Source organism: Lissotriton helveticus, chromosome 3_1, assembly GCF_964261635.1.
Source record: "Lissotriton helveticus chromosome 3_1, aLisHel1.1, whole genome shotgun sequence".
Classification (NCBI taxonomy): domain Eukaryota; kingdom Metazoa; phylum Chordata; class Amphibia; order Caudata; family Salamandridae; genus Lissotriton; species Lissotriton helveticus.
Window position 1 is genome coordinate 1204830467 of NC_136061.1, and position 69457 is coordinate 1204899923.

A 69457-nucleotide genomic window follows, 5' to 3' on the forward strand; every position below is an offset into this window, starting at 1 on the left:
TTATTGTATTTATCAATACCATTTTAGTGATATATTGAATTATATTTTCAGGTTTTCCTAGTGGGACTTATTAATTATTGACATCTTGCCAGGTTAACCTTTGTGGCTGAGGATCTGCAATGGGAAAAATGAACTTGGCAATTTTTCCATCACCAGGGCTTATAAAACATATTTTATAAGGACCCTGCCTATATCTACAGGACCCCCCACCCCTGGAACACCTAGGGGAGATTTTAGGTGTTCTGAATATGCCAAAATATTGCAGATCCTAACTCCACAGTGATCCTAGCACAAAAGTCGATTTTGGGAAGCACTTTACTACAATGTGGGAAGTGAAATGTGCAATTTCACTATACTCAAGGCATATAAAACCTATTTTATAAGGGTCCTCCTTATAAGTACCTGACCCCTCCACCAATGAGACACCTATGGGAAACCCTGTTAATTCGTAAGTGCCCCAAACACCAAAGTCAAGTTTGGGCACAATTTACATGTTAAAAGCAGCCCTGCAATTCCTATTGCAACTGGAATTGTAAGTACGTTTTTTCCGGTAACAGAACTCAGTCCCAGTAACAGGTATTGAAAGCCGTGCCTAGTATACCTTTTCCACAAAATCTTTCTGTTTTGTGAAAAAATTATATGGTATCATTTTGCCCTTTCTCGAAGATATATTTTGCCAGCCTTATTTCACCAGGCCGACAATCTTCATTTTGGATTTTCCTCATAATGATGGAATTTCATTTTTAGGTCTTGCCTAGGCAGAGCTTGTGCTGTCTCCCTGAGACATCAAGTAATCTGTATATGTGTTGAAAATCCACCTATTCCACCCTCTTTGCTTTTAATTGGTTTCTTACCTTGGCTGCTTTAATTTCTTTGTTTTCATCTGCCAAAGCACTTGTGTGCTTTAATTTCTTTGTTTTCACAGGCCAAAGTGCATTTAGTTTGTCCTCTATTTCTTTGGGAACGCCTATTCAGCAAAGCCTAACTACAGTATACATGCTGCTAGTGGAATGAAATGTTTGTCTTGGAACTCGTTTTTTTCTTGGCTTTCTTTTTCTTCTGTATTTCAGTGTTTGATGCACGTCTGTTGTGCCCCTACCGTCATCACCCCTACTGTTACCCACTTTTGTTGTCCCCCACTACCACCCGCCTCTTCTCCTTCTTAATTGATTCTACCTGAAATTATCATTGCGATATTAAGCATTTGAGTGTTGTCAGTGCAGTGTTAATGTTATTCTTTGTAATTTAAAATCACACTGGAGAGCATTTTTGCGATGCGCATGGTTTTGAATGTTTCATGACACCCTCAAGAGCATTTCTGTAATGTTCATGGTGTTGAGTGTTTCATAACACATTGGAGAGCATTTCTGTGATGCACATGGTGTTGAGTGTTTCATTGGTATTGTCTCCTGTCTTACCTCGGTTTCAGTCGGGCTATAAAGCAGAGGGTGCCTTTGAGAGCTCCACGGGGTGTGAATTGCAGACCCCCTCCAAATGGGCAGCAGCTGTAGAAAGAGTCACTGGGAGCATTTAATGTGAGGTCTGGCAGGGTCAGGAGGGACGCTGCTGTCGGTGGCAAGGGTAAGGAGGTGTTGCATGCTGTAAGTGCTGTAACATGCTTTTGTTCTTATGCATGCGTCATGATAAGTCCAGAGGAGCTGTACAGATCACGCCACAAATAGAATTGTATTCTGGTACTTGTTATTTTTAGTATGCTGCTAGCAAACCACTATTTCTTTCTGGTCTCGGGAGGATGAGGAATTCAGTTGTCCCTGCACTATTTCGCAACTCTGCTGCATTTAGTCAACCCACCAAGCTATCTCTCTCTGTGGCTATTTGTAAGTGCTGTGTAAAATGTGGTTTCTCTGTGCTTCCTCCGAAGGGGAATGATTTGTAATAAAAGTGGTGCAGGGGGTTTCCTTTCTTTGCTCCATTACAAAGCCCGGAGGAGCTTTACAGGCCATGCCACAAATAGAATTGTATTTTGGCACATGTTATAATTAGTATGCGCCTGATAAACCAATTATTTCTTTTTCGTCTCGGGAAGATGAGGAACTGAGTTGTCCCTGCAGTATTTCGCATCTCTGCTGCATTTAGGCACCCCACCGAGCTATCTCTCTCTGTGGCTATTTGCAAGCGCTGTGTAAAGACTGGTTTCTTTGTGCTTCCTTTAAACGGGAACGTTAAATGTTTTGGTGTTTTATTTAAACGTTAATATGGATTAGCATTTGTACGTTCTTATCACCTGCTTAGAAAGTGCTGAATAATTACACATTGATCCGCTCTAAAATAATACCATCTGTTTTGAGGACAGTGAGGCTTCATATAAATTGTTCATATGAAAATCAGCTGTATAAATGTTAATAAGATTGTATATGAAGTACTCATTGGAACAGTATAGCATTATCCATATACTGATATTCTGCACATTCTATGAGCAGCATGATGTTTGGTTACTGCCGCTTTTATAGTGCTTAATTTGCACCAGAAGAGGTGCCGGTACAAACCTTTCTTGGCTTCATTACAAAGCCCGGAGGAGCTGTACAGGCCACGCCTCAAATAGAATTGTATTTTTTCACATGTTATATTTAGTAATGCTGCTAACAAACCACTATTTCTTTCGTGTCTCAGGAGGATAAGGAACTGAGTTGTCCCTGCAACTATTTCGCATCTCTGCTGCGTTTGGCCAACCCCACTAGCTATCTCTCTCTGTGGCTATTTGCCAGTGCTGGGTTAAATGTGGTTTCTCTGTGCTTCCTCTAAAGGGGAACGATGTGTACCAAAAGTAGCCTATAGGGCTCCTTTTTTAGGTCTCGCCTAGGCAGCGCAAGCGCTGCACTCCGAGACATCAAGTAATCTGTATATGTGTTGAAACTCCACCCACTCCACCCTCTTTGCTTTTAATTGGTTCCTTTGCTTGTCTGCTTTAATGTCTTTGTTTTCAAAGGCCAAAGCGCTTTGTAGTTTGTCCTCTATTTCTTTGGGAACGCCTATGCATCACCGCCTAACTACAGTATACATGCTGCTAGTGGAATTAAGTGATTTTTTCGTGGCTTGATTTTTCTTCTGTATAGCAGTTTTTGATGCACGTCTGTTGTGCCCCACCATCATCACCCCTACTGTTACCCACTTTCGTTTTTCCCCACCGCTAACTGCCTCTTCTCCTTGTTAATTGATGCTTCCTGCCTTGATCAATGCGATATTAAGTATTTGAGTGTTGCCAGTTCCGTACAGCTCCTGCAGGCTTTGTAATGGAGCTAAGAAAGGTAACCGCCTGCACTACTTTTGGTACAAATCGTTCCCGTTTGAAGGAAGCACAGAAAAAGCACATTTTACACAGCACTTGCAAATAGCCACAGAGAGAGATAGCTCGGTGGGTTGGCTAAAGGCAGCAGAGACGCGAAATACTGCAGGGAAGGGAACGATTTGTACCAAAAATGGTGCAGGGGTTACCTTTCTTAGCTTTATTACAAAGGCCGGAGGAGCTAAACAGGCCACCCCACAAATGCAATTGTATTTTGGCACATGTTATTTATTCAGTATGCGGCTGTCAAACCACTATTTCTTTCTGGTCTTTGAGGATGAGGAATTGAGTTGTCCCTGCAGTATTTCGCAACTCTGCTGCGTTTAGCCAACCCAGTGAGCTATCTGTCTCTGTGTCTATTGGCAAGCGCTGTGTAAAAACTGGTTTCTTTGTGCTTCCTTTAAATGGGAACATTTAAAGTTTTGGTGTTTTTTTAACCATTAATACTGTTTAGCATTTGTACTTTCTTATCACCTGCTTAGAATTTGCTGAATAATTGCGTACCAATCCGCACTAAAATATTACCATCCGTTTGACGGCAGTGAGGCTCCATAGCTTCATACAAAGGACGGAGGAGCTGTACAGGCCGAGTCACAAATAGAATTGTTATAATTAGTATGCAGCTGATAAACCATTATTTCTTTTTTGTCTCAGGAGGATGAGGAGCTGAGTTGCCCCCGCAGTAGTCTGATTTTTTACTTTGTTTTGTCAACCCAGCGAGCTATCTCTCTCTGTGGCTATTTGCAAGAGCTTTATAAAATGTGGTTCCTCTGTGCTTCTTCTAAAGGGAAACGATTTGTACCAAAAGTGGTGCAAGGGGTTACCTTTCTTAGCTTTATTTCAAAGGCCGGAGGAGCTATACAGGCCACACCACAAATAGAATTGCATTCTGGCACATGTTATATATTCAGTATGCGACTGACAAACCACTATTTCTTTCTGGTCTTGGGTGAATGAGGAACTGAGTTGTCCCTGCAGTATTTCGCTTCTTTTCTGTGCTTTGTCAACCCAGCGAGCTATCTCTCACTGTGGCTATTTGCAAGCGCTGTGTAAAAACTGCTTTCTTTGTGCTTCCTATAAACGGAAACATTTCAAGTTTTGGTGTTTTATTTAAACGTTAATACTATTTAGCATTTGTACTTTCTTATCACCTGCTTAGAATTTGCTGAATAATTGCGCACCAATCTGCTCTAAAATAATACCATCCGTTTGACGGCAGTGAGGCTCCATATAAATTGTTATTATGAAAATAAGCTGTGTAAATGTTAATAAGATTGTACATGAAGTGTTCGGGGTAACAGTGTAGCAATATCCATTTAATGATATTCTGCGCATTCTATGAGCAGATTGATGTTTGGTTACTGCCGCTTTTATAGTGATTCATTTGTTCCAGAAGAGGTACCGGGGCTAACCTTACTCAGCTTTCTTACAAAGCGCGGAGGAGCTGTACAGACCATGCCACAAATAGAATTGTATTTTGGCACATGTTAAATTTAGTGTGCGGCTGACAAGCCACTATTCTTTCTTGTCTTGGGAGGATGAGGAACTGATGCACTGATTCTGCACATATACAGAACTGTGCGCAGGAAACCAGGACCTCAGTGTGTAGTGGTGTACCAAAAACCCACCTTAGTGCCCGGAACCCCAATCCTACTAGCTATAGTGTTTCATTAGTTCTCCATACTACAGCGAAGCCACCAATGATTAGACATTCTAGAACATGTAACTCAGATCCTCCCAGAAATCGCGGGAGCAAGAACGCTCTTTCGCTCACTCACTCATACTTGTCCACAACGTGAATAATCAGAGACACTGTATAGTTTAAAATGTTTATTTTAACTAACGTGCTCGATAATGCAGTACACAAGCCAATACTAGCAGCAAAATGAATAAACACAAGATAGTAAACATTGCTACAATTCCATAGAAAATAAACGAAGATATAATTCTATAAAGATAGTGGAAAAAGGACTACACTGCCTTGCCACCCTTCTCGTGCTAGGAACTAGTTTAATATAGAAATAGAAGACCTCTGGGCTTTGTCAGAGGGGACCCCATACCTCTAGGTTTAGTTGCAAAAGATTACATCTCCGTTCAAGCACAGCTCTTCTCTCTGGAAGGGTATTCTTCAAGTGCTTAACAAGCATGCAATGCCTTATTAAAAGCACTCAATTTTCAGTAGTGCAGCTGTGTGTGTATTATGTCTAACATGCGTGTGACTGACCAAGGCAGATTAACGAGAAACATTGTTTATCGAGCTTGAACACAATGTGTAGATGGGACCCACAGACTACAGCAAGAAACATGAAAGGTAGACGGTTCTCATGTGGACGAGCACAAGCACTGGTTTTATGAAAACAAAGTAATATAGAAAAGTGTGGAAAAGCGGCAAAATGGCAGCTAAGCATGTACTAACATATGCTAACTTAGCAATGTCCGCAGTGAATCCTGTATCCTCACTGCACCCTCCCCTGGTCGGTCCATTGGATGTGAGCATAGGACGAGCACAGAGTTCAAGAAACACGAGCAGAGTTCATGAGTTTCTATAGTCTATCGAATTCGGAAAAAAGTGGATGGCGGAGAGGAAAAAAAACATGTTAAGGAAAAAAAATGGAATTGTAAATTGGTTTGTACCTCTAGTTTGCCAAAAAATACCATTAAAAATAGGCAAAGATGTGCGCCAGCCATTTTAATCCATCAGAGTGTATGAGCAGTAAACAGCCACTGCCTCCAATAGGAAATCATTGTCATCAATTAACAAGCAGAACGAGCAAGCAGGGTCATCACAATTTGGAACTTCCAGGACCACCGCAGGACAACTTGCATGATATTCAATGTAGCTACATTGTAGGAGATCCTGCGCTGCCGCACAGATATCCCACTGTGCCAACACTCCAAGTGCTGCTGCACATGCCATAAAACCAACCCCGGAGCATTCTTGCTCTTGGGCCACTAAGGGACTCATCAACAGGTTGTATTCCGGGTCGGGAGATGACGTATTGGAGAGACAAAGATCCAATGCCCATTGAAAGTACCATTCCAAGCAGGAGAAGACGGGTTGCACGCAAGTGTAGTATGCAAAGCCGAAAGACAGTTCATAAGCTTCGCTGAGTGTCACCAGCGGCAGTATACCATAGCAGTCAACCATACGGTCACGAAGCATTTGCCGCCAATCAGGGTTGTGTAGAACCACAAGAGGTGCAGCCATTGCGCAGTAGTCAAAACAATAGCAGAACACCATCGGCTATGGTGACCAACAGAGGTAAACCTCCAAATACGCTGGAAAAATTAGAATGTATAAAGACTGGTATCACACCAAATATAGTCTAAAAAGGGGTCACAAAGCCAGAGCCAACTTCTTTAAAAAAGTGAAACAGGCCGTGTGTATCAGACACATTGAGGATCCCTAGAATTAATTCACCGAAATGGAGTGGGTTATTGGTATTTAAAAGGGCTTGAAGTTCAGAATTAGTGCTCGCTATCTTGCACAGCGAATGTTTCACGTGCAGAAGTTAGCGGGACTTCTTGCTGAAATAATAGAGCTTTTATTCTACTCAACTTATTGAAGTCTGTTTTCACAGTCAGGATGCAAGACCAAATCGAGATTTCGAGCTTCCCCTGCGGGGGCAGGAAAAGCAAATTTTTACGACAAACTACACGCTGTGAAAATGTTACAATATATGGGATGCCAGCCAGCAAACCACAACATTCTTTGTTATTTAAAAGAAGATAGCTACCGTTAGCAAGCAGAGTGAAAGTGGGTTTATTAGACGGTACTGGAATACCTTTTAAAACACATACAAGATTCGGGGAGGTAACACTACAAGCCCCATGTAACTATATGTTTTTGCGGACAAGGGAACAACCTATTGTCGAATCACAAGATTCCCCTGTAAGATATACCTCCTTGTTATCTCGCAAACATATGTATGTGAAAGGCAAGTACCATAACTCATGCAGGAAAGTGCTGCCTAGGGGTTCATAACGACCTATCGGGTAATACCTCATACCGTAGCTAAAATGAAACATTGAAAATGGTAAAGAGATAACCCCGTGGATGAGCCAGACAGCATAGTCTGTTTCAGCCACGGTGAAGGGTAAAGGGTATATCTTTTCAATATGTAAAATAGTGTATGTTGCATCATTCATGGACATAAATTGCTGTTTCTCTGTCAAATTAAAATGCAAAAACGAAGCAGATGCATTTAAATAATCCCATGGCACTTTTCCCATTTTCAGAGATTGCAAAGTCCATGCAAACTGCATACCAGAACGCAATTGACTTTGACCATGATACAACACAGACACATCATCTTGAACAATGTCAACAACAGATGAAACAATATTATCTAAGGTGTAAATGCGGGAAGACAGTGTGTTAATACTATTTTCAACTACAGCAAGTACTTTTTCTAATTTTTTTATTTTTTTCCCTTAAGCGTGAAGCAGCTTCAATTTGAGATATCTTTCAAATTTCATTGTAAGCTGCGTAAACAAATCTCTTTCTCCTGGGACTAGCCAGTCCTCTTGATAAAGTCTGCCAAATCAATGTTATTAGATAACAAAGATAAATGTTGTTTCACGGATGATAAGGATGAGCGCTGTAACCAATTTTGACATAACTCACCCTCAGAGTACGTGGTAACCGAGTGTGTATTTGCAAACCGTGGGTCAGGTCTAACCTGTTTGTAACCAGGAACTGTGTTATAGAAACGTAATTGGCAGGCATCAGAAGTTGTCTACCAAACCAACCATCTTAGTGGATCTAAACCGGAGACATTAAATGTCATATTCTGAAATAAAGCTTGCAATTATTCAATGGAGTAATCAGTATGCAAGCTCCAGTTATGATACATAGCGAGGGTAGGAATGGTAGGGGCATTCCTCTGTTTTGTAGTGGCTAAGCCAAAACAGGTTGTTTGATATATGGAATCATTTAAAAGCAGAATTTGTGTTGGGATAAGATACGCCCTATGTAAGGCTTCAGTGCCGCGAACCTGCCAGTGTCTAAAACCTCAGACGGATTTCAAATCAACGGTGGCCTCCCAATGTTCATAGCCACCCACTGATAATTTATCTATAAAGGAATTGGAATATGACAATTTTGAGTGAGTCAACATTACTTTGGGACTAGATGAAATATTCAATTTAACATAAAATGCCACTGGATTTGACCTATCAAAACCTGTAGAATATGTAAATTTCCGTAACAGAGTTTTGGAGCTGCCTTCTAATGGAGTTGTTCAATGTTCCCATTTTGTGTAATTAAAAACATTTCTAAATAAATTACCCTAATGTAGGAAGTGGTGTCCAAAATGCTGATAACAATATAAATCCGCATAATTAGCAGTATTTAAATACAATTCTTCAGCATCAAAGGCAGCATAATACTTCAAATCTGAAAATAAAGATTTTACTACCTGCACATCCCAGTGTCTGAACGTATGTTCTATTTCACTACAACACCCATGCATACATGAAGTACATTTGGTATGTTAATAATCTCTGTCAGGAAATGAATTTGGAAATCCACAGCATCCCAGACAATGCCATCAGTGACTGGAAAGGCAGAAATGTTGACAAGAGTCTGGTCTTGCTTCATGATGCGGGAACATGAGTGCGGAGCCAAAGTTTTAGTTACCCAGTGAGATCTCTATCACTGTAGATATTGGTGTGAGATCACCATCACTGCAGATATTGGTGTGAGATCACTATCACTGCAGATATAGGTATTAGATCATTATCACCGCAGATATAGGTGTGAGATCTCCATCACTGTAGATATTGGTGTGAGATCACCATCACTGCACATATAGTTGTGAGATCACTATCACTGCAGATATAGGTGTGAGATCACCATCACTGCAGATATAGGTGTGAGATCACTATCACTGCAGATATAGGTGTGAGCTCCCTATCACTGCAGATACAGGTATAAGATCACCATCACTGCAGATATAGGTGTGAGATCTCTAATACTACAGATATTGGTGTGAGATCATTATCACTGCAGATATAGATATTAGATCACTATCACCGCAGATATAGGTGTGAGATCTCCATCACTGTAGATATTGGTGTGAGATCACCATCACTGCACATATAAGTGTGAGATCACTATCACTCCAGATATAGGTGTGAGATCACCATCACTGCAGATATAGGTGTGAGATCACAATCACTGCAGATATAGGCATGAGCTCACTATCACTGCCGTTGCAGGTATGAGATCACTATCACTGCAGATATAGGTGTCAGATCACTATCACTGTAGCTATTGGTGTCAGATCAATATCACTGCAGATATAGGTGTGAGAACACCATTACTTCAGATATAGGTGTGAGATCAAAACTACTGCAGATATAGGTGTGAGATCATGTCACTGCAGACATAGGTGTGAGATCACTATCACTGTAGATATAGGTGTGAGATCAAAATCACTACAGGTATAGGTGTGAGATCACCATTACTTCAGATATAGTTGTGAGATCACTATCACTGCAGATATAGGTGTGCGATCATTATTACTGCAGATATAGGTGTGAGATCGCTGTCACTGCAGATATAGGTGTCAGATCACTATCACTGTAGCTATTGGTGTCAGATCAATATCACTGCAGATATAGGTGTGAGAACACCAATACTTCAGATCTAGGTGTGAGATCAATATTACTGCAGATGTAGGTGTGAGATCACGTCACTGCAGATATATGTGGGAGATCACTATCAATGTAGATATAGATGTGAGATCAATATCACTGCAGGTATAGGTGTGAGATCACCATTACTTCAGCTATAGGTGTGAGATCACTATCACCGCAGATATAGGTGTGAGATCACTATTACTGCAGATATAGGTGTGAGATCACCATCACTGCAGATATAGGTGTAAGATCACCATCACTGCAGGTATAGGTGTGAGATCACTATTACTGCAGATATATAGATGTGAGATCACTATCACTGCAGCTATAGGTGTGACTTTATATCACTGCAGATATAGGTGTGAGACCACAATTACTGCAGATATTGGTGTGAGATCACTATCCCTGCAGATATATGTGTGAGATCATCATTACTTCAGATATAGGTGTGAGATCACTATCACTGCAGCTATAGATGTGAGATCACTGCAGATATAGGTGTGAGATCACTATCACTGCAGATATAGGTGTCAGATCACTATCACTGTAGCTATTGGTGTCAGATCAATATCACTGCAGATATAGGTGTGAGAACACCATTACTTCAGATATAGGTGTGAGATCAAAACTACTGCAGATATAGGTGTGAGATCATGTCACTGCAGACATAGGTGTGAGATCACTATCACTGTAGATATAGGTGTGAGATCAATATCACTACAGGTATAGGTGTGAGATCACCATTACTTCAGATATAGTTGTGAGATCACTATCACTGCAGATATAGGTGTGCGATCATTATTACTGCAGATATAGGTGTGAGATCGCTGTCACTGCAGATATAGGTGTCAGATCACTATCACTGTAGCTATTGGTGTCAGATCAATCTCACTGCAGATATAGGTGTGAGAACAGCATTACTTCAGATCTAGGTGTGAGATCAATATTACTGCAGATATAGGTGTGAGATCACCATCACTGCAGGTATAGGTGTGAGATCACTATTACTGCAGATATATAAATGTGAGATCACTATCACTGCAGCTATAGGTGTGACTTTATATCACTGCAGATATAGGTGTGAGACCACAATTACTGCAGATAATGGTGTGAGATCACTATCCCTGCAGATATAGGTGTGAGATCATCATTACTTCAGATATAGGTGTGAGATCACTATCACTGCAGCTATAGATGTGAGATCACTGCAGGTATAGGTGTGAGATCACCATCACTGCAGATATAGGTGTGAGATCACCATCACTGCAGGTATAGGTGTGAGATCACTATCACTGCAGATATATAGAATACCTACTTGTTCGATATACGAGAGTTTAAGTTATTGGCATTGTGAATGACAATGCCTTTTATTTATGTTTTAATTACAAAAATAAAAGGTATTGTCATGTACAATTTAAAAAGCTCAAACTGGTGTAAATGTGAGACCTATTGCATTGCAAATGCTTGTTGATTATTTGCTGTTATGCATCTTGATGGTTGTTTTCCGGGATCTGAAAAACACGTGTAAAGGCGTTTTAGAGATGCACCGCATGTCCGCCATACTTTATCCAGGGAAAACAATATACTTTCCAACAGGTAAATGACTCTTCGAGGGGCGCATGGATGTGGAAGGAGCAGGCCCATGTCAAGCTGAAACCTAACATGTCACGGTCTCATCTCCAGCCACACGAGATGCTCAAGGGGGAAACTGGCACGTGATTTCTTGCCCCCAATCCTGCCAGAATGTCTGAAGCACGCTTTTACTGTAAATAGTAAGTGAGTCCTCTTGCTGTGAGTCGTATCAAATTATAAGAAATGTAGAAAGTTCTTTTTTGTGGGGCTTCCCTCGCCCGTGGCTGCAGTGAAGCAGCAATTTAACAGTGGACTGCTTCTGCTGCACAGGTTGCATCATTAAATGTGTCAAATCAGCTGTAACCACTGCACCATCCGCAATTACATTGTGGCCTACTCATCTTCATGACACTACATATCAATTTGTTATTTACCACCACAATCAACACCATACTATTGTCAATGCCTTTTCATCGCCAGCTCCCGTGGCCTTAAAAGCCTAAACTCAATTGCAACCCTCTGCCCTAACCCTTAATTAAAACCCTAACTCTAACCCTAACCATCTAACACCAGCCTTAGTCCTGATTCCCAACCTTCTACCCCAACATAAATATTAACTTATTCTAACCCAGTCCCAAAGACCCTATTCCAAACCCTCATCACAACTACATACCATAGCCCCTGACCTCAGCCTCGAACTAAACGAATGTATATAGGATAATGTCAGGGGGGCACATTCCAGCTATTCAACAAGAGAAACAATTCAACAATAGACACATTAACCAGGCTTGAACTGTGGTTCGCAAAATCTATTTTATTGGTCAAGTGCAGCTGCAAAGAGGATGTTTCATTATTTTATTTTGCAAATATTCTCAGGAATGGAGTTTGGAGTTTCTGCACAGCCCTAATATTAAATCTGCTAATGAGCATGGATGTGTTGTCTGTTAAATAACAGTGGGTTCTTCAGAATATTGGTGCTGGTCGATGGGCCCATCAGTTCTCAGCCTGTTCATACCTGTTCAGGAAGGAGGTGATCTTATCCCTTACGCCCCCTTCAAGCATGTCCAACTCATCCTGGATTTGACTAGTGTATGGATCCAGATTCCTCTTCATGTCTTCAGCTCTCTGGATGATCATTGTTTTTAGATCCTCTCCATATGGGGAAGCTGACCGGCTGAACTCCTCGATCCTCAGGTTCACTTTCTTGTTAAAGTCTTCCAAGTACGGTGATAAATTCTGCCAAATGTCGTCCAAATGAAGTTTCTCTTTGATTTGGTTGGTGGAGGAGAGTATTTGCTGTCTCATGTCTTCTACATTGACAGAGAACTTGGTTCTCATATCCTCTATGTTTTTCTGCATCTGGAAGGCCATGATCTCAATCTTTTGGTTGAGGTTTTCTTGGACATTCTGTGCGTACGGTGTCAAATGTTTCTGCAGCTCCTCAATGTTCTGCTCAATCTTCGCCAGGACCTCATCACTGTAAGGGCTCAGGTTCTTCTTCATCTGCTGTGCTTTTTCACAGATCTTTCCCTGAAGTTCCTCAGCATACGGGCTAAGGGCCAAATGCAGATTGCCCACATTTTCTTGCAGTTTGGCTTGAAGCTCTTTGGCATATGGTAAGAGTTCAGTCTGGAGGCTGTTCATCTTTTCCTGGAGTTTGACCTCAAGATCCTCAGTGTATGGCTTGATCACTGCTTGGAGGTGGTCAACATTTTCCTGAAGTCTGGCCTCAAGCTCCCCAGCATACGGAATGAATGCTGCCTGGAAGTTATCCATATTTTCCTTGAGTCTAGCTTGAAGCTCCTCAGTGTATGGGGTGAGCTGGAGACGAAGCTCCTCCGCATTTTTCTGGACACGAGTGCCAAGTTCCTCGGCATATGGGGTGAGCACCTGACGAATTTCCCCTGCATTTTCCTGTACCCGACTAGCAAACTCCTCAGCGTATGGAGTCAGCCTCAGCTGTAGCTCCTCGATGTTCTTGTTAAGCTGCTTGTGGATATCATCTGCATATGGTGACACCTTAAAGCGTAACTCCTCCAGCTCCAGGCGTATCTGCTCCTTTAGTTTCTCTGAGTCTTGGGAGAGCCGTGCATGGAGCTGGGCCGTGAAAGGAACTAGCTGGCTTTGTAGGTGTGCAGCATAAAGAGGAACATCATGGAGGTTTTCCTGGAGGAGGGTGCTAAGGAAAAATAATGTAAAAATTGATCAATATTACTAATCCAGATGAAATATCCTATATTTTTAGTATATAACAACTAACCCATTTTTCTCCTCTTTCCTTTCTCCTTTTCCTTCAATATCTGCATCGTAAAATTTCTTCTATTGAACCACAAAATCCAAAATGGTCTTGGAAGTTTCTCAACTAGCTCAATTCGCTACGGTTGAACTATACAAGCATTTTACTTATATCCCTTACTCAGTAAGTACAACAACCGGGTGGGTTACTCAACAGAGTCATGGAATAGAGGGGAGCTGGCGAGGGCATGGCACTGGGACAATGGGGCCCCGGAACCCAGTGATCTTATGCAGGCTGTCCAAGAAAATGGACCAACTGTTAGGCTAGAACTGTGTGTCAAAACCAAAGCCTCAAAGCTGGTGTGGGCAGCACTAGAGCTTAGAGAATTGTGATTTGGCTGAAAGCTCCCTGTCACTGCTGAGATATGCATATAATAGAAGCAAAAAGGGTATAAGAAACTCATAGTCTTCAAAATAAAACTAGGATGCTATCAAAGCTGGAACAGGCATTTAAATATAGAAGACATGTTAGTGGAATATTGTAGAGGTACGATAAGAAACCTCAGAGCTTGTGGCCATAAAAGGAGAGGTGAGGTTAAAGATTTCAACTGCAGGGGCATGATTTGGCACCAGCCAAGATGGCCGCGCACTTAGGGGGGGATTTACTAAGATTTTGCGCCGTGTTTGCATAACACAAGTGACGCAAAAAGGCGCAAAATCTTTTTTTCCTAATTAACTTTCCAGCGCTAAACTTGTTTAGTGCTGGAAATAATGTTAAAGTAATGCGAAGCAGTGCATAGCGCTGCTTCACATTACTTTGTGCAATGGGGGCGTACCAAGGGTGGTACATGGGCATTCCCATGAAACCACCTAAGGTTTCTCATGCTAAACCCATTTACTAAAAACAGTAGATTGCGTTTAGTGTGAGAAAACTGCACCCTTTTCAGCTAGGCGCACGGATGGAGAAATGCTTTAATTTGTCCTTCCTTTTCTGACTTTGCATGCGTGCTGCTCTGTGCAGCACGCATACAAGGAGGGAAAAGCTTTGCATCATGCCTAGCATAGTATTTTGTACAGGAAGGGTACCCTTCCTGTACAAAACCTATGCTACACTCATGCACACACCCTAGCGCTACAGTGCCAAGTTGTGTGCATGGCGCACGGCAGCTGAAATCAGCGCAGGCGCAAGGGAAAGGGGAGGAAAGAGCCATATCTTTAAGAATATAGTGCTGTCAGGCTCACTCCCTTTCACGCAACGCAGCGCATCCTCGCGGGGGGGGGACTTCACTGCGTTGCGTGGAGATGTTGTAAATCTCCCCATGAGTGAGCTCTGTGCGGCCCAACCTCTAATCCTTAACATCCGACACATTCTCTGTCCCTGCCCTCAGTAAAACTACACCAGAACATGCTGCGGCAAGTGGCGGTCTGGTGCAAGTAACTATTTTCTCCTCCGCTGATTGTGGAGACCGCTGTACAGCTTTCCGAGTGGACCGGGAGGACCACCTCGTGTTAGAGGCTGTACCTTGCTGATCCCCAAAACTGGAGGATTACATTGCTCCCCGGGAAGATCCCCAATAACCAGAGGTGACCGCATAGGTGGCGGCCCACCTACCTGGCCCCCCTGCCTTCCCCCAGCTGAATTGATCTGATTGCACAGAGGCAGAGTGTGGGACCGCAAAGGCCCGTTGCCTGGACAGGCACTTAATGTGGCCCACGGTGCGGCCTCAATGAGCAAACTCGAACTGTTGGGGGGGAGGAACGTATCACAGATTGGGGCTTACCGGGCAAAGTGAACAGATTGCAGAGACACCCTGGGCCCCCGGAACCGGTGTGACTGAGGGAGGGGCATGGATAGAAAGATATCACCGGGCTCCCATTTATCGCAATGGGGAGCGCAGCCTCGTGGGTGCTGGGGAGAGCTGGTGGCTAAAATAGCATACCAGAGTGGTGCCGGGGGTTGTGCTGCAAAGAAAACGAGTGACAACCCCCTCCTGAACACTGTTGGCTGGCAGCTGGACAATGGAGCATTACAGTGGGGGATTAGAGCGATGTCCTTCACAACCTCAATTGATCTGTGCCTGGTTCTCTTCTCTCCCCAGCCCTCCACATTTGTGCCCTTTCTCCTTTTGGGGCCTGCCCCCCTACAAACCTCTGGACTGGCGAGTTGGGAACACTGGGGGGGGGGGAGCCATGCGGCACTAGGTAGTGCCCTGCGAGAACCTGAAGAGGGATTCCAGATGCAACATGAATGCGCTGACTGAGGAATAACCTACAGGCCTAGATGTCACCGTAAACACAGCACTGTGTGACTGGGTGCTAAGCTGTGCCTGGGCATTGAGAGGAGCATCAGGAAGTCATACATGATTTGACTGGAGGGGGCCATGGCTGCCAGTAATTGTGAGGTGCAGTGGCTCAGCCCTTTGGATGGGATGGCCCTCTTGCATGTCATACCGATGACCCAACTCAGACCTGCCAGTTTGATCTCCTGCCACCTGGAGATCAAACTGGGAACCCGGAGGGGCCCACATAAGGCTAAACAGTAGGGTGCTGTAGCGAACCCTAACCAAGTAACCAGAACTGGGGGTCCTGGGGAGGACAGTATGGAATTGCAGATACTAGTTGTGCCACGTGAGGATTTAGCGAAACAGCGATTGACCAGTGTGGTGTTGCTTGGGCACCAGAGGCGCAGTTGAACACAGGGTCTGGCATGCACTGTAAGGAGGACCTGGCAACTGTGTCCTTCGGGCTATGGTTAGGGCTAGGGGAGTGGTGCACTCAAAGACCAACAAAATGGATAGATATGCCATACCAAAGCCAGCCTCTGAGGCACCCGGACAACAGGCAGAACAAACAGAAATGACGAAGCCCTTTCAGTGCCTTCATGGTTGCCATATGTGACCTCAAGGGTACCATTGAACCGGTTAGATACAGCGACTTTCGATGTAAAACTCCACAGAGTAGACTTTAAAAAGATTTTAAGTATGGGCGAAATTTGCGAATTCGCGTTCCGCGAATTCGTGCGAAATTGCAAAAAAAGTCTGCGAGTTTGCGAATTTTCCCGCGAACTTGCGGATTTTTGTGCCATTTGCACAAATATGTGACCACGTGTGCCTGTAACTTTGCCAGCGCGCCAAAAGGCACCGAGGTCCCTTGAATGAGCTGGCCATTATAGTGGGGTTGGGCGGTAAGACGTTTCATACCGCTAGTGTGTGGTGGATGGGGCCAAACAGGCGGGGCTTCTATGCGAGTTCACATGCATCTTGTTTATAAAGGGTAAGAGACCGAGCAGAGCAGCAGATGAGGAGAAAGCAGCCTCCTGGTCACAGGAGCTACATGGGGATGGTGCTCGGGAAACTCATGGATGCAAAAATACGTTTGGCACAGGACCCCAGAATCCTTCAGATGTCCAAGATAGCTCTGCTGCGCGTGTTGGTACAAAGCCATTCTGATCCTGCTCAGTGGGTTCAGGCGCATGCAGCTGCTGCTGCTGGACAATGTCCCATCTCATACTAAACTGCCCCGTACAGGCATATGCTGGCGCTGGGCAGTAGGGTGCAGTAGCATGCGGGTGTTCCACGCCTGGTACATGCGCATACCGGTGCCAGAGGGGACACGTGTTTATTGGTGCTGTGTAGCAAGTTATGACTTTACATTTTGACTGCACCAGACAGTGGTAGCACCTACACGGATCAGGAGCATCCAGGCACCAGACTTCATGGTGCAAGAGCATAATGGTGCTGTGCGGTACGGGTATATATGTACTGGGGGCAGAGGGACACTTAGCCGGTGTGTGCTCACACCCAGAGGGCTCCCAGGCAATTGAGCACAAATGATTTTTGCACTGAGAGGGCTCCGGGGCAGTTCAGCAGCACGGGGGCTCACACCCACTGGGCCCCGGGGCAGTTCAGTAGCCCGTGGGCTCACAACCCCTGAGCAGCTCAGCAGCGCAGGGGCTCACACCCACAGGGCTCCAAGGCAGTTTAGCAGCGCGACCCTCTGGTTCATCACTGCCACCCTCTGGTTCATCACTGCCACCCTCTGGTTCACCACTGCCACCCTCTGGTTCATCACTGCCACCCTCTGGTTCACCACTGCCACCCTCTGGTTCATCACAGCACCCTCTGGATCACCACTGCCACCCTCTGGTTCATCACTGTCACCCTCTGGTTCATCACTGCCACCCTCTGGTTCACCACTGCCACCCTCTGGTTCACCACTGCCACCCTCTGGTTCACCACTGCCACCCTCTGGTTCACCACTGCCACCCTCTGGTTCATCACAGCACCCTCTGGTTCACAACTGCACCTTCTGGTTCATCTCAGCACCCTCTGGTTCACCACTGTAGATTATGGGGAGAAAGCACACCTGCCCAGCCTCAACCAGGGGCTGGTTAATGTGTTACTGAATTTGAGCTTCAAGTCCGGCACCAGCTTCCTTATCTGTAAGTGCTTCCTGTTGTGGTTTAATTTTTGTGACAGCCTGGAGCATTGTGCCATACTTGTAACTATTCTTTGTCACTGCTTCGAGGGTCAGAGCAGGGTCAGAGAATAGTTGCAAGTAGGCAACAACTCTGGAGGCGCCGCACAGGAAGTACTTACAGGGTTACAGCGGGTGCCCAAGTTGAAGTTAATTTCTTTGTAACCATTTTGTAAATGGTTACAAAGAAATTAGCTTCAACTTGGGCACCTGCTGTAACCCTGTAAGTGCTTCATGTACTTCAGTTTTTGAAAATCCGTCCCGAACGCGATTTCGCGGATTTTTCTGCAATTTCGCGAGATTCGCGGACCGCGAAATTGCAGAAAATCCACAAATTCCGCGAATGGAACGGATTTTACGCCCATGCTTAAAAGATTTCCCATAAAGTAAATACATCCAAATCCCATATTAATCCCATATTAACTTGCTATAATCCATGTCCAAAAAACAGGATGAGCAAGTGCAATACCTCACGAAAAAGCACACCATAATTGCAGCAAAACTGGAAGACCAAGAAGGCAGAGCTTGCAGGAATAAAAACAAGGTAGTAGGGGTTCCCAAGGGGGAGGAGGGGCCCAGCGTTTACCTCTTTCTAGAAGACTTTTTAGTCACTACTGTGCAACCTAAACGCTTCTTGAACTTCTTATCTATTGAGCATGCACTCATGGCACCTGTCCTACAGTTGAAACCTGGAGCCTCTCCATTAACAATTATAGCCAGGATCTTTAACTGGTGTGACAAGGACACTATCTACAGGCAGCCTGTTCTCATGGTAACAAGACCTATGAAACTGCTACGGTGCGCTTCTTTGCGGATTTCACCCTGCAAGTTCAGTGCCAGCGCAAAAGCTTTGAAAAAGGTAAAAAAGTACTGTGTGGCAAAGAACTTAAGTACATGATGCTCTATCCAGTAATGCTTGAAGTTGTGGCAAAAGGCAAATCGTGGCACTTCACCCCTCGAGAGGGTTGGTACACTGCTGGTTATCGGTCTCAACGAGAGGGGGGGAAGGGCACCCAATCGATTAGCTGGAAGAGGAGGGACCTGTTTGCAATGAGGGACAGATCGAGGATGCGGCTCGGAGAAAGGTCTGAGAACTGGACTCCATGGCTTGACAGCTATGACATGTCGCTCAGTGGAGCTGGTTGACCCGTCAGACACCCCGGATAAAGAAGGATCGGGACTGCATGATTTTGCATCAGGTATTTTGGGATTGGACTTACCTGCCCAGGTATGAGACGAGGTGAACTCCGGGAGGGGGTGGGAGTAGATTTATAATGCTGTTATATTTAAAGCAGACAGAGAACCTAAGAAATGTGAAAGGGGTACAGTAACATGATCATACCAGTGCAGCCCTGGAGGTAGTGCTGGCCAACCCTAAATAATTGCATGATATCATTGGGACAAAAGGTGCTCTACATGTTGGGTTTGTGGTGGGAAGTTCTGAGCCTACTGTGCAGGGTGGCAGGCTGGGGGAGCTACAACATTGGGTATATCAGATTCATTTCAGTTTTTGTTCTATCTTCTGTTTTCTTCAGCTCAGTGAGCATAGGCACCAAGGACAGTGATCAGGGACATGCTGGGAAATGGTAGGATTGTTACTCAGCCATTACACGCGGGGACAGCCCTCTACACTATATCACGCTAAATGGTACACCCCACTCAGCACTGAAGGTCCTAACGTGGTACGTAAATGGCTTAGGCAACACAATTAAATTAATAGTAGTGCTAAAATACCTCCGTAGACATGTCCCAGACATAGTTCTTCTCCAGGAGACTCACTTGAAGGGCAACCATTATGAGGCCATGGATCATTTTGGTTACACCCAACTGGTACATGTGGGTTTCATGACCAACTCGAGGGGCGCAGGCATATTGCTAACAAGATCGGTGCCTTATATCCCTTGACGCACTTGGACTGACCAGCTGGGGCACTTTGTGGCACAGACGAGTACTTGGGAGAGGCACACGCTCAGCATCTGCTCAGCCTATATACTATGCAGAGGTATCACCCAGACACTTTTCCCGCCCTAGGGCTATCCTGATGGAAGTGCCCCTGGGATCCTCATATTAGGAGGGGACTCCAATGCAACAATGGGCCCAGCACTAGATAGAGACTCCAAGGGCCTAATTTACAATATTCTGACGCATAGCAGCGAAGCTAGCATTTCTGCTGCACTGCCATGCATCAAAATAAAGGGCAGTAATACACTGTATCTACAAGATACTGGGGATTCCTGTCCTTGCCCCTATGCCTGCGTAGAAAGATTAGCCATGCAGCAGCACAGACATCTTTGCATCATTTTGCAAGAGTGCCTGCTCTGAGGTGATGATTGTTTTTGTGCAGGTGCAACGATAGCAGAGTCGTTTGCTACAGATTATGAAGATATATATGTACGTCTATGGCTGTTAGGGTGAGGGAAGATTGCGTTGACCTTCTAAAACACCTCCCCCTTTCGGCTCTTTCAGGAAAAGATAGAGCAACATTGGAGAAAGAGCTAAGTGCAAACGAAGTTAAACAGGCAATCCGAGACCTGCAGTCAGGAAAGGTGGCAGGGCCTAACAGCCTATCAGTGGAACTATATGAGTGCATGCGACTAATGTAGCAGGACACATGCTAAATATGTTCAAGGAGGCCCAGGAGGTGGGTTGCCTGCCGGAAGATCACAGAACCGCTAACATAGTGGTTATCCCCCCCCAAAAAAAGCCAACTGCAGCCTGTAGCTTCTACAGACCAACCTAGTTGTTAAATTGATAGGCAACGTTCCTGGCCACGACCCTGGCTAACAGACTGCAGCCAGTTATTACTACAGTGATGAATCCAGATCAGTCTGGCTTTATCCCACACAGGGGTATCCAATTAAACCTGAGGTGGGATGGAGGCAGTTCAAGAATCGCCCTCTGCAAGCTCCAGAGAGGGGTATATGAAGGGGGTCTGGCGGTCCAAGATATCTGCAAATATTACTGGGCAGCACAAGTGATAGTAATAAACTACTGGGTGTTGTCGGACAGTAGAGCCTGCGTACAGTGCAGGCTCAGTACTCGGGCTGCTCCTCACTGCGTTATCGAAAAGGACATGAGGGCGCCCTTCCATTCCCTACACAGCTGATGGTAAGGACATGGTGAGAAGCTACTAGATTACTGGGATGGGACAACAAACTAACAGACAGAGACCTTCTGCAAGAGGTTCGGGATCTGAAGGGGTTCTCCAAACAAAAACTAATAGCCATTCTAACTGGGGGGTGTGTGGAGAGGGCCAGCATTACTCACATTTGAGGCACTACAGCAGGAGTATGAGATTGCTGAATCATAAAGTTTTAAATATTTACAATTGGGTCACGCTCTTAGGCACCACATACGGGAGGGGAGCAATTACCAAGGTCGGCACCTTTAGAGGATCGGCTCCTCTTGAACCCCATGACAGAGAGGGCGGTATCCTTAACCTATAAGAACATGAGGAATAATTCCCCTGACCCTCTGCTGAAGCTGCAGGAAGCATGGGAGGGAGACCTTGGCCTTATAGAAGAGGAGGATTGGTTGGAGGCTATACAAAGTCCCAGAGAGATGGCCATACGGGCTCTGTGCCACCTCATTGAATTGTGAATACTCCATAGATCATACTATTCCAGGACGCTTCTGCATCGCTTCTGCATCGCCTCAGGAAGTGCAACACCACCCTATGTGCTAGGGGTTGTGGTGAGACAGGTTTCTTTTTGATATACTCTGGGAATATCCGGAAATACAACGCTACTGGAGGGGGGTGGTTCAAATTATGGCCAAAGCCATTGGATTCAACATGCCACTGACGGCCGGTGGCACCTCCTATGCATAAGTGGTGGAGAGGAGTGGCCTAAATACCAAAAATTATGGCTTACGTTGGCATCTAGGATTGCCAAGAGAACTATAGCCCTGGTCAGGGGGGCGAGTGGGATGATACGCATTGCGGAATGGGAAGCTGGCGGGAATGGTGCCAAAGGGCTAAACATGTGGTGTACCAGAGTCAGGGCAGCCCAAAATATGGGAGAAAGTCTGGGACAGTTAGTGTATATACAGGGAATAGAGGGAGTCCTCAAAAAGTGGGTGAACCATACCTTAAGTGCGGAACTGGGGTCACTGTCGAAATTCCATCATATAGCATTGCTTACAACTGTATGCACAATTCTTATCCTTATGTATCCTAGTGGTTCTGCCACTCGTACTGTACTTTGTTCTTTTATGTCTATTCTGTACATGATATCCCATTTATGCTTACTGTAGCACTGAGCAACTGTTTAATAAAAAATACCTAAAAAAGAAAAAGATTTAAATGGCAGACAAAGGACAAATTAGAACCTAATTAAGGCTCTTGAGGATGTGAGTCGGGGTATGAGACTTTGAAGACACTACCTAACCTAAAGCAGGAAAGCAGTGCTCATGAAAGCTTCAACTAAAATCGACTTTCTAATCCCTAACAAGAAAGACGGGTGGATAACATTCAAGCATGGAGTTTTAATAATAAAGATTAGCCTATGCATGTCTATCAACTGAGCTTTGCAAAGGCATTTCTAAACACATGGGCTTAAACAAGAGACAGCTAACGATGACGTTAAAGAAAGACTGCAAGTTACATTAAAAATATGAATTGGGTTTGAATGGGGCATATCCACAATTAAAAGATGTATTTGTTTTGAAGAGTGGGTCTTCTTGGACGGTTTCCAAAGAAGAGGCATTGCTAGAAAGATGTCTAACAATGGACCACGAAGAAGGATGATAGGGTTGGACTGAAGGACATTCAACAATGAGACCTAATGAACCTCGCTTGGTGGAAAACCTGCAGTTAATAGGAATTCCAGCATCCCTGCTCTTTGGAACGATTTCCAATAACTGTGCTTGACTGGGGGACATCTAGAAATGGGCAGGCTGTGTGTCTGCACAGGACAGTTTTGTGTGTGGATTTCAAACAATTTGACTAGTTTGAAAAAGTTCTGGAACAGGACGCGGTTGAGGGACATACAACAAACGGGCTTGTTGGTGCCATATATGACAACTGGTCTTTGTCATAAGAAGTTGAGCTTGGGGACCTGGCTAATGGATCAGTAAAAATAAAGCCACGGTGGAGATTTCAATGGTTAGTGTTTATATAAACATATTTAACCATGGGGCTTTAAGAATCGTGAACCATGGGTCTTAATGTAAGGATTTGTCACAATGCTGCTTATCGTAAAAATCTGTATTAAAAAATCTGTAGTGTAAAGATCTACAACAATACGGAGTATAGTAAGGATTACTAACAATTGGGCTTGGAGTAATGATTATTAGCAATAGGACTTGCACGAGGGATAGTGACTGGTCATTGATAAAGGTGGATTTTTTTGTTCGTACTGTCAGACAATGCTTACTTGAACTGTTTGCTGATTTGCGATTCCTGGATCTGTTGCGCTGCCCGCTTCGCGCTGCTGCTTAGTTCTTTTAAGTTATCCCAGAAGCCATCTTCCACCTCATCAGTGCCCACATCTGTGCAGGACCCTGTGGGAACAATAAACAGGAACAAGCACTTGAGAAAGAATCCATACATTATCTGCTTTATGAGGACCACCAGTCTACTGTTCTTTTTGGAGTACACTTCACAAAGAGACAGTTCTACAATAAGGTTGCTACAAAGGCTGACCTATGGATCCATAATGAACGGCACAAGACAGCGTAAGGTTACATTCAATGGGCTAAAACAAGCCTTACTGCATGGGCATGGGTGCACCCACAAGTCAAAAAATCATTTGACCTATGGCTCCCCTTCACCACATCAAATGTTGCACTTTCTGCTGAATTTCAGGCCAAGGATTAGTGCTGAATAGTTTACATGCATGAAGGATGTGCTGTAATTGACCAATCGGGTTATGCGTGTGAGAAACCCATTGACGTCGCTTGCATCTACAGGGAGCTTTGGAAGCTGGTTGAACGAGATGAAAAATATGAACCTTTGGAATATCCATGGAAAGGGATCTTACCTGCCCTTGCCAGGGAACAGAGCAAACTAAATGCCACCCCTGGTGTGTGGTATGTGAAGGTGCCCAGGAATCACACAGCTAAGGCCTTAGATTACAACTGGCTGTTTTCTGCATCCGCAAAACCCACCCATGGACTGAAATCTAGTCCTTTGCTATCCTCCTCCCCCAGGGCTTTAAGTCGAAGAAAAAACTGGGAGGAACTCTTAAAGGGGCATGACCAATGTATTTAATTGCGTGTCTTAAAAACACGTCAACTTAAATTCTGTGCTTAGCATAGTGTGCCGCCCGAGTGGTAGTTTGCTGCTTCGTTAGATCCAGATACATATTACAACAAGTAACATTACACTTACAACAAGCCAGGCCAATTGGCTTTGTCAATGGTTGTTAGTTGTGTAAGAGAAATAATCCACAACTATGGCTTCGTAGTATGTAATATTGAAAATGCTTCTGTTCTGAAATGATGAGCCTGTGAAAAAACTATAAAGAGGCTCTTGGAAGATACATCACAGGCAGTGAGGGGTGGTACTGCTGCAGAGTTAAGCTTTTTTTTATCACCCTGAGGGTGATGGCAGAAATGGAGAGCCCGGTAGGGACCCGTCTCAGCACCTGCTTTTAAGAACTGACGGTGCTGAACACTGGCAGGACCCCGCCCACTTAACACCCTGCTCCTCCCTTTAGAAAGAGGGTGAGATGGACCAGCAGTTAAGGGGTGTGGAGCATGAAACCAGAAAACAAGTGCTCCCGGTAAGACTTCCCCTCTAGGAGTGGCCATGTGTAAACCACCATCCCCTGGTGCTAGAGCGGTTGCTCAGTAGTGTTAAAGCAGGGTTGGATTGGTAAGGCGGGCAGTCGGGCACAGTTGCCACCAGGAGCCCAGCGGGTAGAGGTATCACTCCCTTTCTCTTGCTGGGCTAGACCATTAGTGTATGCAGATTGAGGGGGGCAGGGGGCCTGAGCAGAAGTGGTCTCACTTGTTTTCAGGTGTGTTTCACCAATGTGAACTAATCCCTGTATTTATGTTTTATCTAAGTGAAGTTAAGAAAACTTTTCTCCGTAGGAGACCACCCCCTCCCCCCCTGTTTTTATAAAACGTCGCCGAAGCAGTGTTTTGTGGAAAGGCAATATGCAAATGTGGGCCACTTTTTTAGCGTGTCCAGGCCTATTTTTGATCTCAATCCAACCCTGGTTAAGAGCTCAGCAAGTAAAGATGGCGTCAGAAGCCAAAGATTCTGCTCTTACCTGTAATGGTCAGCAAGGCCATCACGACGCCAATGGATCTCAGAAACATCTTCAGCTTCGAAAGGAGCTTCGGGGGTGGAACCTGCGAGGGAAAATATTGAGCTTAGTATAAAAGTGGAGAGGAGGGGCTTAGAGTCCAAAAGGCTGCAGCGCACTGGTGGGAGAGGGCTCCCTTTATGACGAGTTCCCAACAACATAGCCACAGACCCCTCCATCAAACACCTCAGTCTGCTGAAACACCAACCCACGCATGACTAGGAATTCGCTGTCTGAGGCCCCCGCAGTACAGAGCAGTGTCTCTGTGGGCTTTAGTGGCCAGACCCATCCTGGCCTGTCAGGAGTCTGCTCCTATCGCTGCAGTATCTCAGGCGCCCCAGCCATGCTGCTCACTCCATCCAAGTGTTCCCCATCTTCAGTGTGCTCACAGGTCAGCCCTTAACCACCGGCCGCTACCACTGACCACGGCTCCCATAAGGAAAAGAACCATTTTCAAACTCATCTGCCTGAGATATAATGCTTTGTCAGGCAATGGACCCAAATATCAGCAGGACAAACTGATTCCATATCTTCCTTTGAGAAATCTTAGATCGAGGAGTCAAGTTCTTCTCTCTCCTCTGCGTATTCCTACGTCTAGGTTTGGTGGACCAGCTTCTTCTTATCTGCCCCCCTCTGTGTCAGACCCCCCACACCTGATATCACGAGGAAAGGTCTGGAAGATGACCCAAGAAGAGCCTCTCCCATACATGAAATATCTGATCTCACACACCCCTCCCTCAGGAAACCTCGCTCATCACTGCGGTGTCTGAGGAGCTCTCGTGTCTCAGCAGCACCCCGACTCACTGACGTGTCCCCGGAGCTCAGGGCAGGCCCCCGCACCCCCACTCAGCTCCCCCGAGCCCCAGTCTACAGTGTCGGATCTCACAGCCCAGATGTCGACTTTCACAACCTGCTCAGCTAGAAACCTCGCTCCAGCACTGAATTGTGTCTGTAGCTTCGCTGCCCCATCCTCCAAGGCCCCAAGTCAGAAGCCCCTATGAGGGCAGTGCCACTTCCGGTTCTGTGCCTCCACCCCCTTAAAGCAGCGAACCTCACCTCTCCTGTACCTGGAGTGCAGATGTGCACCTCCTAGGACAAGAATAGCCCCGCACCATAACATCTGGGTCTCTGGCATTGACCGGACCCTCGCAAGCCGCTCTTCCACAACTCACCTCTGGACTCTACAGCTGCTGGCTGGCCTCTGCCGGTACCAGCCCCTTGTGCCTCGCTGGTATTTATATGAGAGCAAACACCCTCTTCTCTGGGTATAGCGCTCAGAGGAAGACCAGAAGGCGCCGTCCTGGACTTTAGACCGGGCAGACGTGTCACCTGTGGACGGTGCTTAATCTGCTGGTGATGCTGGCGCCCTCGCGGGTACCCGCAGCAGGTGACGCGCAGGGCATTGATCACCATGACTGGACTGCAAACCAACAGCGGATGGTGAAATGTGGAGCACACGTCCCACATTTCACCAATCGAGCGCATAGTGCGAGCTCGACCCTCTTCCCTCTTCCAGGGCTCACCGCATTCGATTTTATCTGCAGTCGTTTTTAAAGAATAGATTGCTGCACATAGCGACCAGAAGAGGCGCTGTAGGGAAAGCATGAGTTTCCAAACTAAATGTACACTAACAGGGCTAATTATTTTCATGAATTTAGACAGTTTATTACTTTGCACTCTGTGACATCAGAGGGCAGAGAGGGCAGGCAGCAATGAGCAGACAATGTATCTTGGCGGGTGGGTCACATGAAGTCAGAGGTGAGACTGAGGGATGGAGAAAGACATAAATTAGTTGATTAGTGGAACCTGAGGGGCGAGGGGTACATCAGAAAGGCATGCATACCTTTTGGGAATCGAATGACCACGTGGCGAGTTGGGGTAAAGAGGGGAAGGTCATGCCCAGGTGAGGACATCCACCAGGCCCTTTCCTTGGTAACTCTGGATCTTCAGTTATGAAAAAGTACAATAGAAGAAAGCCTTTGGTGACCCAAGCCGAAATACCTGTTAATCTACTAGTTCGGCTTGTTTTCAGAGAGGTGGGGTGGGTGGGAGGAGGTATTTAAAACTAAGATACTTCTGGAGGGCTAGACAAGAGTGTCAATGTAAAGTGTAATGGTCACCCCCAGCCTTTTGATGCTAGATGCTGTGGTAATTGCAAACCAGGCCCCAGCACCAGTGCTTTTTCCTTTAAACTGTAACTGTGAATTGGTACACCCAATTGGCAAAGTACTTTAACACCCCTGTAAGGCCCTAATATAAGGTACCAGTGATACCCAGGGCAGGGATGTAAAAGGGGTGCCTGGGCTGCAGCACTTATGGTGCCACCCTGAGGGTCCTAAGTGAAACCAAAGGCTGCAGACCTGCCATGTGAGCCCTGCACAAGCAGCTTGCCTGCCCGAGTTCAACCCTGCTCACACCATGCGTGACTGGGTCACCTCACTGCATGTAATAAATGTCAGTCACCCCTAGAGTATGCCTCCCTTTAGCCCAAGAGGCAGAGTAAATTATTTGGTATGTGTGGACATATATGTGCAAGTATATATTTCCCTTTGGTAGCATTCTAAATGTAATTGTACCACAAGTGACCGATCCTCCATAGGATAAGATGGGCCGGACACTGGACATCTCCAGATGTCTAACTCCATTATGGAACGGTCAATTCCTTTTGTGTTTGGTGTCAAACACAGTGCTTTTTAACCCCAGACACAATAGTGGTGTCAAGGTTTAACCAGCATGTACCTAGGTGGCACTTTAGACAGTGCCCACCACGTTAACCCAGTTTTCTTGTGCCTTGGCGGGCTTTTTCCAAGGGTTTCCGCCAAGACACAGATCTGACCTCATGCTGGGAATCGTGTGCTGCTCCCAGAGGTCAGAGACAAAGACCTGTGTGTGCAGGAGGTGACACGTCCACCCACACAGGATGTCTAGTCAATGGCTATCATGGCAGTGAGCCTCCAAGGCCTCACCAGTGCTTCTGGACAAAGGCACTTGTCCCCCATCGAGGTCAAAGCCTCTCCCTACCCCAGGCATTGTTTTTCGTGGGCTGATGGGTAAATTAGCTATTCAGGAGGTGTACACATCCACAAGGTTGACCACAGCTCTAGGGTGATGTAGCTGATGTGCATAGTTGAGGATGGCTTTGGCCATATGGAATTTAGCCTAAAAAGTAGGTTCTTACTGGTTTAGTGACATACACCTACAGGATGTAGTCACTAAAGAGGAGGATTAGCCACAAGAGTAGATGCCCATTGGCTACCAGTTCTCACACCCACTAACACCTCCTAAATCCAGGATTTAAGTGTATTATCCTTGTTTACTGTCCATGCTTATGTATTCCATTTTCCACCACATGCTCTGCTATTGGAATGCTACAGTATGATGATGCATTACGCAATGTTGGGTGTCTGTCAAGAAAATCCACAGTTGTGCTGAGGCTGAGCAGCATGCTGGCTGCTCCTGGTGGGAGTCATCTACATATCTACAATAAATCATCTTGAACTCAACAATCTGTCTGGACTTCATTACTACATTTTTAAGGCGATGATCTGATCTTACCCTCGTTCTCCATGCTCAACAAAAGAAGTCAATGTCTAGGAAGTCAAGAAGTTGAGAACAAACATCAAACTTCAATTGGAACAAGGACTCTGGCATCCTGAGCCCCACCAGTGACCACTCCACCGGTCGCCCCCAACCTCTGCGTGCCGGATCCCACTTCACGCAAGTCCCACAGGTACACTGTGGCTTGACAGTTTCTTCACAAGCGCCTTTCCTTAGCAAATCAATTTCAGCGTGCTATAATCTGTGTCATGTGACTACATCAACAACAACTGCACCTTAAAGTACAGTATGTCACACTTTGTAATTTACATGGATATTTTTCCTACGCCAAGTTTGTCTACTTCCTTTTGTTTATCCTAGAAGGGAGGAGTCTATACAATGTTTTATGTTCTCCTTGGCGTCTATAAGATGTTTCCTATCTTTGCTGGAGCGGTGATACCTACATCTATGACCTGCACAAATCTAACTCTCGGAATTCACATGCGTACAGTCAACTTTGGTCATTTCAATGTTTGTACTTCAATTGATGTCGGTCTAGTGACGGCTGTTTGGTGATGATCGCCTCTCAGTCATTTACCTCACGTGTGCTTTTATGGGTTTGCGGAGGTATGTCTATTTAGTCTTTTATTTAGTGCCTTGCTTCACCTGGATATTTGCCGGTTCAACCGCTATTTTGACAGTTTGTTTTAAAGTTGACGCGAGACTAACAGTGCACACGCGTTCTTACCTTTGCATCACTTGTGCGTTAGTCTCCGTGACAGCCATTGTCCATCATTGTATGCTTCTGTAGGATGTCTTGGTGCACGATTACGCCTTTTACCACACGGCACAACGTCATATGCGTGTTTCGCCATCTTGAGGGAAGTGAGTAATGATGAGAAAATATCCTTCAGTTCCCTGGATCTAGGAATCACCATCGTAGCTCCCTATCAGTTTGTGCCACATGGGAGTCAGCATTTTAGAGTTTATACTGTGTCGCACCAGTGGTGCAGTTGACTCTCCTTTTTAGCTGTCACATTGGCCTAAGTTTCTTCTAAGCTCAACTCGGGAGTATTCCACGACTCTCTATTCTTTTAAGGTATTGGTCAACGGTGACACGCACACCAGGAAAGAATGTGGTGTGTTACAACTCAAGATTGGTGACACGCTCACCTTATACATGTATTCATCCTTCACATTTGGTGTTTTAGTGACTTTTATTTAAAAATTTTCTTATGGGGGCAGTGTTCTAGTGTCTGTTTACAGCAGCACAACTCAAGTGTGGGAGTCTCATTCAATGCCATGTCATGTATGTCTATGTCACTGCTGATCTGTAGTTTTCCTTCCTTCGACATTTACCTGTCCTTCCACATTGGTGTGTGTGTCATATGTATATGGTGACACGTTCACACATAGTTGTAACTCTCTTCAAATTAAATGTTTAATGCTAATGGTAGTTTTAGCCTGTTTTACCATATGCATCTATGTTTGGGCTTGTTGCACATTTTATGATGTTGCTGTTTTCTCAAGTCTTATCCTTCACAGGATTTGTGTGTTGTTTTGTTTTGACTTAGCTAAACGGGGTACATATATGGACCCTAGGTACACTCTCAAGAGTTCGATTATTCGATTATCTCGATTTACATGCCGGTACGCTCAGGTAAAAATCAGCTCTATTTTATAAATTGTTGTCAGATTTCTATTGAGTCGTGTCACTTGCTTACTGTCGATGTTGGTGATGTGAAATGCTTAACACATGTTCCTCTAAGTAGCCTGTCTGCTCTTTGCCACTCTGCCAGGACTGAGAGAAGGTGTACAAGAGAGTACTCGGGTTCCATCTATGCTAGTATTACATGGTAAGGCCCCGCCATACCACATAATACTTTCCCCTAGTAACATTGGGGATTCAGCAGTGGGATTCCAGAACTTGTGTTTCGTTTCACCTCTTAGGCATAAGTATATTTTTTGTGCACGAAAAATCGTCAATTGACTTTAGACACAAGAAGTGTATTTTTGCAGATTTAAAAAAAAGTCAGGTTTTAATTTCAATGGCCAGGGCCCTGTTTTACATCCCTGTTGCAATAGTAAACTAAAGAGTAAAACGTTTAAAAATGTTTTAGAAAGTAGGTCAAATCATCTTCAAAGTTTTAGAAATGTTACTAAGTTACTCACTTTCTATATAGATTAAGCACAATGCAGAGTGCGCAAGAGGGTGAGGTGTTCACTACCCCAACTCTAAGGATCCAGGATCTTAGAGTTGTTTGTAAACTTCAAGCCATTGACTACAAAGCCACTGCCAGAAAGGAGGATCTGATACAAGCCCTCCAAGAGTATGAGGAGGAAGCAGATTATACAGGGAAACTCTCATCAGTGAGCCTGATGCAGACAAGGATATATTGGCTCAGCTAGTAGGTGAAGAAGATGGGAACCAAAATCTCATGAACTTCCCAAGACTCCCCTCACCTGCAGGTAGTGGCAGAGGTTACTCTAGCGGTAAACCTGTGAGTAGGGTAGTCGGAGACCTTGAGGACAAGCTTGCCCAAATCTCCTTGGATGGGAGAAATCTTGAACCTGTGAAGAGGAGACTATCCCTAGATGAGGGTAGGGTTAATCTGGGCCTAGAGCCTAAAGATGGTGGCAGCAAAGTTAATAGGGTCAGAGAGGAATCCTGTGACCCTCAAATTTCAAAGTTTATCATCCCCAGTTACAAGGATGGAGATGCCATTTCAATATGTTTCGCAGCTTTTGAGAGAACCTGCATCATGAGAAGAGTAGGTCGCCAACAGTAGGTCGCCAACACTGGGGCTCACTGCTGTGGGAATTACTACCAGTTAAGGGAAGGGATTGACTTTTGACCCTAGATGAACAAGAAGCTGAGTCCTGTCCTACCATCACATGAAAGGCACCGTCATGGAAGACTTTGGACTCACTACAGGCGAGTACAGAATCAGATTTAGGGACACCCATAAAGAACAAAACCAAACTTGGGTACATTTTGTTGACTCCTCAGTTAATGCACTGAAAAGCAGGATTATCGGTAATGATGTGGAAACGTATGAAGGGCTGTATTATCTATTGATGAAAGAGCACATTCTAATAAATTGTACCACAGAGCAATTTAGACAACATCTTTTAGATTCTGTTTTACCTTCTACTAGAGAGCTGCTAACGATTGTATATTAATGGGTCAGATCCAGGGTTATCCAGAACAAGACTCAAGGTGGAGGTGAATCTAAAAAGGGTGCTCAAACTTTTCACAGGCAAAGGAGGTGAGCACTGACAAGGGTAAAATGAAGTGTACTTTGGAAGGTCCAGAGAACACACTGAGGCAACATTGGTTTCCCTGGGAGGGGTGAACATTGACGCCTTGGCAGTTTTACCTCCAAGCCTGCAGAAGTACAGACAAAGGTCAATAATCAATGAGACTGACGTGGAGACTCTGAGTGATACAGGTGCCAGTGTTACCATGGTAGCAGCAAGACTGGTTTCCCCAGACCACATGAGGCCTGGTGTCAGTCACCAAATCACCAGCACTGCTAATGAGAATAAGCTTTATTCAGTGGCTTTGGTGAACTTAGAGTGAGAAGGAGCTACTGGCCAGAAGAAAGTGGTTGTTTCTCCTTTCTTGCCATACCAGCACAGCATCTGTTAAGCAACAATCTGGAGACTTATGCATAGGCAGAGGTAGAAAAGAGGGCTCATTCAGAAATGCTGGGTCTCCCTGAGTGTGTGTGTGTGTGACAACTAGGGCACCGGCTGTACATCATGGTAAAGGTAAAGAGCTGGAGCCTGAAACTGTGCCAAGCTCTTTAAGAACAAGCAAGAGAAAGGGCAAGAAGACTGCTAAACCAGCGTCTAAAGATCCACAGGATTAGGGGGGAGAACTCTTCCGAAGAGTAGGCCCTGAGGAGGGAACTACAACTGAGAAAGCCTGGCTTGACCTGGCAGAGCCTTTCAGTGCAGGGGGGCCTCCAGAGCAGAACTTTGCCAGGAGCACAGGACATGCCCAATCCTTGAGAGCCTCAGGCAGGAAGCTGCCAGGCAATAAGAGGGAGATGCCAGTGGCACTCACAGGGTAAATTGGGTGGATAGTTGCTGTATGCTGAGGCCTGGGACCCCAAACCAGGGACAGCCAAGAGAGTGGTAGTTCTCCATGCATGCAGATAATTCCTTCTCACTTTGTCCATGACATCCCCCTGGCTGGACATCTTGGTCAGTCAAGGTCTTGGGACCAATTAGTAGCCCATTTCTATTGTCCCCAGATGTCTAAGAAAGTGAATGAGTTTTGTCACTCCTTTGCAACCTTTAGGCCAGTGGCAAGACAAGTGCATCACCAAAGGCTATCTAAGTCCCACTACCTGTGGTTGGGACCCCCTTTGAGAGGTTAGGAACTGACGTGGCTGGTCCCCTTGACCCACCTAGTGCATCTGGAAACAGATTTATTCTAGTAGTAGTGTGCCATGCTACTAGGTCTCCATAGACAATCCCTCTTAAGCCTGCAAGTGCTCCTGCAGAGGCAAAGGCCTTCCTTGGTATCTTCACCAGGATTGTGTTCCCTATGGAAGTGGTCTCCGATAGGGGAACCAATTTCATGTGTGCATACCTAAAACCTATGTGGAATGAATGTGGTGTGACCTACAAGTTCACTACCCCCTATCACTCCCAAACTAATGGCTTGGTGGACAGATTAAACAAGAACATTAAAGCCATGGTCATGGGACTCCTAGACAAACTTTGAAAAATGGGTTAGCTTACTGCTATGCCTCCTGTTTGCATACAGGGAGGTTCCTCAAAAGGGGGGGTCTGCCCTTTGCACTTCTGTTCGGACAAGTGTAAGGGGTTCTCTGAGTCTGGTGAGGGAAGGTTAGGAGAAACCTCTCAAGCAAACCAAGCAAGGCATAGTGGACTACGTGCTACACCTATGCTCACGCATGGCTGAGTACATGAAGAAAACAACAAAGAATCTTCAGGCCAGCTAGGAACTTGTGAAGCAGTGGTATGACCAGAAGGCAGTCTTCGTTGAGTTCCATCCGGGACAGTTGGTGTGGGTGTTGGAGCCTTTGGGTCCTAGGTCCCTCTAGGACAAGTGGACTGGGCCCTATCCAATTTTTGGAAAAGAAAGGGAAAGTCATCTACTTGGTTGATTATGGCACCCCTAGAAGTCCTCACGGAGTAGTTCATGTGAATCGCCTAAAACCACACCAGGACAGATCTAATATGACCATGCTCATGGCCACTGATGCAGATCAGGAGGAAATGAGTGAACCTCTCCCTGATTTATTGTCCACAAATCCACCGATGATAGAGTGGAAGGTGTTGATCTTTCTGACACCCTAACTGTACAGCAGCAGGCTGAATGCAGAAATGTTTTCAGCCGGTTTGCAGAGCTCTTCTCTTTGACCCCTGGCCGACAACATGGTGTACCCATGATCTGGACACCAGTGACAGGCTCTCTGTCAAGAACAATATCACAGACTGCCTGGTCAAGTCAAATCATGCATCAACACTGAAGTCAGTAAGCTGCTGGAGCTTTGGGTAATTGAACCCTCTCACAGTCCTTGGGTTAGCCCAGTGGTTCTGGTCCCCAAACTTCACTCAAAGGGTGGTAAGGTCGCGATGAGATTTTATGTGGACTCCCATGGGTTAAATGCAGTGACTAAGCCAGATACACACCCCATTCCAAGAGTAGATGAGCTTATTGATAAGCTAGGGACAGCCACGTTTCTCAATGCTTTAGATTTAACATCAGGGTACTGGTAGATTGGACTGACCCGGAGAGCCAAGGAGAGATATACATTCTTCACCCCAGAGGGCTACTTTCAGCTCAAAGTGATGCCATTGGGGTTAAATAATGCACCAGCCACTTTTCAAAGGTTGGTAAATAAAGTTCTTTCAGGCCTGGATTATTTTAGTGCAGCATATCTGGATGATATAGATGTCTTTAGCTCTGGGAGGATCACATGGTCCACCTGAGAGACGTTTTGCAGGCCTTGCAACAGGCAGACCTCATTATCAAGGACAGTAAGTGCAAGATAGGGCAGAGTTCTGTTCTGTTGTCTACTTGGGCCACCTTGTAGGTTGAGGCGAAGTTAGACCTCTCCAACCCAACGTCCAGACCATTTTGGACTGGTAGCCTCCCAAGAATCAGACTCAGGTCAGGGCATTCCTTGGCCTGACTGGATAAATAGGAGGCTTGTGAAGGGGTACCGTACCATTGTGGTCCCTCTCACTGAGTTAACCTCAAAGAAACAACCCAAGAAGGTTGGTTGGACCACAGGCTCTGGGAAACAGTTCAGTGTTCAAACAGACGCTTCTGAACATGGGATTGGGGCAGTGTTAGCACAGACCATCAATGAATGCCACGATCATCCAGTAGCCTACTGTAGCAGGCTACTTCTCCCCAGACAGTTGGAGTGCCATTGAGACGGAAGCATTTGCTTTGGTTTGGTTTGGTCCCTGAAGAAGCTGAGGCCCTAATTGTTTGGGACTCACTTCCTTGTTCAAACTGACCACAGGCCTCCCCAAATTGTTGAGGTGGTCCATTTCTTTGCAGGGGATGGACTGTGTAGTGAAACACAGACTGCGTGACCCAAGTTAAACCAAAGGCTGCAGGCCTGCTATGACCGCCTGCACAAGCAGCTTGCCTGCTCAAGTTCGACCCTGCACTCACCATGTGTGATAGGGTCACCTCACTGCATGTAATATATATCACTCAACCCTAAGGTAGGCCTCCAATAGCCCAGGAGGCAGGGTTTATTATATTGTTTGCGTGGGAATATAAGTACAAGCATATATTGCCCTGTGGTAGCATTCTAAATGTAATTCTATCGCAAGTGACCAACCCTTTATAGGATAACATGGGCTGGACACTAGACATCTCCAGATTTCGAGCTCTATTATTGAGCGGTCGATTCCTTTCATGTTTGGCGTCAAACACCATGCCTTTTAATCCCGGACATTGTTATGGTGTCCAGGGTTAACCAGCATGTAGCTAGGTGGCACTTTAGACAGTGCCCACCAAGTTAACACAGTATTTTTGCGCTTTTCCGAAGATCTGCCACCAAGACGGAGCTCTGACCTCATGCTGAGAAATGTGTGCCACTCCCAGAGGTTAGAGACATATACCTGTGTGTGCAGGAGTCACACCTCTGCCCACACAGGATGGCTACTGAATGGGCCATCACAGCTGTGAGCCTCAAAGGAACTTGTCTCCCACTTGAGGACAAAGGCTCCCCCTGCCACAGGCAGGCACTGTTTTTCATTAGCAGGCAGGAAAATTATCTATTCAGGTGTACACATTCACAAGGCTGATCACACCTCTACGGTGCAGTAGCTGATGTGTACAGTCAAGGATGCTTTTGACCATCTTGAATTTAGTATAAAAAGTAGATTCTAACTGATCCAGTGACATACAACCACAGGATGTGGTCACTAAAGGGGTGGATGAGCTGCAGGAGTAGATGCCCATTGGCTACTGGTCCTCACACCCTGTAACACCCCCTAAATCTAGGATTTAAGAGGCACCCTGGCACCAGAACCATAGAGTCAAAGTGATACCAAGAAAAGCCCCATTTCCATGACAAGGCAGGATTCCACAAAGAAAGTCACTAAACACTCAACCAAGGCAGGAGGCCAGTTCCACAAGGAAGAGGAACACCTATGCAAACTCCAGACTTCCCAAGAACTCCAGTGGACTAGAGGAACAAGGCACAATCCACTAAATCCATGACCTTGAAGCACTGTCTACTGAGCCGTCTGGTATGGCCCCTCGAAAGTAACTGGGCAGGTGGCTTCTGGGAACTGTAGTCCCCACCGTCAGCAAGGTTCAGCTGTCCACAACGTTCTGCTGATCCTCTGGAAGAAAATTTCCTCAAACGCAGTGCATGCAGGAACCAAGGCTTGTTAATAGGCAGTCCAACTACTACCTGCTTTATGTGATGCTCTAAAGAGAAGGGCTTCACCTATACAGTTGACCAACCACTACTGTGGCCCCATCATGAAGATCATGCATTTGTTTTCACCCTCTCTTGACGCACCAGTTGCAGCGGATCCTGTTCAGCAGCATGGATAGCCAGAAGCCCTCTGCACTGAGTCCTCTGACCCAGGTAGATCCAATCTGCCCGAGACTCCTGGTCCAAGGCCAATTCCTTTCTCAAGTTTGAAAGGGTTTTGCTCAACTCCACCAGCAAGTACCTTTTTGCTAAAGTAACCATTGAGAGCCACGAGCCTGATTGATAGCTCTGTTTGACAGCTAGAATGCACCTCTGAACCCCGCTCCCCTGGGCAAAGTAAAATTGTGTTAGCTGTTGTGAACTGGCCTAGGGACTCCCGAGAACTTAACTCTAAGTGGGTTCCATTAAACTCATTCTATAAGTAACCGATTACATGTATGCGTCTCTCCATTGACCACAGCGTTAAATGTTTTACACTGCAAAGTACTGATTTAGTTAATGCTTGAAAATTGATGACTCTGCTTATCCTTTATGTATCAACTTTGCTTCGGTGCCTACTAGTCCTGGGCGATGAACTCTGCTCCGTTCGTGAAGTTTGTGAAGTTCTCTGCACTCCGTGCTCTTTGGAGCTCGTGGAGTGCAGAAAACCCCGCTCCGCGTAGAGCAGCAGAGTGTTTTGCCCGCTTGTGCTTGTGAACGGTAAGTTGGCAAGTACGAGCTGCCACTCAGGTACAATAACCACTCAAGCAGCAGGAAGATGAGGATGTACAGCAGTTCGCATTGCACTCCCCCACTTGCAGAACTCCACAGAGTTTGTTTGCCACTTCACGGAGTTCCGCGTAGTGAATCACCTCGAACTACATTCAGCTAAAAATTAGCCCTATTTTTATAAATTGGTGTCAGATTTCTCGAGTCGTGTACATTGCTTAGGGTCCATGTTGGTGATGTGAATTGCTTAATGCATGTTCCTTTAAGTTGCCTGTCTGCTCTTTGCCACACTATCAGGACTGAGTGAAGGTTTACAAGAAAGTACCCAGTGTCCGCCTTCATGTATTATTCTAGTATTACATGGTAAGCCATCCTGCCATGCCCTATAATACTTTCACCTTTCAACAGTAAATAATACTTGATGATTCATTGATCAAACTTCCATCTCTTTTTCTCATGAGTTTTTATTTTTTTTGGCTCCATGGTTGTTATAAATTAAGAGATTCATATACAATATATAGTTTCTGTCAGCATACAGCCCTGTTGCTTGAGCAACGTTTCCAAAGGTGTGCCAAGGTTAGCTAGTGAGAACCCCTATTTACCTTTGTGGAGAAAACTGTGGGACATTATCCAACAGGCAATTCCTACCTCCCCTATAGTGAACCCCCGTTTTTGAGGAATAATTCCTAGAATAAATTGTTTGAATTAACAATACTGTCAGATAATTGATTGTGCTTAAAAATGCTTAATTTGACATGTTTACCTGAAAAGTCATTTGATAGAGAATCATCAACTAGTTTTACTTGTTTTTTAAACTATCCAGTTTTACCAATCTTTCTCTGCTGGTGTTATTCAAAATACATCCTTTAAAGTCTATGCCATTGTTTGCAAATTTTACTGAACTGATGTGATTAAAACACAACATATTCAACAAACCTCACAAAAATTCATTTGGGAGACCCTTTTCCCACTGTAACATTCTATCCACTGTTGACCGATGTTTCAGGCTGTTCTTTAAAATACAGAGCGAACTAATAACTTTCCACAGATGTTTCTTGGTGTAGAATACATGCAGTTATTGAAAAATGGCATCAAACTTAAAGCCTTAAAAAAGTCTACCTTTTTTGTTAACTTGGAGATAAGCTACTCAACCGAGCCCAAGACCCCAGATATGTCCTTAACATTACTCAGGAGCATGCGCCCCAAAGTCAATGCATCCTGGGTATGGGCTTGTTTACAGCTGCAGCATCATGGTGAATTGTACAGCTTCTTCAGCAAAGAAAGCATCTCCAGGATCCAGGCCAAACTTTCCCAAACTTTTGGAACTTCTCCCTAAAGTTCATCTTGAGGGTCCAAAGTGTCCAAACACAATCCAAGGGTCTGGAATCTCCAAGAAGGGCCTTGAAAGGTTGGGACCACAGTTCCCACAATGCACCTGGACAAAACCCATAAAAGTCCAATGGATGCACTCCAGGCAGGAGACTCTTGGTGGAATTAATACTGATGAGCTCTGTTAACCTGTAGCTTGCAGGAAGCCCACTCTTTATTCCTCTTGAAGCAAGGTACACCCTAAGGGCTGTTGTTCCAGGTAGGTGGTTCCTGAGTAGGGGACGCTGCCCTCTTCCCACCATCTGGAATCTCATAGCTAAAACTGGAAACAATGGAGGAGACATTATCCTCACCCTTTGCATGGGTGACATTGCGGGGGTCTGCTTCCCCCCCCTCTTCATTCTCTGGGGACTCTTGGTGGACTCGATGCAGGCGAGCTCTGTTAACCTTTAGCTTGCAGGAGCCCACTCTTTATTCCTCTTGAAACAAGGTACATCCTAACAGCTGTAGTTCCAGATAACAAAGCAAGGGCAGTCAACCAGAATGCAGGGTCTGATGTTGCAAATCAAGTTTCCAGCTTGGCAATCCTTCTTCTTCTCCCAGTTTCAAGCAGCAGAGCTGAGAGGCACTGCTCCTTTCAGATACTTATTCAGTGTTTTCTGGGGTCACAGAGGAGAGCACTCCTGTCCAATGAGATGCAGGACAGCACCCCAGAGCATGACCATTTCCTCCGCAGTGTGTCACAATGGTCTCCCAGAAAGCACTATTTCTCCAAAATTCAATATCGTTGAAGTCTCAGCAGAGAGGCTAAACCAACCTCCAGGATGGCTCATCTCGATATTCTAACAGCAGGATAGTGTTATGTGTATCAGAACTGATAAACATAACATTATCCTACTGTTAGGTTTTCTGTATTCATTCTGTGTTAGGGACATTGTTGCTTTACTTCAATTCCCCCTGTCCCACATTGGGTATAAAGGAGACCTCCCTTGTTTTCTTCTCATCTCCCTATTCTCCCTCCCCCGGCACATCCCTTCCTTAAGCCTGCCATCTAGCTGGGTTCAAAGAGTAAGGGTGTAAATGAAACTGACCTCTAATGCCTGTCTCCTTTATTTGAAGATCATTGTTTATGACAGCTCCCCCTTGCTCTGGTATTCCTATGTAGCAGAACCCTCTCCTTCCCGAATGGCTCCTCCACACCAGGGGCTTCTTATCACCTCATCAAAGCAGCCTGGCTAATCCACTTAATTCTGACCAATCAAGGCAGATTACTGGAAGGCCCAATTTTGGCTTATAGACAAGAATGCCTTGTAACTCCTTGTTTGCTCATTTTAGGATAAAACCTATTGCTGTGTTGTCCTATGTGGCTGGGGATCTGGATTGTGGAAAATGAACTGGGCAATTTCTCCAACACCGGGGATTATAAAACATCTTTTATAAGAACCCTACCTATATCTACAGGACCCCCACCCCTGGAACACCTAGGGGTGACTTTAGGGGTTCTGAATATGTACAACTATTGCAGATCCTCACTCCACAGTGCTCCTAGCACAAAAGTCGATTTTGGGAAGCACTTGACTACAATGTGGGAAGTGAAATGTGCAATTTCAATAAACTCAAGGCATATAAAACCTATTTTATAAGGGTCCTCAATATAGGTACATGGCCGCCCACCACCGGGATACCTAGGGGAGCACCTGGGGGTACCTAATATGCAAAATGTTGTAGTGTATTAGTTTGTAAGTGCCCCAGACACCAACATCACATTTGAGCACAATTTACATGGTAAAAGCAGTCCTGCAACACAGGGCTGCTTTTAAACAGACCTCAGGCTTCGGCAGTGCATGCATGCAAGTACTGAAGGGGCTGCTGGCCTCTAATCTGCCATGTTCTATTATATACTAGGACGTAAGAGTAGTTGTGATCCCCCTCCCCTATTAAGTACTACGGCCTTATAGGGAAGGTCATGCCAATCAGAGGGGTACCCTAACCTACAGTGTCTGTAGGTGTTGTCACTGTCTACTAAGTATTGTTTCAGCATTACACTGGCCCTGGTCATGGTTAGGTAGAGCCCAGGGACAGTCAGAGTCAATTGCCACCATTACCAGTCAGCAAAATAAATGAGGTGTGCCCAGGGCACAAGGATGATTTTGAAGCAACCCCCCCAAATGAAAGGTGACGAGTTACTAACCTACACCCTGATTGTCCTCACCAGCTAAGAGGAAAAAACTGGAAATCCCATCAGCATTTGCATGGACAACCCCAGGTCTGTGTTCCACTGTAAAGTCAATTCCCTGTAGTGAAATGGAACCCTTTAGCAGTTCAGAGCGGCTTCTCCGCTCTCAACTGCATGAGCAATCTGAGAGGCCTGTGGTGAGTTTGAACATGAAAGTAAGTCCCAGACAAATATGGTCACAGCTTTTGACAGGGACCAAACCCCAGAAAAAGCCTCTCTCTCAATAGCCCTCCACCTCTGATCTCTGGGAAGAAGTCATCTGCTAATAAAGGCAACTGGCTGATCAAGGCCTTCTTCATTTATCTGTGACAACACAGCCCAAATCCCTTGTTCTGAAGCATCTGTCTAAACCACAGATTATTTTGTGAAGTGAGGGGTCATCAGCACTGGTGATGAACACATAACAGCTTTCAGAGTATCAAAAGCTATCTGACACTCTGGGGTCCAATGCACCTTTTTAGCCCTCTTCTTAGAAGTCAGATCTGTTTTAGATCTCATAGGGGTCCCAGAATGGTCCCATAATTTTGCACAAATCTTCTATAGTACCTAGTGAGTCCGAGGAATGCCCTGAACTGAGTCTAGGTAATAGGAGCGGTCCAGTCCAAAATAGTTTGAATCCTGGCCTGGAGAGGCTGTACATAGCCTCCACCTACCAGGTGGCCCAGGTACGCCACCTGGTTTCCAGTACAGTGAACTGTGTGTGTCCAGGGCATGTAAACCAAATGCTGCTATTGGGCCTGCAGCACTGATTGTGCCACCAACACCAGCAGTCTTTCAAAGGGTTCTGAGACCTCCCACTGCAGTATCTGCACGCAGTTTCTACTGCCATGTCGACCTGGCATGTGCACCCACCTTCCAGTCCCTAACCTTCCCTTTTTTCACATATCAGACACCCCTAAGGTAGGCCCAAGGTACTCCTGTGGGCAAGGTGCAGTGTGAGGGAAAGGTAGGACATGCACTAGAGTCTGTTACATGTCCTGATGGTGAAATACTGTGCATTTCAGTTTTACAGTTGAAAGGCTATCTCTCTCATAGGATAACAGGGCAGCTGCTTTGTAACACTTTTACAAATTTAGCTTGCCAGGGGAAGCTTACAGAAAAGTGGAGTTTGGTATAACTGAACTCAGGATCTAAAAATGCATCTTTTAGTAAAGATGATTGTTATATTGTGTGTTTGGAAATACTTCTTTTAAAAAGCGTCTTCTTTGGCACTTGCCTTAATAGCCAGGACTGCTTGCTGCATGCAATTCCCTCTGGTAGCTTAAGTGATCCTCCCAGGTAGAACTGTATACAGCCATATCATCCAGGTAAGCTGCACTGAACTGCTCTAACCCAGACAAGACCCTGTTCACCAACCTTTGGCAGGTGCATTCTTTAAGCCAACGGGCATTACCTTGAACGGATAATGTCCCTAAGGGGTAGAAAATGTTGACATCTTCTTTGCTCCATCTGTGATAGAAATCTGCCAGCAGCCTGAAGTCAAATCAAAAGTACTCAGGTAATCGGCTCATCAGCTCTAGGTATAGGGTGAGCATCAGTTTTTTTGACTGCATTCAGCTCTGTAGTCCGCACAGAGGCATAACTCCTTAAGTCACCCTGGGGATTAGGTTTGGGCACCAGCACCACTGGCATGTCAGAGGGTTCAATTACCTCCTACTCCAGCATTTTAGCTACCTGTACAGTTTAGCTTTGACAGGTAGGCTGTCACCAGTGTCAATGTAGTGCACACATCACTCAGTAATGCCTAGGGTCAGAAAGAACCGGCCATCAAACTGATCCAGCACCTGCTTGCAGTCTTTGTGTTTCTGGTCTGTCAATTTTGGAGAGAGTATAACTTCCTTCATTGATCCATCTTGCACCTTACTGGAGAGTAGGTCAGGCACTGGCTCCATTTCCTCCTCCACTCCCTCATCAGGGACCAGTAACATGGTCATATCTGCCCTGTCATGTTGGGGTTTCAATCTGTTCACAAGCAGGACCCTTTGAGGGTTCCTGCCCATTCCACTTTTCATTGAGGGCCCTGGGAGCCACAGGCTCCAACTTCCACACCAGCTGTCCTGTAGTATACTCAGGCATAGTAGCCTTCTGATCATACCAGTGCTTCATGAGCTCCTTGCTAGCCTCCAGTTTTCTGCTTGTCTTTTACATGTATTCTGCCATTCTGGATCTCAGCCCTAGCACATAGTCAAGCACATTGTCCTTTGCTTCTATGAGAGGCTTCTCAAAAGACTCAGCAGGCACACTGGCCCCCTCACAGGGTGTCCAAACAACAACTCAACAGAACTGAAACCAACCCCTTTCTGTGGAATCTGTGCAAACAGTAGGCATGGGAGGATAGCATCCCATCTCCTCCTGAGTTTTTCAGACACCCATTGATCATGCCCTTCAGGGTCTTGTTGAACCTCTCCACCAGAACATTTGTCTGCAGGTGATAGGGGATAGTGAACTTGTAGCTGACACCATTCTCATTCCACATCACAGTCAGATAGCTGGACAGAAAGTGTTTGCCCCTATCAGATACCACCGCTTTCAGAAAACCCACTCTTAAGAACACACCAAGCAGCATTCTAGCCACTGCAGGAGCATCTATGGTTTTTACAGGTATTGCTTCAGGGTACCTAGTCCACTACCACCAAGATGTACCTATTCCCTGATGCAGTAGATGGGTCAAGGGGACCAACAATGCCCATCCCCACAATTTCAAAACGAACCCCAACCATTGGCAGTGGTATTAGGGGAGCTTTTGTCCTGCCCCCTGCCTTGCCACTGACCTGACAAGTGGCACAGGAGCTGCAAAACTCCTTTACCTTTTCAGACATGTGAGGCCAGTAGAAATATTTCACTAACCGGTTCCAAGTCTTTGCCTGTCCCAAATGATCTGACAAGGTGAATTCATGACCTAAGGTCAGGATGAACGCTCTGTACTTCTGGGGCACCACCAACCTTCTGGTGGCCCCTCTTTGTGATTTCTGGCCTTAGTATAAATCAGTCCATCTTCCCAGAATATTTGGTGAAACCCACTGTCATTCCCATCCTCTTGCTTAGAGACAATCCTCCACAAGCTCTAATGGGTGGGACTGTCTCTCTGCCCCTTATTAAACTCCTCTCTGGAGGGTCCATCTGCTCCTGTCAGTTATGTCAAATCTGACAGTCCCGGCAGAGATGGAGTCCCTCCCTCAAAGGCCAGATCCCTCCTGTACCTCTGGAGTTCCCTGGGCTGGCTCACCAGGATCAATACCCTTGTCCTTGGATGCTTTGCCCTTTGTTCTAGGGTCCAAGTGTCCAGCCTTTCCTTTCTGGATAGACTGTGACATAGTCATAGTGCATACCCACTCCGGGAGCTCCAATATTTTCATATGGAGACCACTTCTGATCTTTCAGATGCTTCGAGGTCATTGCCCAGTAAACACTGCACTGGGAGCACAGGGGCACATAGAGCCTGTCACACATCCCCATTCCTAATCCACCACAGCTATAGGATGGATGGAGTTTAGTAGTGCTGTCTGCATAGGTTACCTAGTGAAACTCACCAGGTAGCAACCTCTCCTGAGGCACCGGCTAGTCTAGCCCCTGTGTCTCTGATAGCCTTCACCTCAGCCCTATTAACTTTAGGCCACTGCCTGTACTTATCCATGTTTGGAGGTAAGGCAGCCAGGGTTGCAATTTGCTTCCCGCCCAGGGACACTAAGGTTGCTTCTACCACTTGCTGATCCCTCTGTGGGGGACTCTCTACCCCACACTTACACTGGCAATCCCTGGGGATGGCCCCTTAGTGGGGGGCTTCTTGGTGCAGGCAGCATCTCCGTTTTTGTGCCCTGGCTGGTTACAGTCAAAGCACTTACCCACCTTTGAGGGATCAAAGAACCTACCGTTCTTTTCCTGATATGCCCTCCCTTTGAATTTGGGTTGGCTCAGGCCCCTCCTCCTTGTTCAGGTTTTTGTGGGTTTTTGGAGGACTCTTTCTACTTTTGACCTTTTTTCCCCTGGTGTTAGACCTAACATCATTTGGCGTGTTTCCCCTGTCTTTTTGCTTCTGACCTCCTGGTTTTTGTGGTACTCTGGATCTTGTTTTGGCAGGTTTAGTGTTTCTGCACATTTTAATACTGCATATCAATACTAACGTGCAAGTGTTCCTACTGTAAATTGGGTGTATAGATTAGTGTTTCCATGATTGGCTTATTTGATTTACAGTGCACTGTGTGTGTCCAGGGCATGTAAACCAAATGCTGCTAGTGGGCCTGCAGCGCTGATTGTGCCACCCACACAGCAGTCTTTCAAAGGGTTCTCAGACCTGCCGCTGCAGAGTCTGTGCGCAGTTTCTACTGCCATGCCGAACTCGCAAGTGCACCCACCTGCCAGGCCCTAACCTTCCCTTTTTTAACATATCAGACACCCCTAAGGTAGGCCCAAGGTACCCCTGTGGGCAAGGTGCTTTGTGAGGGAAAGGTAGGACATGTACTGGAGTCTGTTAAATGTCTGGAGTCTGTTGGAGTCTGTTAAATGCACAGAATTTCACCACGAGTGAAATTCTGTGCATTTCAGTTTTACAGTTGAAAGGCTATCTCTCTCATAGGTTAACAGGGGAGCTGCTTTGTGACACTTTTACAAATGTAGCTTGCCATTAGAAGCTTATAGAAAAGTGGAGTTTGGAATGCCTGAACTCAGGATCTAAAAATGCATCTTTCAGTAAAGATGATTTTTATATTGTGTGTTTGGAAATACCTCTTTTAAAAAGTAGATATTACCTTTTCTAAGCATCCATGTGCCTCTACCTGTTTGTGTACTAGCTGTCTGGGTTTTAGACTGACAGGGGCAGGTCTGTGCATTCACACTAGACCGGGACACAAAAGGGGCTGAGGTGTGTCCTGCATTTCCTGGGTGATTCATAGCCAGGCTTAATAGACCTGGTCGCATTTAGAGTAGTGGGAGGAGTTGCTACTTGCCCCTGAATGGACTGTGGCTGCCTTCCACAAAGCTATCTCCACCTTCTGGAAGGAATCAGGCCTAAGTCAGGCAGAATTGGTTTATGTATGTTAGTAGATATTTGTTTGCATCAACTTCAAAGGGAAATGTGGTATATATATTGGGGCTCTGACCCCAAAACTTTTGAACTCTTTTGGGATTAAGGATCCCTCCAAGAAGAAGAGCTGGAAACGCTGTGAGGAGAGGCTACCACTCTGCTGTGTGCTTTGCTGTGTTGGCCTACAGTGGCTGCTTCTGTCTTGGGCAGTGAAAGGACTGGACTGAACTTTCTGCTCCTTCTTCTGCTGAGTATCTCCAAAGGCTTGAAGTAGAGCTTGCTCCCTATTCAAGAAGTCTCAGGAACAACAAAGACTTCATCTGCTTGTGGGTACCACCTCTGGGAATGTGTGGTCCAGTTGCTACAGAGGGAAACCGCAATCCGATGTCGTCATGAAGACCTCCAGCGGTTCCATGACCAGAAGGTACTGCAGAGGGCACCACCGCATCTCGCATCGCAATCCTGGTCTCACCGACAACGATGTCTGCTGCCACCACCAAGCAGCTTCTTGTTTTGTGGCCTGTGGGCACCGTACTCTGCACCACCTCACTTCACTTCACTGCCCTGGTCTCCCTGACGCCAGCTGACATCGCCGCCGATGTCTGCACCCTGGTTTGGGGTCACTGCTCTTAAGTTGCACAAAGCACTGCCCCATCCCATAACACAGTCTCTGCCCACTGACACCAGCCCCAGTGGCTGCTGATCCTCAACGGATGCCGTTGCTTCCACCGTGACCTTTAGCATCAGGCCGAACAGAAAACTGACCCAGTTCACATCGCAGCCCTGATTTCACTGATGCCGATGGATGACCGCCACTGAGCCACTGCCTGCACCATGACCTGAGGGCACAGCACGCCACACTGCTCCACTTCACACCATAGCCTCGAAGCCCGCCACAGCCGGACCACACCATAGCACAGAACAAAAGGTACTGTTTAAGGGTCTTCTGATACCACAAGCGGGCCACACCGCTGTGGTTGGCAGAACCATGGCATTTGTTGGCCCACACATTAAGGGCTCGTGTAGGAAGTGCCGTGGGGAGGTGGGGCCGGGTGGGGCAGGGGACGGGCAGGGTGGGGGTAGTAAACTTGCGCGTGCTGAAACGCATTCGGCATTTCAGCGCGCACAATGACATTCAATTTGTTTACATTTCTCCGTTCTGCCGTGAACTGGAGTTTACTACCCCCCACCTTGCTCGCCCCGCCCCACCGCCCTCTGGCATTCAGTCCAAGAGCCGCTACTGGGCCCACACCGCCGTATTGGCCCCGGACGGAGCTATCCACTTTAAGGAACTTTTTCTGAGATTATTTTTGCATTATTGATATTGTGAAGAATTGTATGTTGGATTTTTATTGTTCTGGTCTTGTTTTACACAGATGAATATTGGATATTTTTCTAAAGCTGTGGTGGTGTCTTTTTGTAGTGTTTTCACTGTATTACGGCATGTTATGTGCAAATGCTTTACACACAGTCTCTGAGATAATCCTGCCTGTTTGTGCCAAGCTACCAAGGGGGTGAGCAGGGGTTATTTTGGAAGTATAACTCCCTTATCCTGACAAGGAAGAAGAGTGCCTACTTGGACAGGGTAACAACCTGTCAACTAGAGATCCCATTTCTAACACCTGGGCTTTCACCTGTGGAGGGACCTGTGCATCTTCTTCTGGTCACCCCCCTGGTGCTGACTGAAAACCCTAGTTCTCCCCCACTGCGTCCCCCAGCTCTCTGGGGTCTGTAATACTGGTGTAACTTCTCTTCTGCACAATGGGTCAACATATGTTCTTTCAACAAAAAGTTATACAATCCCTTATATGTTTCAACTTTGTTACCAACAATCCAGCCCTCTAGTGCCTTCACTGAAACATCCACAAAGTCCACCCAGGACCTTGTACTCACTTTATGGGCATCTCTGAACTTCACTCTGTACTTCTCTGGAGTCAGACCAAACTTCTGGACTAAGCACTGCCTCAAGTAACAATAGGATTTTGCCTCTTGCCCCTTCAAGGCCAGGAGCCTTTTCCTCCCAGCCACTGGAATCTGTTCCCACAAGAGTGAATCCCAATGCTTGGGGCGGAACCCCACATCTCAAGGGCATTCACAAATGCAGTCAACCATTTGTCAATGGCATGCCCCTCTGTGTACCTGGGTTCTGTACTCTTGGGAAGCCTGTGGTCAAATCTACCACCCCTGGACATCGCAATATCTTCTTCATTGTCGCTGCCATCATTTCTTTTTACCTTCTTCCTCTCCCACTGTCCCGTAGCTAGGTCTAGTTTCCTCTGCACTAAATCTATTAAAGTCAATTTGGCCTCAAAATGCCTTGGTGCAAGGGACAGCGGTTGTTCCTGAGTAGGGGACCCTGCTCTCTTCCCACCATCTGGAATCTCATAGCTAAAACTGAAAACAATAGAGGAGACATTATCCTCACCCTTTGCATGGGTGACATTGCGGGGGTCTGCTTCCCCCCCGCTCTTCATTCTCTGGGGACTCTTGGTGGACTTGATGCAGGCAAGCTCTGTTAACCTGTAGCTTGCAGGGAGCCCACTCTTTTTTCCTCTTGAAACAAGGTACATCCAAACAGCTGTAGTTCCAGATAATACAGCAAGTGCAGTCAACCAGAATGCAGGGTCTGATGGTGCAAATCAAGTTTCCAGCTTGGCAATCCTTCTTCTCTCAGGTTCAAATAGCAGAGCTAAGAGGCACTGCCCCTTTCAGATACTTATTCAGTGTTTTCTGGGGTCACACAGGAGAGCACTCCTGTCTAATGGGGTACAGGACAACACCCCAGAGCATTACCATTTCCTCTAAAGTGTGGCACAATGGTCTCCCAGATAGCACTATTTCTCCAAAATCCAATAAAGCTGAAGTCTCAGGGGAGAAGCAAGAGCTGGCTAAACCAACATCCAGGATGGCTCATCTCCATATTCTCCCTCCCCCTGGTATTTGCACATTTCTTCCTTAAGCCTGCCATCTGGCTTGGTTCAAAGAGTAGGGGTGTAAATGAAACTGGCTTCTGACGCCTGTCTCCGCCTTCATTTGAAGCTCATTGTTTACCACCAGTCCCCCTTGCTCTGACATTCCTATGTAGCAGCACCCTCTCCTCCCAAAATGGCTCCTTCACCCTAGGGACTATTTATCACCTCAACAAAGCAGCCTGACTCATCCACTTAACTCTGACCAATCAAGACAGATCACTGGAAGGCTGAATTTTGGTTTATGGACAAGAACATTTTTATAACTTCTTTTCTGTACATTTTAGGATAAATTCATCAATAGCATATTATTGTATTTATCAATACCATTTTAGTGAGTTATTGAATTATATTTTCAGGTTTTCCTAGTGGGACTTATTAATTATTAACATCTTGCCAGGTTAATCTTTGTGGCTGAGGATCTGCAATGGGAAAAATGAACTGGGCAATTTTTCCAACACCAGGGCTTATAAAACATATTTTATAAGTACCCTGCCTATATCTACAGGACCCCACACCCCTGGAACACCTAGGGGAGATTTTAGATGTTCTGAATATGCCAAAATATTGCAGATCCTCACTCCACCGTGATCCTAGCACAAAAGTTGATTTTGGGAAGCACTTTACTACAATGTGGGAAGTGAAATGTGCAATTTCACTATACTCAAGGCATATAAAACCTATTTTATAAGGGTCCTCCTTATAAGTACCTGACCCCCCGCCAATGAGACACCTATGGGAAACCCTGTTAATTTGTAAGTGCCCCAAACACCAAAGTTAAGTTTGGGCACAATTTACATGTTAAAAGCAATTGCTTTTAAATGGACCTCAGGCCTAAGCAGTGCACACATGCAAGTGCAGAAAGGGCTACTGGCCTCTAAACTGCTATGCCCTATTACATATTAGGGACTTAATGGTAGTTTTGATTTTCCTGCACTTTTATGTACTAGGGCCTTATAGGGGAGGTCATGCCAAACATAGAGTACCCTAACCCATAGTGTACCCTACTACATGTAGGTGTTTTCACAGTATTCTAAATGTGTTTTCAGCAAAGCACTGTACCTGGGTCTGGTTAGGCAGAACCCAAAGACAGTCAAAATCAGTTACCACGAGTACCAGTCAGCAAACAAAAATGGGGGTTGTTCAGGGCACCAGACACAGTATTTGAACGAGAAACAGTCTGAACAATGCGGGCAGAGTCACACGTTTCCCAACACCGCAAGCCCTGCCATGCTTGCCTTAACAAGGCATATGCCTTAACCATGCTCATGCTTGGTTAAGGCAATGCACGGTCTAGATGCATAGATGAGGTGGAGGAACAGCAAGCTTCGGGACAGAAGGCTTGCACACAAAGGGAAGAGGGGATGGGGATGGGTTTGGGGAGGGGAGTAGTTTTTAGTGGGGGGGTGTTTTTAGGGCTAGGTGGGTTGAGCTAGCTTTTAGGACTATGGGTTGGTGTGGGCTAGGGTTCCCGGTGTCTAAAGCTCAGGGCCCGTTTTACTTTCGTGCATATAGGAGTTGGCAAGATTTGGTATGTTTTTTACTTATTTTGGCTTACTTTTGCTTGTTTTTCAATGGGCGGGGTGGTGGGGGGTCCTTGGGGGGGTTCAAGGTGCGGCAGATGAAAACGGCTTCTGTCACCAACAGCTAGGAATGTCCACTGTGCCTGTGATTTTTTGGAGGAAATCCATCTACTGCAAGGGTGGTTTTGTGCCTAGTTTTTAAATGGGAAATCACCTGCTTTGGGGTCCTTGGAAAGGAGCTGGTTTGCACGTTTTCGGGGAGTGATTAGAGGGTATTCCAGGTGGTTTCTAGCTGATCTGCTTGAATGGGCGAGTAGCTGGGAACCTCTAATCCTGATGTTACCACATGTATTCCTTTAGCAAGCAAGCCATTACAATGAATATTGTTGTAAAGGCATGCCAGGTAAAGGCATGCATGGTAAACGAATGCGTGGCTAAGACGGATTTGTGGTTGGGACCGCTTTGTAAAGGCATGCGTGGTCCAGCCACACGTGCCGCTGTCATACAACCTGTATGAACTGATCTCAGCGACTGGGCATGCTGGTAGCGAGGAGTCATGGTTTTCATCAACATGGGGCCGTCTATCCTGGTCTCCACATTACAGATAGTCAACGTGTTTGGTTTATCCCTGCCATGCAAGTCTCACAGAGTAATGTGGTGCTGCCCATGAACATTTACTTATCTGGTTGTATGTGTATTAAAAAAAATGCAATCTGAAGTACAATGTTCTGATGAATCTTCTTCGTCAAAACTTGTTTGATGAATTTTTCCACCTAGAATGGTTTTCGCCAGGCTGATGAAAGCCCATCTTGGTGAAAACAAAATTTCCTTCAGGTCGCAGTTTAGTTTCTTTGCTTTTTTAAGAGGGGTTCCCACCCTTAACCTGCTAACCCTTTCAACTAGATTTCCCTTTTTTGTAGTTTCTTTTTAGGAGGGTGTATTCCATCAACATTAACCCTTAAAAACCTCACATAAAACTGCCTTCTGTGCTCCATTTTTGTTTATTATTTTATTAACATTTATTCACACAATTCCTATTGCAACTGGATTTGTAAGTACGTTTTTTTCCGGTAACAGAACCAATCCCAGTAACAGGTATTGAAAGCTGTGCCTAGTATACCTTTTTCATAAAATCTTTCTGTTTTGTGAAAAAATAATATGTTAGCATTTTGCCCTTACTCCAAAATATATTTTGCCAGCCTAATTTCACCAGGATGACAATCTTCATTTCAGATTTTCTTCATAATGACGGAATTTCATTTTCAGGTCTTGCCTAGGCAGCGCTTGTGCTGTCTCTCCGAGACATCAAGTAATCTGTATATGTGTTGAAAATCCACCTACTCCACCCTCTTTGCTTTTAATTGGTTTCTTCCCTTGGCTGCTTTAATTTCTTTGGTTTCATCGGCCAAAGCACTTGTCTGCTTTAATTTCTTTGTTTTCACAGGCCAAAGCGCTTTTAGTTTGTCCTCTATTTCTTTAGGAACCCCTATGCAGCAATGCCTAATTACAGTATACATGCTGCTAGTGGAATGAAATGTTTGTCTTGGAACTCGTTTTTTTTGGTGGCTTGCTTTTTCTTCTGTATTGCAGTGTTTGATGCACGTCTGTTGTGCCCCCACTGTCATCACCCCTATTGTTACCCACTTTTGTTGTCCCCCCCTGCTACCCGCCTCTTCTCCTTGTTAATTGATGCTACCTGAAATGATCATTGCGATATTAAGCATTTGAGTGTTGTCAGTGCAGTGTTAATATTATTCTTTGTAATTTAAAATCACACTGGAGAGCATTTTTGCGATGCACATGGTTTTGAATGTTTCATAACACACTCAAGAGCGTTTCTGTGATGTGCATGGTGTTGAGTGTTTCATAACACATTGGAGAGCATTTCTGTGATGCACATGTTGTTGAGTGTTTCATTGGTATTGTCTCCTGTCTTACCTCAGTTTCAGTCGGGCTATAAAGCAGAGGGTGCCTTTGAGAGCTTCACAGGGTGTGAGTTGCAGACCCCCTCCAAATGGGCAGCAGCTGTAGAAAGAGTCACTGGGAGTATTTAATGTGAGGTCTGGCAGGGTCAGGACGGACGCTGCTGTTGGTGGCAAGGGTAAGGAGGTGTTGCATGCTGTAAGTGCTGTAACATGCTTTTTTTTTTAGGCATGCTTCATGATAAGTCCAGAGGAGCTGTACAGGTCAAGCCACAAATAGAATTGTATTTTGGTACTTGTTATTTTTAGTATGCGGCTAAAAAACCACTGTTTCTTTCTGGTCTCGGAAGGATGAGGAACTGCGTTGTCCCTGCACTATTTTCATCTCTGCTGCATTTAGTCAACCCACCGAGCTATCTCTCTCTGTGGCTATTTGCAAGCGCTGTGTAAAAACTGGTTTCTCTGTGCTTCCTCCGAAGGGGAATGATTTGTAATAAAAGTGGTGCAGGGGGTTTCCTTTCTTTGCTCCATTACAAAGCTCGGAGGAGCTTTACAGGCCAAGCCACAAATAGAATTGTATTTTGGCACATGTTATAATTAGTATGCGCCTGATAAACAAATTATTTATTTTTTGTCTCGGGAAGATGAGGAACTGAGTTGTCCCTGCAGTATTTCGCATGTCTGCTGCATTTAGGCATCCCACCGAGCTATCTCTCTCTGTGGCTATTTGCAAGCGCTATGTAAAAACTGGTTTCTTTGTGCTTCCTTTAAACGGGAACGTTAAATGTTTTGGTGTTTTATTTAAACGTTAATATGGTTTAGCATTTGTACGTTCTTATCACCTGCTTAGAAAGTGGTGAATAATTACACACTGATCCGCTCTAAAATAATACCATCTGTTTTGAGGACAGTGAGGCTTCATATAAATTGTTATTATGAAAATAAGCTGTATAAATGTTAATAAGATTGTTTCAGTTTCATAAGTCTTTATTTTGGTAAAAATGAACCATAAAAGACATCACAGAATACAAAACACAATAAAACATTAAAACCAACGTAATACATGTTTTACATAGTACATGGTGCTTCTCAGGATGTTCAATAATAATAAAGATAATAAAAATAGGCTGTCTAACTAACTAATACTGTAAATAGTTTGGGATGGGGTTGTTGAAACCATTCTGTACATACACACTCCGATCCGGCCGATAATTAATCTCTAAACTTGTTCTTTCTGAAAAATTGTGTTTTCTCTCTAGGCTTGTATTTAGGGGCCGAGGGTAACGGGACCTAGGGTAGAAATCATGGAGTCCCCAGACAGAGAATGGGCCATCCCCTAATTGTGGAGACCAAGTTTGTAAATAAGGCACAACCCTATCACTCCAGAATCTAACTAGCACCAGGTCACCTGGGAGATCTTTTGGAAGGGGGCCAACCCAACCCACCCTTCTAACACTTCGAATAGTACCATCAATGTTCATTGGCAAGGGTCGGTTCCTGGACAGCCAATAGATGACCTTGTGTTTTAGATCCTCTAATCTCTCGGTTTTTTCCTTTGTAATTGGTAAAACACCAGTGAGAACACAGACAAAGGGGGCTGCCATTGGAGGCAAATGTATGTGTTTATTATAATCTGGGTTAGTAGTTTTTTCCTCATGAGGTATGGGAACGTTTGGAACCCCTACATCAGCGATGATACTCTTGGTGGTAGTGGGCTCGATGTCGGATGACGTGGGGATACATGGACGGTTCTGTGGGACCGTAGGTCTGTTGAGAGGGATGCTACTTCTTTGAGAAGCTAACTTAGAAACCACAGTAGCAGGTAAGGGCTGTGGTTTGCTAAGTCCTGCCATGTTCTTAGTAGGTTGAGTCGGTGTCCTAATTGAGGTCTCTATATCCCTTAACCTATCCCCTAGGGAGTTGATTCTTGTAGTCAAAGGGGATATTAGAGAGGTGACCAGGCATTTAATCAGGTCCAGAAGAGCTGCCTGGTAGGGGGGTGCAAAGGATTCAGTGTTATCGCAGGTCTGGGAATCTGTAGGTAGGGTGCTAACGAACGATGGAGAACATGTACAAGGCTGTGGCAGTTTTGCTTCCCTCCCCATGCAGTTGTCCCCGGAATGCTTTCTTTTGACCGTTGGAGTTTTAGAGATCCCAAGTTGTTTGGTGTTTGCCTTTACTGACGGGGCTAAGGGAGGGGCAGCCAAGATGTTATCGTACTCCAGATGTACAGGAAGTATTGGGCTAGAAAGGGCTTGGGCTGGGTCTACTAGGTTTTTGACTGGTGCATATTGAATGTGACATAGGGCGTTCAATTCCTCCAGCCAGGACAAACTTGATGCAGTGTTGGCTAGCTGCGCCTCAGGATGTTTACAGGCTACGCTATGTGAGGACAAACGAGATTCTAGATCTTCCAAATCATAGATAACGGGTAATAAAACCCTGTCTACATATCAGTCTATACTCCCCCTACTAGAGTCGCTTGGGGGAATATTAGGTTTAGGAGCCCCCTTAAGAGGCATGGCGAAAATGCAGCAAACAGAGTCCCGCAAAAATATCAATGAAAGTCCCAGTGTCTTGAGGCGACAGTATGAGCAAAGATGTGAGTCGAAGTCTCACTATACCTTGTTCTGTAGGGGCCAAGGGGGGTGGCCCGTCCCGTCCTTCTCGTGCCTCTGAGGGCCACAGAGGGCCCGCCCTTTGCCCGGGCTTAGCCCGGCGCGGTCCCGCGACGTGGAGGGAGCCTCCTCTTTTTCAGCGACTCCGGGCGCGCAGAACCAGGAAGTGTCCCGCTCGGCCTGCTGGGAGCTGTAGTTCCCCGGCGGCCGTGCAGGTGGATGACAGCGGCGGGGGGGGGGGAACAAGCAGCGTGTGGGCCCCAGGAGCGGCGTATGGCGTGTGGCAGGTAGGACTGTCCGCAATGATTGTATATGAGCAGCATGATGTTTGGTTACTGCCGCTTTTATAGTGCTTAATTTGTACCAGAAGGGCTAACCTTTTTGGCTTCATTACAAAGCACGGAGGAGCTGTACAGGCCACGCCACCAATAGAATTGTATTTTGTCACATGTTATTTTTAGTATGCGGCTAACAAACCACTATTTCTTTCTTGTCTCAGGAGGATGAGGAACTGAGTTGTCCCTGCACTATTTCGCATCTCTGCTGCGTTTGGCCAGCCCCACTAGCTATCTCTCTCTGTGGCTATTTGTCAGTGCTGTGTTAAATGTGTTTTCTCTGTGCTTCCTCTAAAGGGGAACGATGTGTACCAAAAGTAGCCAATAGTGTTCCTTTTTTAGGTCTCGTCTAGGCAGCGCTTGCGCTGCCCTCCGAGACATCAAGTAATCTGTATATGTGTTGAAACTCCGCCTACTCCACCCTCTTTGCTTTTAATTGGTTTCTTTGCTTGTCTGCTTTAATTTCTTTGTTTTCACAGGCCAAAGCGCTTTTAGGTCTCGCCTAGACAGCGCATGCGTTGTCTCTGCGAGACATCAAGTAATCTGTATATGTGTTAAACTCCACCTACACCACCCTCTTTGCGTTTATTATGTTTCTACGTTTGTCTCCTTTAATTTCTTTGTTTTCAAAGGCCAAAGCGCTTTGTAGTTTGTCCTCTATTTCTTTGGGAACGCCTATGCAGGACCGCCTAACTACAGTATACATGCTTCTAGTGGAATGAAGTATTTTTTTCTTAGCTTGCTTTTTCTTCTGTATAGCAGTGTTTGATGCATGTCTGTTGTGCCCCATCATCATCACCCCTACTATTACCCACTTCAGTTTTTCCCACCGCTACCTGCCTCTTCTCTTTGTTAATTGATGCTTCCTGCCTTGATCAATGCGATATTAAGGATTTGAGTCTTGCCAGTTCCATACCGCTCCTGCGGGCTTTGTAATGGAGCGAAGAAAGGTAACCCCCTGCACTACTTTTGGTACAAATCGTTCCCGTTCAGAGGAAGCACAGAAAAAACCCATTTACACAGCACTTGCAAATAGCCAGAGAGAGAGATAGCTCGGTGGGTTGGCTAAATGCAGCAGAGACGCGAAATACTGCAGGGAAGGGAAAGATTCGTACCAAAAGTGGTGCAGGGGGTTACCTTTCTTAGCTTTATTACAAAGGCCGGAGGAGCGCTACTAGCCACGCCACAAATGCAATTGTATTTTGGCACATGTTATTTATTCAGTATGCGGTTGTCAAACCACTATTTCTTTCTGGTCTTGGAGGATGAGGAACTGAGTTGTCCCTGCAGTATTTCGTAACTATGCTGTGTTTAGCTAACCCAGCGAGCTATCTCTCTCTCTGTCTATTGCAAAGCGTTGTGTTAAAACTGGTTTCTTTGTGCTTCCTTATAACGGGAACATTTAAAGTTTTGGTCTTTTTTTTAACCGTTAATACTGTTTAGCATTTGTACTTTCTTATCACCTGCTTAGAATTTGCTGAATAATTGTGCACCAATCCGCTCTAAAATATTACCATCCGTTTGACGGCAGTGAGACTCCATAGCTTCATAAAAAGGACAGAGGAGCTGAACAGGCCGAGCCACAAATAGAATTGTATTTTGGCACATGTTATAATTAGTATGCGGCTGATAAAACATTATTTCTTTTTTTATTCAGGAGGATGAGGAGCTGAGTTGCCCCTGCAGTAGTCTGCTTTTTTACTGTGTTTTGTCAACCCAGCGAGATATCTCTCTCTGTGGCTATTTGCAAGAGCTATATAAAATGTAGTTTCTCTGTGCTTCTTCTAAAGGGAAACGATTTGTACCAAAAGTGGTGCAAGGGGTTACCTTTCTTAGCTTTATTTCAAAGGCCGGAGGAGCTGTACAGGACATGCCACAATAGAATTGCATTCTGGCACATGTTATATATTCAGTATGCGACTGACAAACCACTATTTCTTTCTTGTCTTGGGAGGATGAGGAACTGAGGCACTGATTCTGCACATATATAGAACTGTGCGCAGGAAACCAGGACCTCAGTGTGTAATGGTGTACCAAAAACCCACCTTAGTGCCCGGAACCCCAATCCTACTAGCTATAGTGTTTCATTCGTTCTCCATACTACAGCGAAGCGACCAATGATTAGACATTCTAGAACATGTAACTCAGATCCTCCCAGAAATCGCGGGAGCAAGAACGCTCTTTCGCTCACTCACTCATACTTGTCCACAACGTGAATAATCAGAGACACTGTATAGTTTAAAAGGTTTATTTTAACTAACGTGCTCAATAATGCAGTACACGAGCCAATACTAGCAGCGAAATGAATAAACACAAGATAGTAAACATTGCTACAATTCCATAGAAAATAAACGGAGATATCATTCTATAAAGATAGTGGAAAAAGGACTACCCTGCCTTGCCACCCTTCTCGTGCTAGGAACTAGTTTAATATAGAAATAGAAGACCTCTGGGCTTTGTGAGAGGGGACCCCATACCTCTAGGTTTAGTTGCAAAAGATTACATCTCAGTTCAAGCACAGCTCTTCTCTCTGGAAGGGCATTCTTCAAGTGCTTAACAAGCATGCAATGCCTTATTAAAAGCACTCAATTTCAGTAGTGCAGCTGTGTGTGTATTATGTCTAACATGCGTGGGACTGACCAAAGCAGATTAACGAGAAACATTGTTTTTCGAGCTTGAACACAATGTGCAGATGAGACCCACAGACTACAGCAAGAAACATGAAAGGTAGACGGTTCTCATGTGGACGAACACAAGCACTGGTTTTATGAAAACTAAGTAATATAGAAACGTGTGCAAAAGCGGCAACATGGCAGCTAAGCATGTACTAACATATGCTAACTTAGCAATGTCCGCAGTGAATCCTGTATCCTCACTGCACCCTCCCCTGGTCAGTCCATTGGATGTAAGCATAGGACGAGCACAGAGTTCAAGAAACATGAGCAGAGTTCATGAGTTTTTATAGTCTATCGAATTCGGAAAAAAGTGGATGGCGGAGATTAAAAAAAAATGTTAAGGAAAAAAAGTGGAATTGTAAATTGGGTGCGTACCTCTAATTTGCCAAAAAATACCATTAAAAATAGGCAAAGATGTGCGCCAGCCATTTTAATCCATCAGAGTGTATGAGCAGTAAACAGCCACTGCCTCCAATAGGAAATCATTGTCATCAATTAACAAGCAGAACGAGCAAGCATGGTCATCACAATTTGGAACTTCCAGGACCACCGCAGGACAACTTGCGTAATATTCAATGTAGCTACATTGTAGGAGATCCTGCGCAGCCGCACAGATATCCCACTGTGCCAACACTCCAAGTGCTGCTGCACATGCCATAAAACTAACCCCGGAGCATTCTTGCTCTTGGGCCACTAAGGGACTCATCAACAGGTTGTATTCTGGGTCGGGAGATGACGTATTGGAGAGGCAAAGATACAATGCCAATTGAAAGGAACATTCCAAGCAGGAGAAGACGGGTTGCACGCAAGTGTAGTATGCAAAGCCGAAAGACAGTTCATAAGCTTCGCTGAGTGTCACCAGCGGCAGTATACCATAGCAGTGCAAGCATACGGTCACGAAGCATTTACAGTCGATCTGGGTTGTGTAGAACCACAAGAGGTGCAGCCATTGCGTAGTAGTCAAAACAATAGCAGAACACCATTGGCTATGGTGGCCAACAGAGGTAAACCTCCGAATACACTGGAAAAAATAGCATGTATAAAGACTGGTATCACACCAAATATAGTCTAAAAATGGGTCACAAAGCCAGAGCCAACTACTTTAAAAGAATGAAACAGGTCGTGTGTATCAGACGCATTGAGGATCCCAAGAATTAATTCACCGAAATGGAGTGGGTTATTGGTATTTAAAAATGCTTGAAGTTCAGAATTAGTGCTCGCTATCTTGCACAACGAATGTTTCACGTGCAGAAGTGAGCGGGACTTGTTGCTGAAAAAATAGAGCTTTTATTCTACTCAACTTATTGAAGTCTGTTTTCACAGTCAGGATGCAAGGCCAAATCGAGATTTCGAGCTTCCCCTGCGGGGGCGGGAAAAGCAAATTTTTACAACAAACTATACGCTGTGAAACTGTTGCAATATATGGGATGCCAGCCAGCAAACCACAACATTCTTTGTTATTTAAAAGAAGATAGCTACCGTTAGCAAGCAGAGTGAAAGTGGGTTTAATAGATGGTACTGGAATACCTTTTAAAACACATACAAGATTCGAGGAGGTAACACTACAAGCCCCATGTAACTATATGTTTTTGCGGACAAGGGAACAACCTATTGTCGAATCACAAGATTCCCCTGTAAGATATACCTCCTTGTTATCTCACAAACATATGTACGTGAAAGGCAAGTACCATAACTCATGCAGGAAAGTGCTGCCTAGGGGTTCATGGCGACCTATCGGGTAATGCCTCATACAGGAGCTAAAATGAAACATTGAAAATGGTAAAGAGATAACCCCGTGGATGAGCCAGACAGCATAGTCTATTTCAGCCACGGAGAAGAGTAAAGGGTCTATCTTTTCAATATGTAAAATAGTGTATGTTGCATCATTCATGGACATATATTGCTGTTTCTCTGTCAAACTAAAATGCAAAAACGAAGCAGATGCATTTAAATAATCCCATGGCACTTTTCCCATTTTCAGAGTTTGCAAAGTCTATGCAAACTGCATACCAGAACGCAATTGACTTTGACCATGATACAACACAGACACATCATCTTGAACAATGTCAACAACAGATGAAACAATAATATCTAAGGTGTAAATGCGGGAAGACAGTGTGTTAATACTATTGTCAACTACAGCAAGTACTTTTTCTAATTTTTTTAATCTATTTCTCTTAAGCGTGAAGCAGCTTCAATTTGAGACATCTTTCAAATTTCATTGTAAGCTGCGTAAACAAACCTCTTTCTCCTGGGACTAGCCAGTCCCTTGATAAAGTCTGCCAAATCAATGTTATTAGATAACAAAGATAAATGTTGTTTCACGGATGATAAGGATGAGTGCTGTAACCAATTTTGACATAACTCACCCTCAGAGTACTTGGTAACCGAGTGTGTATTTGCAAACCGTGGGTCAGGTCTAACCTGTTTGTAACCAGGAACTGTGTTATAGAAACGTAATTGGCAGGCATCAGAAGTTGTCTACCAAACCAACCATCTTAGTATATCTAAACCGGAGACATTAAATGTCATATTCTGAAATAAAGCTTGCAATTATTCAATGGAGTAATCAGTATGCAAGCTCCAGTTATGATACATAGCGAGGGTAGGAATGGTAGGGGCATTCATCTGTTTTGTAGCGGCTAAACTAAAACAGGTTGTTTGATATATGGAATCATTTAAAAGCAGAATTTGTATTGGCATAAGGCACGCCCTATGTAAGGCTTCAGTGCCGCGAACCTGCCAGGGTCTAAAACCTCAGACGGATTTCAAATCAACGGTGGCCTCCCAATGTTCATAGCCACCCACTGATAATTTATCTATAAAGGAATTGGAATATGACAATTTTGAGTGAGTCAACATTAATTTGGGACTAGATGAAATATTCAATTTAACATAAAATGACCCTGGATTTGACCTATCAAAACCTGTAGAATATGTAAATTTCCGTAACAGAGTTTTGGAGCTGCCTTCTAATGGAGTTGTTCAATGTTCCCATTTTGTGTAATTAAAAACATTTCTAAATGAATTAGCCTAATGTAGGAAGTGGTGTCCAAAATGCTGATAACAATATAAATCCGCATAATTAGCAGTATTTAAATACAATTCTTCAGCATCAAAGGCAGCATAATACTTCAAATCTGAAAATAAAGATTTTACTACCTGCACATCCCAGTCGTCTGAACATATGTTCTGTTTCACTACAACACCCATGCATACATGAAGTACATTTGGTATGTTAATAATCTCTGTCAGGCAATGAATTTGGAAATCCACAGCATCCCAGACAATGCCATCAGTGACTGGAAAGGCAGAAATGTTGACAAGAGTCTGGTCTCGCTTCATGATGTTGGAACATGAGTGCGGAGCCAAAGTTCTAGTTACCCAGTGAGATCTCTATCACTGTAGATATTGGTGAGAGATCACCATCACTGCAGATATTGGTGTGAGATCACTATCACAGCAGATATAGGTATTAGATCACTATCACCGCAGATATAGGTGTGAGATCTCCATCACTGTAGATATTGGTGTGAGATCACTACCACTGCAGATATAGGTGTGAGCTTACTATCACTGCAGATACAGGTATGAGATCACCATCACTGCAGATATAGGTGTGAGATCTCTATCACTGCAGATATTGGTGTCAGATCATTATCACTGCAGATATAGATATTAGATCACTATCACCGCAGATATAGGTGTGAGATCTCCATTACTGTAGATATTGGTGTGAGATCATCCCTGCACATATAAGTGTGAGATCACTATCACTGCAGATATATGTGTGAGATCACCTTCACTGCAGATATAGGTGTGAGATCACAATCACTGCAGATATAGGTGTGAGCTCACTATCACTGCAGATACAGGTATGAGATCACTATCACTGCAGATATAGGTGTGAGATCTCTATCACTGTAGATATTGGTGTGAGATCACCATTACTTCAGATATAGGAGTGAGATCACTATCACTGCAGATATAGGTGTGCGATCATTATTACTGCAGATATAGGTGTGAGATCACTGTCACTGCAGATATAGGTGTCAGATCCCTATCACTGTAGCTATTGGTGTCAGATCAATATCACTGCAGATATAGGTGTGAGAACACCATTACTTCAGATATAGGTGTGAGATCAAAATTACTGCAGATATAGGTGTGAGATCACGTCACTGCAGACATATGTGTGAGATCACTATCACTGTAGATATAGGTGTGAGATCAATATCACTACAGGTATAGGTGTGAGATCACCATTACTTCAGATATAGTTGTGAGATCACTATCACTGCAGATATAGGTGTGCGATCACTATTACTGCAGATATAGGTGTGAGATCACCGTCACTGCAGATATAGGTGTCAGATCACTATCCCTGTAGCTATTAGTAAGAATCCTCCTGAGGCACAGCCGGGAGTAGGCAGCAGACAGCGCTTGATCGCTTTTTAATCTTGTGAAATTGTTGTTTTAAATCTCACTTACCCTTCCTCCTGACACACGATTACTTTGTGCAGGCTTCCCCTACACAGCGGAATGAGCGCTGGTAAGGGAGTAAATCGACAAACTACTCCACCCGCCATCACTCACACCAGACAGGGACACGCCCACTCTGAGGCCACGCCCCCCTGCAACCATCATAAAAACGCGCTGACTTCACGAGCGCGACAGATAGTAAGGATCCTCCTGAGGCACAGCCGGGAGTAGGCAGCAGACAGCGCTTGATCGCTTTTTAATCTTGTGAAATTGTTGTTTTAAATCTCACTTACCCTTCCTCCTGACACACGATTACTTTGTGCAGGCTTCCCCTACACAGCGGAACGAATGCTGGTAAGGGAGTGAATCGACAAACTACTCCACCCGCCATCACTCACGCCAGACAGGGACACGCCCACTCTGAGGCCACGCCCCCTGCAACCATCATAAAAAAGCGCTGACTTCACTGAGATCAAGGAGGATCACTGCCACTGATCCTCCCTGATCCAGGATTTTTCTGGATTCCTCCGTGACCATGAGGAGGGCAGTCTCGGTCCCGTGTTTGGGTCTGAAGCCTGTCTGGGTGACATCTAACAATTGGGAGTCTTCTAAGAAATTAACCAAATGGTGGTTGATATATTTTTTCAAGATTTTGCTCACCCACGGGAGCAGGGAGATGGGCCGGTAGTTGCTGAAGTCTAATGGGTCTAAATTAGGCTTTTTTAATAGTGAGCGGACCATGGCTCGTTTCCAGGCTGAAGGAACTGTGCTGGAGGTAATCGATGCATTGAGTACATCCCTGATGATTGGGAGTGTAATTTGAGATGCTGACATTAAGATATCTGGCGGGGCTGGATCGTCAGGTGAGCCGGTTTTTGCTTTCCGAGCTATGGTTTCTAGAGTGGCAAGATCCAAAGGAGGGAAGTGATCCAGAGTAGGTTGTGGCTGAGGGAAGAGGGTAGTTAGAGCTGCGTTGGACTGGGCAAGGGAGGTGATATTGCTGGGGGGAAAGGTAGAGTAGATGTTATTAACTTTTTGATGAAAAAACTCAGCAATATCGTTGCAGTGGGTTATAGATTTTGTATCGTGCAAGCTAGGAGGGGGTTTGGTTAATTTTTTTACAATGTGGAATATTTCTTTGGGTTTTGATTTAGCGAGGAGGATTTTGTTAGAGAAATAAGTGGTCTGGGCAATTTTGATTTCAGTTTTGTATTCTCTGATTGACTCTCGATAACAAATTTTGCTTTCTGGTGAGTAGTCTACACGCCAACGTCTTTCGTTTTTTCTACATTGGCGTTTCTTGTCCCTGAGAGCCTCCGTATACCAGGGAGCCGTTTTATGGGCACGTTTTAGCATAATTTTATTTTTGGGGAGGATGTTTTCGAGTGTTTGCATGATCCAGTCAGCATAGGCCTGATTGGCTAGGCCAGGATCCTCATTGTAAAGGGGTTGGCTGGTGGCGAGCTTGGAAGCCCAGTCGTCAACTGAAAGGCGGAACCAAGCTCGGGTGAGTTTTGTGGTGGGTCCAGTCTGCAGAGGCTTAAACGAGGTCCATGTGAAAGGCACAAGCAAGTGATCTGTCCACGGGAGCGGGATCGGCGCGTCAACTGTAAAGTAAGCACAGTTGCTAAATACTGGGTCCAATAAGGGACCCTTAACATGGGTAGGGGTTGTGACGTATTGGGTAAGTTGTAACGCAGCTAGGTCATCTGCCAGTGTGGTGACTACCTGATCTAATGCAGAATCAAAGTGCAGGTTAAGATCACCTAGCAAAGTGAAGCTGGACGTGGTGCTAACGCGTTCTGCAACAATCTGAGGAAGACGGAGGTGGAATTGCTTAAGGGGACCTGGGGGACGGTAGATAAGAGTTCCGGAGAAACAGTTATTCGGTGAGAGGTCGATACTGAACGCGAGGCTCTCACAGTTGGGGATGGTTTCGGGGATAACCCGACACTGAAACTGTTCTTTATGGAAAATTGCTCGTCCGCGCCGAGTCCGGGCCCAGGGCCATACCCCCTACACCTCAGACATCAGAGACCAGGTATTACAATGCTGAAACTCTTCATAGCCTAAGGCCCCCTGCTACGAACTGCTCACGGCACCTCTACGCAGCCGAAAACATTCCACAAACATGCCCTAAATGTAAATTAATTCTTAAACCTAAGCCCACAGCTGCACTAACCCATGACTACCATATGCTCTTGTTAAATTGCAGATCCATGCCTAAACATAGGACAGAAATCGCCCTCTTACTAGAAGAACTCACTCCGGATATTGTATTCCTAACGGAAACATGGCTCACCTCAGATTCCGATCCTGCCCTAGCTAGTGCTCTCCCCCCTGGCTTCCAAATGACTCGGCAGGACCGGCCTGAGGGGAGAGGTGGAGGCCTAGCAATTTTCCATAAAGAACAGTTTCAGTGTCGGGTTATCCCCGAAACCATCCCCAACTGTGAGAGCCTCGCGTTCAGTATCGACCTCTCACCGAATAACTGTTTCTCCGGAACTCTTATCTACCGTCCCCCAGGTCCCCTTAAGCAATTCCACCTCCGTCTTCCTCAGATTGTTGCAGAACGCGTTAGCACCACGTCCAGCTTCACTTTGCTAGGTGATCTTAACCTGCACTTTGATTCTGCATTAGATCAGGTAGTCACCACACTGGCAGATGACCTAGCTGCGTTACAACTTACCCAATACGTCACAACCCCTACCCATGTTAAGGGTCCCTTATTGGACCCAGTATTTAGCAACTGTGCTTACTTTACAGTTGACGCGCCGATCCCGCTCCCGTGGACAGATCACTTGCTTGTGCCTTTCACATGGACCTCGTTTAAGCCTCTGCAGACTGGACCCACCACAAAACTCACCCGAGCTTGGTTCCGCCTTTCAGTTGACGACTGGGCTTCCAAGCTCGCCACCAGCCAACCCCTTTACAATGAGGATCCTGGCCTAGCCAATCAGGCCTATGCTGACTGGATCATGCAAACACTCGAAAACATCCTCCCCAAAAATAAAATTATGCTAAAACGTGCCCATAAAACGGCTCCCTGGTATACGGAGGCTCTCAGGGACAAGAAACGCCAATGTAGAAAAAACGAAAGACGTTGGCGTGTAGACTACTCACCAGAAAGCAAAATTTGTTATCGAGAGTCAATCAGAGAATACAAAACTGAAATCAAAATTGCCCAGACCACTTATTTCTCTAACAAAATCCTCCTCGCTAAATCAAAACCCAAAGAAATATTCCACATTGTAAAAAAATTAACCAAACCCCCTCCTAGCTTGCACGATACAAAATCTATAACCCACTGCAACGATATTGCTGAGTTTTTTCATCAAAAAGTTAATAACATCTACTCTACCTTTCCCCCCAGCAATATCACCTCCCTTGCCCAGTCCAACGCAGCTCTAACTACCCTCTTCCCTCAGCCACAACCTACTCTGGATCACTTCCCTCCTTTGGATCTTGCCACTCTAGAAACCATAGCTCGGAAAGCAAAAACCGGCTCACCTGACGATCCAGCCCCGCCAGATATCTTAATGTCAGCATCTCAAATTACACTCCCAATCATCAGGGATGTACTCAATGCATCGATTACCTCCAGCACAGTTCCTTCAGCCTGGAAACGAGCCATGGTCCGCTCACTATTAAAAAAGCCTAATTTAGACCCATTAGACTTCAGCAACTACCGGCCCATCTCCCTGCTCCCGTGGGTGAGCAAAATCTTGAAAAAATATATCAACCACCATTTGGTTAATTTCTTAGAAGACTCCCAATTGTTAGATGTCACCCAGACAGGCTTCAGACCCAAACACGGGACCGAGACTGCCCTCCTCATGGTCACGGAGGAATCCAGAAAAATCCTGGATCAGGGAGGATCAGTGGCAGTGATCCTCCTTGATCTCAGTGCAGCCTTCGACACGGTCAGCCATGACACCTTGCTGCACCGTATGTCCAGCGTTGGAATTAAGAACAAAGCCTGGCTCTGGTTTAAATCTTTCCTGGAGGACAGATCCTTCCGAGTTTTTGACGGTGAGGTGGTGTCCACCAGCAGACCACTGAGGTGTGGAGTCCCTCAAGGCTCCTCTTTAAGTCCTGCCCTTTTCAACATCTATATGAGGCCACTGGCCGATGTCGTCCGCCGTTTTGGGATCAAGATTATCTCTTACGCGGACGACACACAGTTGGTGGTCTCACTGGCGCAGGTAGATAACCCACCTGCGTCAGGCGGACTTAGAGACTGCCTAAAAGAAGTAAAAAGCTGGATGTCCCTATCATCCCTCAAACTGAATGGGGACAAAACGGAGCTGATGCTTCTGGGCCCCGCCGATCCCCTTCTCCTCAACTCTCTGTGGCCCGCTGATCTAGGCCCCCCCCCAGCACCTACGGACAACATCAAGAGCCTTGGGGTATGGCTGGAAAGCTCCCTTTCATTTAAGACCCAAGCCACAAAACGTTCTGCAACCTGCTTTGGCCTCCCTAAAATGCTTAAGAATATCTTGCCTCTCCTCCCTATGGAAGCCAAGCAGGTAGCAATACAGGGTTTAATACAGTCCCGCCCGGATTTCAACAATGTGTTATACCTGGGGGCCCCAGACTACACCCTACGCAGACTCCAGACAGTGCAGAACTGTGCGGCCCGTCTATTGCTCGAACTCCCTCGCAGACAATCAGTGCGGTCCGGTCTGGTCAATCTTCATTGGCTGCCAGTACGCCAAAGAATTCATTTCAAAGCCATGTGCATTGCTCATCAGGCCTTCTGGGACAAGGGTCCCATGATCACCCGGGATCTAGTCACCCATTATGTACCCACCAAAAACCTCCGTTCTAGCCAGACCTTCTTAGCTACTCCCCTCAGAATAAAAAAGACCAGGTCGGGCGGTAGGACGTTCGCCTATAATGCAGCCAAGACCTGGAATGCGCTCCCCCTGCATCTTAGAGCCAACTCCAACCACTCTTCATTCCGAAAGCAACTCAAAACTTTCCTCTTCAATATTCCCTACTAATCCCCAGTCAGCCACTCCATGAGGCCCCCCCTATTATCTCCCAGCGCTTGGACGCCCCTGGGCAGCAATTCGCGCTCTACAAATACACATCCATTTCCATTAGTGTCAGATCAATATCACTGCAGATATAGGTGTTAGGACACCATTACTTCAGATCTAGGTGTGGGATCACGTCACTGCAGATATATGTGTGAGATCACTATCACTGTAGATATAGGTGTGAGATCAATATCACTGCAGGTATAGGGTGTGAGATCACCATTACTTCAGCTATAGGTGTGAGATCACTATCACTGCAGATATAGGTGTGAGATCACTATTACTGCAGATATAGGTGTGAGATCACCATCACTGCAAATATAGGTGTGAGATCACCATCACTGCAGGTATAGGTGTGAGATCACTATTACTGCAGATATATAGATGTGAGATCACTATCACTGCAGCTATAGGTGTGACTCAATATCACTGCAGATATAGGTGTGAGACCACCATTACTGCAGATATTGGTGTGAGATCGCTATCACTGCAGATATAGGTGTGAGATCATTATTACTTCAGATATAGGTGTGAGATCACTATCACTGCAAGTATAGGTGTGAGATCAGCATTACTGCAGATATAGGTGTGAAATCACCATCACTGCAGATATAGGTGTGAGATCACTATCACTGCAGAGATATAGGTGAGATCACAATTACTACTAAGATATAGGTATGAGATTACTATCACTGCAGATATAGGTATGAGATCATCATCACTGCAGATATAGGTGTGAGATCACTATCACTGCAGATATATAGAATACCTACTTGTTCGATATACGAGAGTTTAAGTTATTGGCATTGTAAATGACAATGCCTTTTATTTATGTTTTAAAAACAAAAATAAAAGGTATTGTCATGTACAATGTCAAAAGCTAAAACTCATGTAAATGCGAGACCTATTGCATTGCAAATCTTGTTGTTAATTTGCTGTTATGCATCTTAATGGTTGTTTGCCGGGATCTGAAAAACACGTGTAAAGGCGTTTTAGAGATGCACCGCATGTCCGCCATACTTTATCCAGGGAAAACAATATATATTCCAACAGGTAAATGACTCTTCGAGGGGCGCATGGATGTGGTAGGAGCAGGCCCATGTCACGCTGAAACATGTACTGTCTCATCTCCACCCACACGAGATGCTCAAGGGGGAAACTGGCACGTGATTTCTTGCCCCCAATCCTGCCAGAATGTCTGAAGCACGTGTTTACTGTAAATGTCCTTAATATTCCTCAACAAGTGTTCTTCTGCCTGTTGAACGAGTGCACAAATACACATGTGCATCCCCTGTTCACACCATTGCTAGTAAGTGAGTCCTCTTGCTGTGAGTCTAGTCAAATTATAAGAAATTTAGAAAGTTCTTTTTTGTGGACCTTCCCCGCCCGTGGGTGCAGGGCAGCAATTTAACAGTGGACTGCTTCTGCTGCACAGGTTGCATCATTAAATATGTCAAATCAGCTGTAACCAATTACATTGTGGCCTACTCATCTTCATGACACTACATATCAATTTGTTATTTACCACCACAATCAACACCATTCTATTGTCAATGCCTTTTCATTTCCAGCTCCCGTATCCTTAAAACCCTAAACTCAATTGCAACTCTCTGCCCTA

The 69457-nt window shown here is 45.3% G+C and overlaps 1 protein-coding gene across 1 annotated transcript; it reads right to left on the minus strand.

Annotated features, from left to right (window-relative positions):
- Positions 1-12315: 12315 nt before the first annotated feature.
- On the minus strand, positions 12316-26731 carry LOC144823394 (uncharacterized). The gene is made up of 4 exons (XM_078681861.1): positions 26661-26731; positions 25453-25534; positions 23608-23734; positions 12316-13700 (listed from the first exon to the last, which is right to left on the minus strand). Exons 2-4 carry the CDS (start codon positions 25499-25501, stop codon positions 12515-12517), a joined length of 1362 nt encoding a protein of 453 aa, XP_078537987.1. The 5' UTR covers positions 25502-25534; positions 26661-26731; the 3' UTR covers positions 12316-12514.
- Positions 26732-69457: the final 42726 nt, after the last annotated feature.

Bases quoted from the DNA above. Each gene is read 5' to 3' on its own strand.
- LOC144823394 (XM_078681861.1), bottom strand. From the start codon at position 25,501: ATGTTTCTGAGATCCATTGGCGTCGTGATGGCCTTGCTGACCATTACA. The intron at 23,735-25,452 runs GTAAGAGCAGAA...TTGTTCCCACAG, and splicing joins GGCCTTGCTGACCATTACAG to GGTCCTGCACAGATGTGGGC. The intron at 13,701-23,607 runs GTAAGCATTGTC...ATTTTTCCTTAG, and splicing joins CAAATCAGCAAACAGTTCAA to CACCCTCCTCCAGGAAAACC.